Source organism: Prinia subflava, chromosome 2 (genome assembly GCF_021018805.1).
Source record: "Prinia subflava isolate CZ2003 ecotype Zambia chromosome 2, Cam_Psub_1.2, whole genome shotgun sequence".
Lineage (NCBI taxonomy): Eukaryota > Metazoa > Chordata > Aves > Passeriformes > Cisticolidae > Prinia > Prinia subflava.
This window is the reverse complement of record NC_086248.1, coordinates 92,150,394-92,221,555: the sequence shown is the minus strand read 5'-3', so window position 1 is coordinate 92,221,555 and position 71,162 is coordinate 92,150,394. Positions and strand designations below refer to the sequence as shown.

Here is a 71,162-nt window from a genome sequence, read left to right as displayed (position 1 = left end):
GTTTCTTTTTCTTGCTAAGTTTGTCTCAAAAAAAAAAAAAAAAAAGGTCTGAGAATTCCACAGTGACTATGTGTGTTTGTCACTTTCAGATTCCAATATTAAAATTCTGGAGGATCAATTTGATGAATTAATAGTAGAGACAGCAATTAAGCGTAAACAGTGGCCTAAGAAGATCCTGGTGCATGCCATCCAAACCATGAAAGCAGAGCAAGAGATGTTGGTGAGTAACCTAAGACACTCAGAAAACCTTTGCATTAAGAAATCAATCATACAGTGTTGACTTTTAAGCTCCTTCCCATGATTGCTTTTGATTGTTTTATCATAAAATGAAATTGCTTTTTTTCATTAACTGGTTCTGCAGTAACTAGGAGTTAGTAAGTTTACTAAGTAACTACTAAGAGTTGCTACAAAGTGAGTCTGTTTGAATTTGGTCTGTGGCACAAAGAAACAGGAGCAGATTGCTTCAGCCTGGTGCCTCGGGATTTACAAGCCAGTAGGCACCTATTTATCTTCTGAGCTCCTGAAGTCCTTGTTCAATGGTTGGCTGAGGTACTAAATGTTATGCTACATACAGATAGATAGTATCACATGCAGTGGATGGCTTAACAAAATGTCAGTGGCTTCCTAAGCACTTTTTTGGAGCTGGTATTCTGTGGGATTTTTGACACACGGAGTGAAGTAATTACTGGCATTAAACAACCCAGTCGTGCCCTCAGATGCTGGATTTCTTCCCTGCAGTTATGTTAGGCCTCCCTTTTGCTTACCTCTTGATTAATTAGGATTCCTTTGGCAAAAAATGAGAGGCTGAGACAGAGTCAAACACTGGCACAAGTTGCCCAGTGAAACTGTGGAGCCTTCATCCTTGGAGAGATTCATGGAGATACTCAAAAGCTGACTGGATGAGGCTCTGAGCAACCTGCCTTAGTTGACCCAACTTTCAGGAGAGTGTTTAGACATCCTTTCCAACTTCAGCCATTTTATACTGAAGAAACAGGGATTTTTTTAGAAAGTTGTGTAGGAGCCTGCATTGCATTTTGAGGACTAAAATTGACCAATGTTAACTCTCTAGGTTAGCCAGGCAGAGATGATTTACAGTAAGGCAAAGTGCATGGCTACACTTTTGTCTTACACATGAGATATTTTCTAACCTATATTGCCTTTTGTGATCTTTCTGTTCTGTCAGTATATCAAGTATGTAAAACAAACAAACAAAATCAACTAAAATAAAATATGCTATTGCATAACACCAAGATTTAACAAGACCTTTTGATCTTTCTGCTACCTGAGTCCTGCAGTGGATTAGTTATTTGGAATGCCTCTCATGCTACTTTTTTTCTCTTGCTGATCTCTTCAAAGTTTACACCACCACAACTAGATGATTATTTTAATTAAAATTGTCTGCAGAAGTTTAGTTTATCCCTCTAAGAATATGTAGAAATACATGTAAGAAATATGTAAAGCTTAGTTTATCTCTGTAAATGTTTGTCCCTTTTTTTTTCATCTCTCAGCTGTTTCTGCAAAGGTACCAGTGGTTTCTTTGGTTTTGGTTGAGGATTTAGCGTGTTCTTTCATGACCATAGCTAATCATGTGATGCTTTCTGAGGCATAAAGAGCAGCCATGAAGATGTGATTTATTTGGAGAGAACCACTCATTTATTGTGGTGATCTCCTTGTAATTGCCAAAGCAAGAGATCAGCCTGTGGATTTTCAGTCAGTATGTTCTGTAGAGTTTGAGGCTAATGCAAGCCATGTTTGTTCTTCTGCTTGGAGCTGTTACTGCAGCTTGAAGAAGGTTGAGGGACAGCTCCTGAAGTGGAGAACACTAACTTGCAAATGATCCAACTTCTGTTCCCTTGCCCTTGCTTTGTTTCCTTCCTTCCTGTTAGCTGTTTCTAATTCCACCTTTAATATAGGTGTGGGTTGTATTCAGTTATTAGTTCACTTCATGTCTCAGTTAACTGATGCAAGGTCACAAGACTCAGTTTGTGAAACAGAGTGTTCTTAGTTCTGTATAAGTAACTGCAGGGCTAGAGTGTAGTAGTTTAAGTACTTTTCCTTTTCTTAGTTTTTTGTCTTAATGTGCCCTTTGTTGGAGTTTGTGGCTCTGTGGAAGCATGCTGGTTCTGTGAATGACTCCCGAGAAGCTGCAGCAGCTCTTTTTCCTCAGTCGTCCAGCAGGTGGCAGTGCTTCTTCCAAAATGCCTGGATGTCAGTTCTCATGCTTTAATAATTAGAATTCTGCAAACTAAAGCAGATTCTGGAGATCTGTTCACAGTAACTGTGTTAACCAGAATACTGCTTTCAGTAACTAAGTATCTATAAACTGCACCTCTGATGCATTCTTGAGCTAAATAATTCCACTACTATGTCCATTGTTCTGACTGCTATATATGTATTATTTATTAATCCAAGGTGCTATTTCATAGTTTTTCTTCTTTTCTTTTCTTTTTTTCTTTTGTTTTGAATATGCAGAAGCTCTACCAGCCTGTGGTAAAACCAGCAGAGATAGGACCTCAGCCTTCTCAAGGTAAAAATTTTGTGGGGAGGGCAGCTGTACTGAGGAGACACCAGCTCACTTGCTGGCTAACTGTAAATGTTTAAGAAGTTTTCTTTCTTTAAGCTTGTTTAAAATTGGCTGTTTATAAATTAACTAAAAAGGTAGAAATTTGTCATAAGTGAATGTTCTGCTGCCTGAGTTTTAGTGTGTCCATTTCTCTTGTTCTGAGTGCTGCCTGCAGTTAGGCACTGTACTTAAAGGCAGAAAGCTGGCAAAGGCCTCTGTGTGTGTGTATTGGGGAGAAATTGTCACACAGCTACCCCCAGAAGGCTTCCTTACTTCTTTCCTTCATCCCTGCTGGAGGCCATGTGGGGAACTGGATGGATCACTGACATTGCACTTCGTCTGTTCTTGTGTTCCTTATACACAAGCACTAGGAATGCTTCAGCCTCTCTTCCTAACCAGTCAGCTCCTTCAGGGAATTGAAAACTGTTTTGTAGGACTCAGTGGTGGCAGTGTTGACTCTCCCAACTTGCTAAGTAGGACACAGATTTCATCTTGTGAGGGTTGATGAAGGAACAGAGATGCAAACAGTGTTGTAGGTTTGCTGCATGCTTTAGAAAGATGCCTTGTACACACTCCTTGGAGCAAGGTGGTGGATTTTGCAGTGGATGATTGGGATGTGCTATCTTGAGGCTGGCCTTAGTAAACGGGAAGTTTTGTGCTGCCTGTTGTTAAGTATTGAAAAATGACAGAATTCATCAGTGCAGTTCTAATTTGAGAAGTGAGAACCCTTACTATGAATTACTGCACATGATGTTAAGCTGGTGTAACAAGCAGTGGTGCTCAGAGTTTGAGGAGCTGAGCTGAATCTTTCAGTTCTTACCCTGCTGATCTGACTTCATGCTAAACACCATTTCCTTTTTGTAGACAAGGCTTCCAGCAGTGCCAGCCTGTGCAGCAAAGCAGCCAGTAGGAGCAGTACAGTGGGTCACTTTATAGCTGAGTTCCTTTTGGTTTCTAGTGTCCAAATCCAGGCTTTTCTGATGTCAGTCAACTACTTGCAAGTTATTAGCAGCTTGCACTGTGATATTATGGATTTGAGTTGGGTAACAGCAAAGTAGTAGCAAAGATACCATGGAGTTTGTGCAGTATTTTGGTATTATGTAGTCCTTGGGAAGTTTATGTATCCCAGTTTAGCAAGTACAGTGGCCAGAAACCAAAAATGTTTAGATTACTCAATATCTTTCATTTCCTTGTTTCATTTCCCTATGTTTTGGAAAGCCTTGAACACTGAGGAATATAATGCCATCTATGTCAAGCCAAACTCTTACAGGCAAATTTCATTTAACTGTATGTCAGTCCTTCTGAGTAATAATCCAAATAATTATTTCTACTTTTACTTAACTCCGTCCTTACCATTTTATAAGGTTACCTGCCTCCTCATCCCAATACTCCCTTGTAAGGATGCTTAATTACAGACATATCCTTCTTTTAGAGAATGCCCTTCCACAGGGTTCTGTGTTGGGTTCAAAGAGACTGCTTCTGGACTGCTGATTCTTCCAAATTGAGTGATGGTGCATTTTAGTGTCCGTGTTCACGTGGGGATCGTGTGTTCCTAAAGCAGCTCTGACCAGCACGTTGGACACATGGACAGTTCAACAAGCACCAGCTCTTTCAGCAGGGAATCACTGTAACCCTGAGCTAGAGTGCAGTGACTGACTTTAAAATACCTTCAGCAGCACTAATAAGATTGACTTCAAAACAGAATGCTGTTTAACCCTGACAGGGTTTAGGGGTGTGTGCACCACCTGACACTGTGTCCTACTGCAGGCACTGGTGAAACCCTACAGAAAACTGATGGTAGTGGAGGTGAGGCTCCTTAGTTCCCAGAAGCATGCTAGTCTGCTCATTTTAAGTTTTATTGGATGGAGGACATGCAAAACAGTTTCATAATAGCCTAGAGTTTAACTCTTGAATACAGAACTAAAGTATTGGTGATTTTATCATATTGCTACTACAGTTGAAGATATGCTGTGTTCCCCCTGGTGTGCTGCACCTGCTGCCTGCTTCAGTGTTGCTGAAAGCTGGGGTTTTTTCTTTCCTTATTAGCACAGCAGAATGAGCGCAGTTCATGTTATTTATACATATGTTCTTTTTGGTGTTAATGCCTGGAAAGTTAAGCCAGAAGGAAAAAAAAGAAGCTTTATTGTCAGAGACACAGGATGTTTTATTTGCCCTCCATAAAATGGGTTTTCTTCATGTAATGGTCTTCACGGTGATCTTTATTCTCTGTGTTCTGTGTGGTTTTTATCAACTGTAATATGAGCTTAAAAGTTTTGAAAACAAATCTTTTTGTGTGATTATTTCTTTACAAATGTTCTCTTATTTCAAAAACTGGCTTTGTGTTTTCTAGGTAAGAACTTTGGGGCTTTCTGTAGTTGAGGCTTCTACTGCAATCTGAGTGATAAAGAATAATACTAGTGAGATAAACCATGCCAGCTGTCATCCTCAGTGTTAGAGTGAAAGGGATGTGCTGCAGGTTTAGGTTTTATTCAGGGACTCTTCTGGTTTTCTGTCCATTTTCTGATAGTGAGCAATGTGGGACTGAGTTATGTTTCAGAAGCTGATTTGGGCTGTGTTTATCTGCAGATGCTTACATCGCAGATCTGAAGCAGGCGACAGAAGTGGCATCCAAACAGATCAGCGAAGCAATGCAGGTGAGACCACTGTGTGCTCCAAGAGAAATATGTTTTTATCTTCTTGATCCCATAATATGTCACAAAACGGGAGTTCTAACTCATCTTCCTTGTAGTTTGGTAGAAAAAAGCCTGTGTGTGTACTTGAGAAGCAGGTAAAGCATTGTGTTTGTAAAGCATTCCCCCTCACGTGGTAGTGAGGGAGATTACCCTGTGGCTGTAGGAAATAATTCTACTGAGATTTTGGAACCTGCAGCTTCTGAAAAACAGAACATGTTTTGAAGATGTGTACAACTTCATCTGGAGTATGACATTTGTTACTACAGTACCTGCTTAGGTGTCAGCTGTGGTGTTCCTGTGGTACTTCCTGAGCTTAGAGATGTCATGAGGGAACACTTCAACTTGGCATACCCTTTGCATGGTTTCTGAGTGCCGACACCTCACTATTGGGGTGGTAGCTCTGCGTTCCCAGCCCTCACCTGCCATCCTGAGCATCATCTCTGCAGACACTGAAGCTTTTGTGCCTGCCAGAATATTGCCTGTGCTTTTGTGCCTGTCATTAGCATATTGCATGCCTTATAACCATTGCTTTTCCCGTGTAACTTGAGATACTTGGGTTTGTTTTTGCAGTCTATTCCAGCACTCATAGAAAAAGCAGAAGGTTTTTCCCAAGCATTAACTTTGCAACCAACCTTGGAACTCTGCAAGCTGCGGCAAGAAGTCTTTTCTGGTTGCAAAGCGAAGGAGGAAAAGAATGCCCAAAGTTTAGTACCACCAGGAGAAGTTACACCAACAGGAACTGTTTCCAGTAAAAATCCTTATGTTTTGCTGAAAAGAAGAAAAGCTGCAGGTTCCCCCGAGAGAAGGCGCTACCCACTGCGGCGGAGGAAGATCACTCTCAGCACATGAATTTCTCCTTTTGTGTTTTCACGTTGGAATCTCAATTGTACTTTTTTTCCACGTGTTCCATCTTTTTTCTTAGAACTCATCTCCCCTCAGTGCTATACGTGGGAGCTTCTTTAATCAGTCTTCGACCTTTTAAATATTCTGCTTTTGCTGTCATGCTGATGGTATATGAAAGCCTACACTTACCAGTAGCATCCAATATCCAGCGCGTGTCTTTGCCATTTAACTTATTTTTTGCTCTTACATTGCAGTTTTTAGCTTGAGTCCTTATGCTTCTCAGAGTTCTTGTGCATGCTTTATGTATGTGGGCAGTCTTCTGGGAAACCACTAACTGCTCATTTACATGCAGCATGTCTCTAAAGAGGTTGGAGAATGTCTAGTTCTCCTCATGCACCTTCATTAATTACTGAGGCAGGTGGCTCTTATTTTAATGAATTAATTGACACTGCAGCATATTGAAATCCCCAGATTCGATGCAATTTGATTTGATGGGAGTCCATGCACACATGTGACATTAGTCCCTGCTAGTTTGCCTTTCCTGAATGTAGCTCATCTAGGCTTATTTATAGTCATGTTTATTGAAACTTGGGTTTTTAATAATTCTATGTATTTACTTGCAGTTTGCTCTTCTGAACAGGAATTCAACCATTAACATCTTAGGGTCCAATATTTCATTTCTTGTAATCCAATTATGCAGCCTGGGGTTTTCCTGGACAATATGTCTCCCCATGAGAGGATCTTGACTTGGGCTGTGTTTGCATTTGTGTTGTTTGACTAAAGATCAGTACAGGTTACCAGTAAATGCTATCCACTTGAGCTAGCTTACTTTTATTTACTCCGTAGTACCTAGAAGATTGCAAATTAGTGCTAAATTTAGCATTGTGCCTTAACCATTTATAACTTTTTCTAGTTTATGATTGCATATGCCTGCAGTAAGTACTCCTGTCTAGTATGTAACATATTTCTTACACAGTAAATGGAGGGGGGGATAGAATCTTTATTAATGACATGTTTGTTGCTAAGAAGACAGGTCTAACCTAATGTCTAAGAGACTGAGAATTTTCAAGAAAACAGATTTTAGCATCATTTATTTTGTAAAAGTGAGCATCTGTGCTGAGACCTTGTATATGACTTGTAATCATATGTAAATATTTTTCCTGTCCTTGTATATACAAACGTGTGTTTTTATATGAAGTAAATTAAGTCAATTAAGGAAGATCAAAGGGTCAGATAATACTGTCAGTTCTAATCCTGGAATAGATGGTGTCTGAGCAGTGAGCGTACTTCAGAGGACATCTGTGTTAAATTCTGGCTTGAGTAACTGAAGTAGTTCCATTTACCACCTTTGAACTCACAAGTGTTATTAATCTCGGGGCTACAAAGCTTCTCGTGTAAGAGAGCACAGGATGTGAGAGGCACTGGAGCTGCAGAGCTGTGGAACGCGTGGCTCACACGGCTTCTCACACAGACACTTGCTATTTTGAGTGCCCGTGCTCTGTGCAGCGTTGAAAATCCCCACCACGGCTTTCTTCATACAGATCCTGGCTGTTGCTAGGCTGAGGTGAGACCTGCGAGATTTTGCATGGCAGCTGTTACAGTGTTTGGCCATTTGCTTTGTTAATAGGGAGATTCTCTGCTCTCCTCTGCAAATGACAGGCAAGTACAGAAAATAGCTAGGAATAGGTATCTCTTTGAAGAAGTTGTGTCAAAAATGCCTGGGGTAGAACAAATGCCATAAGAAATAAAAAGGGAAAGCACTGTGGTTTAAGACTTAATAATTAAATTAATAGATTCACACTACAGTGCATGTTTCTACTTAGAGACTGAGAGGCCTGCATGAGATTTTGAGTCAGTGGGAATGGATGCCCTGAGTTAGAGCAGTTGGTCTTTGTTCCATAGCCTGTGTTGCAACGGCAACTGGGTGGAAGAAGAAAAATGCATCTGGAAATGCTGGCCAGATGGATTGTGTAAAGAAAAAGATAAAGCAATCAGGACTCCCAAGTACAGTGTATAAACTAGGAATTTAAAAATCTGGTGGCTACTTTCTGCCAAGCAGCACTGGAAACGAGAACCTCCTTTTAAATGCAAGTTCTGCAGTGAGCTAAACTCAACACTGGAATGTTCAGCAGTTTTTCAAATGGTTATTTAAAAATTCTACAGCCAGTGATACCTGCAACTAGCTGTTCTTCCCACTGGCAGAAATATATAAAACACTTAATTTTTCCCCATTCCAGTAGCCTTTTGTCCTTCAGTTAACTTTTCATAGGAATTGGCAGTGTTGTGCAAGACATGTCTAATCAGGCTTCTACTGAAGTGTCACAACAGCCAAACTTTTTATTTTTAACTTGGGGCGAATTGCATCAAGAAATGTCTGGTAGTTTTTCTTTATATAGCCTTTGAATTTTGTAAGACAGCTCAACGGTGATGGATGCTTGGGTTCATTTGCAAAGTGTGTTTGAACTTCTTGGCTTTCGAGGGCGAGACGGAACATCTCACTGTTTGTTAGTGTGTCCTGTCTGCAGTGTGCTTTTTGTTCATGAGGCTGGGCCATCCCCAGCCAAGAAAAACTTGCAAATTGGAGCAGCATCCACGCATGTTTTCGCTGTGTGTACTTTCTGAACAAAGGGGACAAACTGTAAAGGTGAAGCTCCTTTTCCAGAAATCTTCACATGGACCCTGACATCTGTTTGTAAGCCTGGGTGCTCTGAGAGCCATTTTTGACACGTGCCACTCTCCAGAAAGAGCTGTGCTGTGCTAAGCTGTGATGAGAGGCTGGTCTGCATGTGTGTAGGCTGCTTCACTGCAGACAGAAGTCACTGATAAACTGCCATTATAAAATGTAAGCTCAGCTGACAAGGCTGCTTTCTGGGCTGGTTTTCTCTCTTGCGCAGAAATGCTCTGCCTTCACTGCTGCACTACCTGGAATTACTGTGTAGGCATTTCTACAGATGTACCAGAGATAGCTTTAATAGTAAGTAGAAACTCGTTCCCACAAGCAAATTTTGACTTGTCATTTCCTTTGTCATTTGTTCTGAACAAATTCAGGCTCAAGGGGACTGTCCCCTGGCTTGTCCCAGGCTTGTGTTATCCTGGAAACCTTACTCTGCAGCTGCTGGGAATGACTCAGTGAAGTAGATATTTATTCAGGACTAATAAATTCTTGGTGAGCTGCTCATGATTTGATGCTGTCAGGTAGCTTGTGCAGGTGCCATTTGTGGCAGCATTGCTCCTGGAGCATGGAGTTCAAAGTCCCTCTGTGGAAGGGGACTTTCTTTCCCACAGATCACTCCAGAGGGCTGTTGAGGTGTTTTATCCACATGGTTCATAGCATTTATTGCAAGAGAACATACTTGTTCCCCAAGCTTGTGAAAATACTGGGTTCTAGTCCTCTATTTCAACTGAGCTTAAGCTACAAAGACAGCAAGAACCCAGTGCTCTCTTTTTAAGCAGCTTTCCCAACGAAGTCTCTGCTTGTGCCCTTGTGTACTGCTTTCCTTTAAGTGCATGAGGTGTAGTTAATGCAAGACTGGGCTGTTTCAAAGGAGCAGTTGAGAGCAGCTCACCCTTTAATAACTCTGCCTGGTGGCCAGAGCTGCTTGCCAGGAGGTGCTGGTTTGGATCCCCTCAGCTGGAGAATGGCACTGAACCCCTACCTTGTGCTGCCTCCAGAAGCAGCCCTTGGTGAACATCCTGCTCTTGGCATATGAGATGACAAAGGGAGAAAGAAGCAAGGCTGCTTTTGAAGAAACCAGGGAATGAATGCCCTGTGAGATGCTTGGGAGACCCAGCACAGTCTGGGGATGCAGGCTAGGTCAGAGTGTATTGGCAAGAGTGTGCTTCCCAGCTGTGGTCACCAGCCACCCTCCCATGGCTGTTAGGATGGGAAGACTCACAGGGACTCAGTCCTCCAGGGCTGGAGAAGCTCTTTGAAAAGTGCAAAATCAAATAAATGCATGGATAGCCTGGAGGGTGAAGACACAAGCTGCTTTGAGATGGAACAGCTGGGAAGAAGTGCTTCAAACTAAGGAAGTCATGCTCAGTCTAGTCACAGTCCCAGAGCCTACCAGGAAACATGTGGCAGAGCACAGACTTCAGTTAGACTCTTGGACTTCTGGGGAACATGATTCCCTCACCTTTAGCATGAACTATTAGCCAGATCTTCCTGGAAGGATAGTCTGTGTTTACTCAGTTTGCCAACTCTTTAATTTCATCTAAGCTGGATGACTCAAGCTGCTGAGGAAACCAGAAAAATAGGGAAGTATCTGATTTATTGAGATACCTGGGGCTTTATGATCAACTGCCCTACAGTCTGGGGGCATGAACTGTCCTTGCATGGTCATGTGTTCTCCTCTGTGAGCTGAGCACAACCAGAAAGGTACAAGAGTTACAAATTCTTCTGCAGTAGAGCAAGGATGTTGAAGTAGTTGTCAGTGCAAACACCCCATTTCAGAGCATAAGGCGAAGGTAACTGTGTAATTAAAATGCAAAGAAGGTGTTCCAAGAGGTAAAAGAAACAGTGTTCAATCTGTTAAAATATTCTCGACAGAATAGTGGAACAGAAAGATTTCTGTCTGCAGCAACTGTATTTCCAGCAGGCTTTGAGTTTGCCTTTACAAGAAGTCTGTCGCATTTCCTTATTATTTAAAGGAACAGGGTGAGTAGCGAAAGTGAAAATCGCTTTATCCCAGGACGGATGCCGTGTCCTCACACCCATGACCCCGGGCTGAGCCGGCTGTCCCCCGTGTGGAGCTGCGGCCGCTTCAGAGAGCCGATGTCGCAGGAGCGCGGCGGGCGGGAGCGGCCGGAGGTGAGCGGCGGGAGACGCACGGGGGCACGGCGGGCTCCCGGGGCAGCCCGGAGAGGAGAGAAACTGCGGGGAGTTTATTTCTGCAGGCGAGAGGGCGAGTCGGGCCTCCTGGCGGGGCGTCCAACCCCGCCGGCCCCGGGGCTGGGGCTCTCCGGGGGGATTTTCAGGCAGCTCCTGCCCGGCAGCGCCGTGACCCGGACTTTCCCGCGGCTCCCGGCGGCTGACGAGAGGCGGCGGTCCCGGGGGGCGGGCGCGGCGGGGGAGAGGTGCGGGACGCGGCCGGGTGGTCCCGGGCTCCCGGTGCGGCCATGTGACGGCCATGTGGGTGGCGGCTCCGCCCCGGGCCGCCCGGCACCTGGCGGCGGCACCCCCGGCCCGGGGAGGCGCGTCCCCGCCGGGGCCCGCCCTGCCCTCGCACTCCCTCCGCTCCGCTCGGCTCCCGAGCAGTCGCAGCCCCCGCGGGCCGGGGGAGCCCTGCGGGCGGCTCGGCGGCCCGGGATGTCGTGCGCCGGGCCGGCGGCGGGGGCCAGCGCGCTGCCCCGGGGCGCGGCGGCCGAGGGCGCCCAGCAGGTAGGGACGGGCGGGGGTCGGCGCGGCGGGCGGGCACATGGGGCTGAGTCACGCCGGCAGCGCCGCCTCGGGGGTGCCCGGTGCCCCTGCCATCGGCCCTTCTTTTCCCGGGAGCGCCGCCGTGCTGGCTCTTCCCAGGTGGGAGAGCGGGCGAACCCTCGGCAGTGTGCGGAAAGCTGCCGGGACACGGGCAGCGGCTTTTCCCCAGCCGCCGGCGGACGGGAAGGGAGCAGGGCTTTCCTCCCCGCTGCTCGCACGTCCGCCCCGTCGGCCGCGCCGGAGCGAGGCAGGTGTAAAGTGCCGCCCGCCGGGCAGGGCGGGAGCGCCGGGCCCCGCTCGGGTGCCCTGCTTCCCCCATCAGCAGCAGTGCCCCTGCCCGCGGGGCTCTGCGGCATCCCCGGGCAGCCTCCACCTTCTACCCCTCCGCTTTTGGTCCGCCTGTGCCGTGGGGCTGAGGGATGCGCTGCTCTTTGCAGGGACCATGCGGTCTCTGGGAGACCGAGGATCAGCCCTGTGAAATTGGAAGTGTTCGTTCTCTGAAAGTTGCAGACCCGACTTCGGGCATCTTCTGTGTGCACCTTGCAAACTAGCAAAGTGTTTCTGGCTGATGTCTTCCAGAGTCATGAAGAAGACGACAGAAAAGTAAGGAGGAGAGAAAAAAATCGAGTTGCTGCACAGAGGAGCCGGAAGAAGCAAACTCAGAAAGCAGATAAACTTCACGAGGTGAGTGGGTACTTGGTGCTTTGCAGGCATGGCTTGGGTACCAAGCAGGGGACTTCATGATACACAGGAATTCCTAAGCAGGCCCTTAGGGGGCCTGTCTTCACACTAATCCTGCTCAGAGCGCTGTGGGTGTGAGGCACAGAAAGGTGTGCTGTGGGAGCCTGGTTGGGAACTCACAGACACTGTGCTGCTCTTGGACAGTGCAGCCCTGCCTTTGGTGACACTGCTAGGAAGAGAGAGACATCGTCCAGCCCTTGCCTCATCCTGCGTCTTTTGCTCTTCCTGTGACCACCCAAAGAATGGGATCACAGAGCTCCCTTGGGCTACACCAGAACCGTTTTCTTCTCTATTAGTGTTAAGCTTGTCACATTTGCTGCGAGAGTGGATGAGTTCTTGCTGTCTTACAAGGTAGGAGGTGATGGAAGAGGAGGGGACCATGCAGTGGCAATGCTGGCTTAAATCAGTTCTAGAAATGTGGTGTCAGCAACGGGGTCCCCAGACATAGCCAGCTGAAAAGGCTTCTTAGGAACATGGGAACCTGCAAGCGTGAGAGCTCGGCTTGGCTAGCTGTTATTCTTATGCTTTGAAGAGTACAGTGGGTGTTTAAACAAATAAAATGAAAGTAACTGATTCTTCCAGAAGCTCTTAATATCACAGTGTGGTGTGGTTTTCTTTTGTCCCCAGTGCAAACACTGGAGGACAGGGATCCCTTTTCTCTGGCTTTGGATGTTACCTAACACAACAGTGCTCTTGTAGCCAGGAGTCAGCTTTTGGGGTAATTGCCAGTTTTGCAGCACATCGCCATTGTGACTGAGCCAGGTGTTCAGCTCTGAAGGTTCATCACAGGCTTTTTTCTGTCTCACTGCAGAAAGATCTGCCAGCAATTAGCAGAGACTAAGAGGGACAATGTGGGGAGTTTTGGGCTTGGTTTTTCCCAGGTCTCCTCTGAGTCAGCGCCTGAGAAAGCCAGGTGCAGGGTACTTCTGAGAAGGGGTAAACCCTGGCTTTGGAATCATTTCTAGGCCCTGTGCCATGCTGCCGCCTGTCTGATGTTCCTCCTGAACCTGAGGATCTTCCTCGTGCTGGGAATCTTCATTTTGAGGCACGCAGGTTCTGCCAGGTGTAGGTGGATCTGGTTGAATAGACTCATTCATAGCAAGAACAATGTGACAGTCTCACCCCTGAAAATGGAACAGAGCAATGGGACAGCAACACTAATTCCAAAACCCAGGACCATGGGGTTTGGGGCAACAGGAGGTGAGCAGAATGACAATCAGGGTCGGACAACTTGGCTGGAGTTTGGCTCCAATGCTGTGTTAGGAGGACTGTGCCTATTTACTCTGTGAGAGGTGGCAGAAGGGTGTGAGGGTGGGCAGGGAGCCCAAAGTTCAGCAGCAAGGGCAGCAGAGGCAGTGCCAGGCTGCCCAAAAGAACATTGCATGAGGGGCTCTCCCTGCTGCCTTTTAATGCACGTGTAGGCTTTGAAGTTTGCTGTGAAGCTTTCCCAGGGAGATGAGATTGAGTGGGTGGATGTTGAGCCTTGGGCCAGCAGCAAGACATCCACCTGCAGGTTTTCAGTGGGCTGGCTCTGAACCTCTGCCTCTCTTCTCTTTGGCATGAGAAGGCTTAGAAGCAGGGACACTTGGCACACACATTTATCAAAAAATGAGTCTGGCATCAAGCTGGCATGATGCTTCCCTCCTCCTCTTGGGCTTCTGAGCAGGAGGCTACAAGCTCTGGCAGGCCTGGAGGAGAGCACTGGACACGTTGTGCTAGCCTGGATAAATGGCTTTTCCCAGCACTGCCCTGGAGCAGGGGCTGCCCTTCTCTCACCAGCAGTGCCAGGCACTGTGTTTTCCCAGCACCTCTCAGCAGTCAGTGCTTTCTCTGATTTTCTCTGATCTCGCAGTGCAGAGTCCATTTTGGCCCTTCCCAGCAGAGGCAGCCCAGGGTGGAAGAGGCCACCATGGGGACACAGGCATCCATGCCTGCAGCCCTGGGCTCCTGGGGGACTCGTGAGGGCCAGCAGCACCTCCTGGTCTTCAGGACCATGAAAAGAATCGCAGCATGGTCGGGGCACAGGTTGTAAAGCACTTGCCCTGTTCCAGCACTCAGGCTTTGTCTGTCTTTCCTCAACACTTTGTAAGTTGTAGTAGGAAACCACACTATTTTTCTACAGCTATGTGAATGTACTTAAGGTGGAAGCACTGAAAGGAATGTTTTGACTGTGAGTTGTTGATTTTGGTTTTTTTACTTTCCCCTCCTTCCAGGAATATGAGTCTCTTGAGCAAGAAAATACCTCCCTGAAAAGAGAAATTGGAAAGCTAACAGATGAAATGAAACACTTGAGTGAAGTGTTGAAGGATCATGAAAAGATCTGTCCACTATTGCACTGCACCATGAACTTTGTGACCATACCAAGGCCTGATGCACTTGCCAGCTGCCTACCAAGATGAGTGCTCTCCTCAATCACCTCTAAATGTGATGTGTGAAAGTGCCATTAACAGGAGGTTTGAAGAACTGCTTAGTGTGCAGTTCTTCCATTGAAGAGGGCTGGATTCGACCACGCAGCTCTTCTCCATGCTGAAATGTTACAGTCTTCTGAATCTCAGGAAAACACCAGGACAGAAAAAAAGACAATCTGAAAAGCAGCTTCTAACTTGGTAGACTCTTCAAGCCATGGTTTTACCTTTAGAAATGTCAAAGTGCTGTGCAGCCCACTAGGGAGCGATGGAATGTAGACAGGGAAAAGTACTGACCTCAGACTGGGATGCCTTTCTCCCACACATCCACTGCCAGTAACCCTTTGTCACTTGTCACCTATGTATGTCATGATCTGTCATGATCTGGCTGCTGGGTTTTCTCTCTCTAAACAGGTTTGGTTAATAAAAGCGATGTCTCATCTTTATAATGTTCTCTACCTTCTTCAATAATTGATGTCTTTACAGCATCTCTGCTTTTCATTTGCTGGTCAATGCCGAAGTCTAATGCTAATCTTGCTGTTAATTGTTCTATTATTTACTTATAGCCTCTTCATTGGTTCCTCTTCTGAAGTGTGTGTAACAAAAGAGTTTTCTTAGTCTTTAATATTCCAAGTCATCAGCCCTGCTGGCATTAGTCCTCAGAGTGTTTTATGTCCTAAAATACGGCTTGGCCAGCTTCTGATGATGATTGTCTGCTCTGTGTGGAAGAAAAGCAAACAGAGTTAGATGGTTTTAAACATTGCTTGAAAAAGCAGATTTTAAAGTTTACCTTTTTAATGCACCCACTGGAAATGAACAAATATATTCATCCTTCCTTTATCTTGCTTATTGCCTCTGGAAGATTATGTCTGTGGATTGAGTTTTGCTAAACATTTTGTCCTATGTCCACACTGAAGGCATTTGATCATTGTATGAAAGAAAAACATTCTGTTTTCTTTTAACTTTTTCTTTTTAGTTACAAAAAGGAAGTATGATTGAAATGTTACTGAGAAACACACAGAAAATTGTGTTTACTCTCTCTGAAAATTCCTAGTAGTGTCAACCTCTAGAAATGTGGTTGCTGTAGCTTGGGATCCAGCAAAGAGTCTTTTTCTCACAGTATTTCCCAGTCAAAGAGCACCTTTGGATAATAAAAATCTCCTCCCCATTGCCAACTCTCTCACTTCAGCATTTGGATTTTTTTCAGTTAAACTCATGGGATTGATTTCTCCACTCACCAGGATCACAGTATTTATCAGCAGAATATGATCTGAAATGTCCGAGTTTTAATTATTTTTAACCTTTTTTTCTTTCTAGTTTCTTTAGTAGAATGGTGCATTTCTGGTCACTGCCAAGACAGAATTTGGGAAGCCATGTAGTCAGCTCTGCCTTCTAAAGGGCCCTCTTGTACTGTTGTCTTCGGCTAGAAACTCCAGATGAGCTGTTGGTTTCTTCAAATTATTTGTCAGGTTGTTCCCAAGAGAATTTCCAGGAAGTGCATCTGCAGCCTAAATGCTGTCTTCAGAGTTCCTAATGGCCCCATAAGAACTGAGTCATCCCACAGACAATCTGCTGCAGTCCTTGCCTAGGAAAACAGAAGTCTCAGCACAGTTCAAGATACACATTTTGGATAATGTCCTTGAAAGCCTTCTGTGTGCCACCCTTAAGAAAGGTAGCTATCTTATGAATATTCATCCACACACCCACATTCCCTCAGGCACTGGAGGCCACTGTGTAATTTGGACAGAGTAGGGATGTAATGAAGAAGGAGTAGCATGGTGGAAATGAACAACGTTCACTCTGGGAAAATCCATCATAATTTAGGAAGAAGGGAAAGAGGAAATGTTTCCTGTCTCTTAACTAGGTATGTGCAGCTGACTGGAAAGTATCTAATTGAGGTCAGGACTGTACAAAGCTGGTCTCACATATGGAGCCTTGTGGACCCTCAAAAATGGGAGGAAAGATGAAGTGGTCCAAGACAGGCCATGCCAGCAGAATCCTAAAGATTTTTGTTCCACAGATGCTGTCTTCTAGAAATCTAGTTCCCTGTGTAAAATCCTCCTCCTTACATATTTATTCTTCTAAACATCTGTCTAGAAACTGACTCCAGCTTATCACTTGGTGTCATATGCAAGTTCTGTGATACACTCCCCATCCGTAAGCGCTGCTCTTGTTCTGCAGTAAAAGTTTTAATCCCTGCTTTCTGAAGTGGAGTTCATTGCTTTATTATATAATGCCTATGCAGAGTGTACAGGGGAAGACAGCAGAATTCTCAGCAATGTTGTGTGGTGGAAACAACAACCTAAATCCAAGAATATGTTGCTGTTCCTTGGAAGGGCTGGGAGCCCTGTGGGAGCCCTCGCTGTCCCCAGCAATTCCTGTGCATTAGTCCATTAGTGACAGTAGGGCATGGGTTGCTTCTTCCTCCATCTCTTGCATCACTTTTTTTCCCCGGAATATTTCCAAAGGGCCTTTTGCATCACTCTTCTATTTGACAGATTACTAAGGCACCTCGCCAATCAGTATATTGTGTGTGACTAATGTTCAAAGGCAGCTGGGAGCCTCAAGTAAAAGAAGAGGGCAAAATTAGTGTCCCAAGCCACTTAAGTCCAACATTCTGATGTATTTATAGAATTAATATCATAGCTGAATCATGAGTCAACAAGGACCATGAGCTGTTAAAGCACAGGCTTATGTGTCCCTACACATGCAACGATTATGCTTTTTGCAGGAGCTGTTTGTAAGGATATTGATTTACAGGAACCTTCAAAACAGAAAGTATGTTCTGGAGCCTGGGATAATTTTTATGTGAATAGGGAACCAGAAAGGAGAACAGAAAGGAAAAAGCCCATTTGTTAAGGAAGCAACAGAAAAATCTTTTTCGGATCCAAACCTCTCCTTCTGCATCAGTGTTACACCATCAAAAAAATGTTTCACATCTATATATGGCTAAAATCCCACTTGATGTACTGTAGCTTCAAAAAGCTTCCAGTTGGTTTGACTCGTTCCCCACAAAAATGTGGTCTGCATGACATCCACATGATTTTCAGATGCAGGTAAATAGGGAAGATCTTTTCTATATTCAGATCATGGTTCATGTGAGGTGCACTGTGAATTGCAGTCTTTTTTGTGGATGTGTCATGTAGATGAGGGATTTTACCTCTTTGGTTCACAGTGAGGGTTAGTTTGTCTAGATTCAGTTAGTGTGGATTTCTTTTTTTGCATTTTCTATGAGTCTAATGAAGAAGCAAAGTGCTTACTGCAAACTTACAGACAAAAGTATTTATTCTAGGAACAGACTGGGTCCAATTCAGCTATTTATCTATTAATTTCTTTTGGGTTTAGCTGGGCCAGATAGAACATGATTATATTTTAGAAAGTTAATTTTAGCCTCCAAACCTTAAAAAAATCAACTGAAAGGCAAAGTCAAAATTCCCAGAACTGCTCATGTAACAGAGATCAATTGTTATACCTCAAGAGAGCTTATCATAAGGCCTTGCTACTTCCCACTGGTATTTTACATTCATGCCATGGACATTTCTAAGTGCCTTCATGTCTCACTAATCCAGTCTCCCTAGAAGTATATCTTTAAAAAAAACCAAATTTGAACCAGCCTGTTCTACAGAATTTTTGTTCTTTGCCCTGGTACCAGTTATTTAGTGCTCCTTCTGCAGTGCCTCTTTATCTCATCTGCATTTGGTGTTTACATTTGCTAGCTTTTATATCTCATTATTTCAAATGCCACTTTTTTTTTATTTCGTCTTGTTTCCTTCTGTTTCTACCTAGCTTGGTGACATCATCACTTAATAGAATCAATATTAGAGGATCATGGCTAATCTGTAGGGCCATATAGAAATTGCACTTCTCTGGTATACCCTGTATATGATTAAAGGCTTTAGTGTATGCCTTGTTTTGTCACTCAAGTACAAAGGAAGGTGCCTCTGCAATATTTTAAAAAGTGCTTAAAGGTGGCATAATCTTTATTGTAGCCTATAAAAGCCATACTTTTTCCTGTCCATAGATGAATGCTTTGCTGCATGGCATTTGGGGTTTCCATCTGTGAATCAGTCTAGAATTTCTGTCTCAGTGAAAGTGATAGATAAAACAACCATTTAAAAAATCCCTCTTCTCTTCTTCCCATCAGTGCAGTGTCATAATTCCTGTTACAGGAAGGAAGCATGTCTGATTAGCAGGAGAAGTGGGGAGTTTATTTACTGTCACAAAGACTAATTGTTATTCTCTTTATAGGAGGGTAGGAATTTTCTGTTTGTAAACCCTGGGTTACTGTCAAGTGGTCACTGGAGAAACATCTTACATGTACATACAACATGTGGTGTGGGCACACATCCATAAGGGAGTGAAAGAATTTGGATTCATTCTTTGCAGAAATGTGGGATTTACATTGATTTCACTGGAAGTAGAAACGGTCCTACAGCTGCCTCAAAGGACATGCAATACTTTGCTTACTCACTTGGGTAATATTTAACTCAAGAATAGCTGCAAGCTCTCTGGAAGTGGGTAATTCTTAATAAAGAAACAGGAGTAACAATCACCCTGGGATTGCTGCTCCATTTCTGGCATTCATTTGGGTGTTTTTTCCTACATATCTCCTACAGAAAAAAACCTGTAATGGTAGAATAGGAATCTTTTCTCACTGCAGAATTTTGAAATCATGACATCAAATGTATTGTGAAAATAGCTGTCATAGCTTTTGCAAATAACCTGTTTCCTGCTAATTATGAGTTTGGTCTGCTTTAAAGGAATCATTACTGTTCTCTTTAGAAGTGGAAAGCTAAAACCACAAAGGTCTTGGTGCAGAATGAAAACATTCATTCATGGAGTCAGTACTGAATGGCTACCATGCTTCAGTGTCACAGCCTATCTCATCCTGAAGCAGCTTCTTCACGGAGCCAAAGAGGAAACGACATCTGTAAAAGGTGTGTTTGCTTTAAACTTGGTAGGGGAGCTTTTACTGTATGTGTTTAGAAAGCTCTACAGACTGCTGGTAGCGCTTGCTGTGCCCATCTGGCTGCAGTCCAGTTAAGTTTTCCCAGCCCATTCCCCTCAGAACACAGTATGGGGACCTGTCTCCAGTCAGGTGGAAGAAGTTTCTCCTTTAACTGTCACATAAGGAGCTTGTTGTCGTGTTTTCATTATTCTAAATTATTAAAATATCAAAGCTCTTGAAATTCTAAGCAAGGGTTGTAAGTAGTCTCTCTTGGGATAAGCAGGTTATTAAAATTTGCCTTGACATTACAAACTAAATTATGAGAGTATTAATTTATTGTCTGTCTTAGGTAAATAATTGACAATAAGGAATAAGCAACAAGGCTCTGTTTAAATATTTGATGCAATGCCATATAAGATACAATTGCTTAACCTGAAAAGTTGTGCATGAATTGAAAAATAGGACTAGATATTGAAAAAGTAGGATTAGCTGAAGGAAAATGGCAGAAGTTATTTTTGAAAAGTGAGCTATTGGGCTAAGAAATTGTTTATAAGTGGAGGTTCTCAAGGACTGATCACAGACCTCTCTTGTTAGTATCTTTGGTAAAGACTGGATATGAAGGGACCATTACTACAGAGGAAGACTGAAATATCCTGCAAAAGACAGTGCCTGATCTTACAAAAGGGAATAAAAATGCCATTATTCATAGACTCACAGAGTCACGGGACAGCCCATGTTGGAAGGAACCCTGAAAAATCATCTGCTCCAGCCTTTTGGGGACAAGGGAACCTAGATGAGACTGTCTAGCCTCCTGCCACGATGCAAAGTGTACAGTCACAAACTTGAAGAACAACTCACAAGAATTTCTCTCACAAGGTGGAGACTCCTGAGTTGGAAATGCCAATGGAACAAACAAGGAAAAGCATTTTAGCAACTGAGGCACCAATGCAGTGGAGCAAAAAGAAAGAGAAAGAGGCCCTCAGATGCAGAGTGATGGGGTTATTTCCTTATTTGTTCTTAAAGAGGGAAATGTCAACATAATTATGTGAGAGTCTGGCCAAATCTCTTCTGAAATACTGCTTACATTTCTGCTCAACCATGATAAAGAGAGATGAACCAAAATTAGACCAGCTACATAGAAGGGCTACTGGGAAGGTTAGGAGAATAAAGAATCTTTTTAGGGGTTTTTCATTTGTTTTTTGTTTGGTGTGTTGGTCTTGTTTATTTGTTTGTTTTGGTTGCTGTTTGGGTTTTTTTGAGACTTCAGAGACAAAGTTTGGAAAGTGGTGGGGATCATTGTCTATGTAATGACATCAGGGTAAAGATCATGTGAGGGAAAGAGCTGTCATGGAGGAGTAGTGCTAGTAAAAGAATAAATAGGTATAACTTGTGCTTGCTTTTGAGCTATATAGGTGAAGAAGTTTCTATCTGTCAGAAGAAAGATGTCAGAAAGCCTTCCAGCAGAAATGGTGCATATGAGCAGTTTTGTGGGTTGGCACGTGTGTGTGCAACCCACTTAAGGTCAGGTATTTCCTGTGGGATGAATTGAGTACGCTGGTGATCCAAAATATTCCCCCCTGTCCTAATGTCCTCATTCTCTTTGGAGAAGGCTTGCAATCGAACTTTAAAAGAAAGCAGATCTTCAAACAAACAAAGCAATCCCCTGAGATTTCATTATCCAGAAACTCATTCTGACAGGAGGTCAGATGTAAGGTTTTGTCAGAGGCAGAGTCTCTTACCAAATTGAATTCTTTGATTAGATCCATGTAAGGAAAGAACAGAAAAGAAAGGGAGTTTTTTTTCCAAATGCCTCCCATTGAACCATGATATGTTCCCAGAAAAAAAAATTACAACAATGTTCACAGAGAAAAAGAAACAAAATCTAGCAGGAATTTGGGGAATTTCCCAAGCTGTTTAGCTGTTTACTTTAAAAGCTGAATTACTCCAACTTTGCAAACATGCCTTTCACAGAAAGAAAGTTCACAGAAGATTGCAAGCCATTTTTGTTTGTCTTACATCCAGTTCATTGATTAAATATATAAATAGGATGTCTTTAAGAGTAGAAAGTTTTAAAACAGGATTTGATACTAAGCAAGAGCTCTTTTAGTTCCCTTTTAGCTATTTGAGTTTCATCTTTGCTTATCAGAGCTGTTTTAGGGTACAGTAATTTCCAAATGCACTATTGGGTTGCAAGGTAAATAATCTCTAGAGATGAATTTTTTTTTTTTCATTTCTTACAGTAAATGACAATAAGACACAAGCTACAAATTTCCCTTGTAAATTCTGGGCATCCCATTTGTTAGCTAAGTTCCAGTATGGACTCAGGACTTCTGTCAGTGCACTGAGAGCTTAGGCACCCCTGCTCATGCTGTTCTAGCAGTAGGTGATTCATCAGCTCTGTTTAAAGACTTGATTAATAGCCAAGAGCAATCAAATTGGAAAGAATTGTTTTAATAACACAGGTGAGGGAATTACTGACAACAGCCTAGGTATTGTCCTGTTTTCCAGGTGAATAAAATGCTGGGGGAGCCTTCCTGTGTGTGAACCTTTGTCCTGCTGGTATTTCCATCCTCCTTCCGTCTGGGGTTTCAGATCAAAGAGTCACTGGAGTTGGCCCATGCAGAGCAGCTTGCAGCAAGAACAGGATCCTCCTGCGGACACCATTCAAGTAGAGGAGCATAAATGGGAATATGGGTGATTGAGGGCTGGAATATAAACCTACATAACCAGTCAGGCTTTTTGTGAGAAATGCTGAATGACGCTCATGTGTGAACACACCTGTATTTTTACCATCATGTTAAGAGAATGTGTAATCAAAACATTTTCACCCTTAACTATTAGATTGTCAGCTTTTTATATCATTTTGATTGATATTTTTCAAAGCTCCAAATATTCCACTTAATTCACATGAAAAACTCTTCCCACAGTTTCCACTAACTGTTTTTCCACTATTTTTTGTTTGGGGCTTTTTTCTGTACACCTCCAACTACAAATTCACAAAACAACATGCATTTGTAGATAATTACTTTGACACCAAGTTATACATTTTATAATGTTCAGGAAAATTAAATTATTTTACTTTTTAAGTTCCAGGTGTATACATTCAAAAGAAAAATCAGACAATGTGTTTTCAATTTCTCTTTTATTTCAATATCTGACATCAGATGCATATGCAGAGACTCTTAGCTGTCATTTTCCTGATTTGGTCTCAAAAATTTGGGAATACACTATCACAAATTATACCATAAGGATATTAAACTACTGCATTTTTAAATTAATATTTGTTAATTATTAATAAAAATATTTCTTAATAAAAATCTCATTGCACATCTGCTGCTTGTTTTATATGGAAACAGTGTTTTATAGGAAACAGTAACATTTCAAGAGCAGTGATTCAGTTACTGAATGTAAATTTAAAATAGCAGTGATTGAGAAAGCAAAATTCTATTCCAAGCTGATACACAGAGCCTTTACTTTTTGTGCTCAGGAACATTCCAATTTTCCTAACAATATTGACTTTTCTTTTATGCTATGCATTTTCAACTCCTGTGTAATAAACAAATGCTCTTCATTTAGGTCCAGTGTGCTTTGCAAGGTGCATTTCTGTTTGTCATTTTTCAGGTTAGATATATCTATTCCCAGCACCATCTGCCCATTTAACCTAGTAATATAAGTTCCTCAAGGCAGGGCAGTTGTTGCACTGAGCAGCAATTCAGGGAAATGCTCCAGTACTTTCCTGGTCTTTCCATGCCCTGATACACCTGAACAAAACTCCTCTGCTTTTACTCATGCTTTCTCATGCAATAATGAGGGCTGTGGGAACATCAGGCTGTATCGTGTAACCTGGACAGGTGGGTTCTGTGTTTTATGGACTGAGGGCTTCCCAATAATTCAGTGATCCTTTCCAAATCCTCTTATCTTTCTATCAGCCATATACCCTGTGGATACATCAGCCTGTGACAGCTGATCCCCTGTATTAGTGTGCTGTGATTTAGTTTTCTTTACCATCCCTTAAGAATACATAGTGTCTGTTCATGCTTGGCTCAGGCTGATATTTCAATTGTAATAAGGCATTGGGATTTTGTTTTCTCTGTGCTGAACTATTTTCTTAGTTACAACAGGATCACGCTCATGTTATGCACAAATAGTGCAAATTTCCTCTACTTTTGCTTGGATCCCCTTCACCACTGGGTTCAGCAAGACTCTCATCAGCCACATGGCTCCCAAAAGGCAGGCCATGGAATATGGCATCTCATTTATAGAAATTAGTGCGTGTTAAGAAATGTGTCCAGTCCTGCAGCACATTCAAGAAACTCGGCACATCCATGAGCTATTGGCAGAACCTGCTGCTCTGTTAAAGGAGCAGAGCCTGGAGGGTTATGCCTTAATGTGAGAAACAAAATAAAATGTAATTTTCTGCTTTGGGGTTCCTTTTTGTTGTTTAGAGACTGGATTCCTGCATTATATCTCCTCTCTCTCAAATGGTTTCATTGCATGCAATGTTTGCCAGCACAATATTAAACGGTCCCCAGACACTGTTTAAACTCGCTCGTCATGTTTTCTACACCATACCTCACTTTGTAATTACTGCCTCCCATTGCCAATAATTCATGCCCTCCAGAAGGCCCTGTTTAGGTCTGAGTAATAAAATACTGAGAGATTAATATTCACTTGATGACAGATCATTTAATGCAACTCTTAACAAAGCTCTCCAGCGTGTAGGAAATTGGCAGAACGTGGCTGATGGCTGCTTTCTGATGTCATTCAATTAGCAGCCCAGGGTTAGCTCTCTGAGGTTACTCTCTGGAGTTTAATGGAGCAGACTTCTTTTCAACCTTCAGTCCACTCAGGGAATTGTATGAGGCAAGTTTAATTCATATATATTTGGCATGAAAGTGGTCTTTCTTAGATTACAAAAAAAAGATTTGCATTACTGTTACAGCACTGCAGTTCGCAAATTTAAATATTTTAATTTTGTGCTGATACTCCCAGTGAGGGCAGAAGAGTTGTGCATGCACAGATCCATATTCAGGCTGTGAAGCTGCACATTGCAATCTAGATTTTCTCAAAATCTTAAGGGAAATTGCAAACAGATGCATTTGTTGTTAAGTGCCTGGGTGATTTGCCTTGCATTCTCAAAACCATGATTCTACCAACTTAAGTAATAAAATGAAATATCACTCCTGCTTTTTTCCCTATACCCCACCTTTATGCCATCTTGGCAGTTTTAAAATAGGTGTGGATGGCAGCTAGTTTACAAACTGATTTCAGTAGGGATGTTTATGTAGGTACATTCCAGCTGAGTAAGAGCACTGAGAAACAGCTTCTGGTAAATGCAGCAGCCACAGTTTTGAGTGCATGGATGTCACTCTGCTCCTCTGCCCAGTGATTACCAGAACTGACAGAAAGGGACAAACCTCTGCTTAACCCACTTCAGTTCTCACTCAAATGTCTTGGTTCCCTTGAAAGGCCACTGAGGCTTTAAGGTAAGACATCACAGTGTGCTTACTTGTGGTTTATTACTGGTGCAGTCAAAGACTCAGAAGTTTTGGTTTTAATCTTGTGAGAAATGCCAGGGTGAAACCTGCTCCTCTCCACCCCTCGGGTCAGTGGTATTTGTCATCAGGGAATGCCCTTCTGCCAGGGTTTTCAACCAAGATGCTCTGCTTCTACTCAGTGGGGAGAGAGAAAGGGAAAGGGCAGAGACTTCAGCCATCCAGAGGGAAAAATGAACTTTGGTTGTCTCTGAAAACTACCTAGGCTAGAATTTCAATCCTTTGCGTGACAGAGTAGGTACAGCACATGCAATTTTCCAGGTGGCAACACCAGCTAAAGCAGGTTTTAACCTCTCTCCTACCCTTCTCTCATATTGCTGCTCTCCCTCTGTTGGCAACACAATGTTTGTTGGCTGTGTAACAAACTTGGCCATTGAACTGTAGATGGCTGAAAAGAAATCTTGTGCGAAAAAAGAGCCTTTTTTGAGCAACAGTTGCCTGATCCTGTTTGGAATGACTTGGCAAACAACAGACATGGCACAGCTGAAAGAGGGGAGATTGCTGTGGCAGAGAGACAGAAGTAAAGGCTGGGGAATGCCTTGAATGAGGAGGTCGTGCTTGCTACTGAACACATTGTGTTATGAACCCCTTCACCCTCATTTGGCATCCAACATTTGTATACACAAACTGGACAGATCCTGTCATTTGATAGCTGCATAAATACCTCAGCTGGCTTGTTAACATGCTTTAGTAGGAGCTGAACCCTGGGACGCTGCTGGGCGGTGCTGGTGCTGCCACTGGTCTCCTGAACTGACCGCTTTGACACAGATCACAGAACACCCTGGGCTGGAAGGGACCCACAGGGATCATTGAGTCCAGTCCCTGGCCCTGCACAGGACACCCCAAGAATCACACCCATGTGCCTGAGAGCACTGTCCAAACATTTCTTGAGCTCTGTCAGGCTTGGGGCTGTGACCACTGCCCTGAGGAGCCTGTTCAAGTGCCCAGCCACCCTCTGGATGAAGAGACTTGTCCTGTTACCCTACCTGAACATCTCCTGACATGTTTTCTTGAGTCCTGTCACTGGTCAGGAGAGTGAAGAGATTGATGCCTGCCCCTTCACTTCCCCTCATGAGGATGTTGAAGACCACAATGAGCTCTCTCCTCAGTCTCCTCCAGGCTGAACTAGCTGGTTTCTTAGAGCTATGTTCTTCATGGTCCATGTTCCTTTGGAGCTTTTTTGATTCAGATGTAATAACATGAAAAAAATTCCTTTCCTTCTCCGCTTTCCTTTGGGAATGAGCAAGGTGGAGGTTTAGAAGTTTTCCTGTGATTAGAATGATGACTTCTTTATTTCATATATGGAGATATTTTTTATGTTCATGTCTTCTTGGGTATGTTGTGAACCTCAGGCTGTCACACAGAGCTTTGTTTCCAAAGAAATTTGTGCCTTCAGGAGAAGGCATTAAGTGATAAACCTTTTTCACGTCTATATTAATACTTGCTATAGCACTACAGCTGCAATACTCACTAGGAGATTACCCTTCATAATTGTTCACAGCATTTCAAAACCCTAAAGCAGCCTTTGCAGCGGTGTTATCACAACCTGCACACTGCATTTGAATCCCATGAATCAGGCAGGATAGGCCGTCCATCCATATGCCACTCTGCAGAAAGGTTTGCCAGCACCAATAAAATGGAATAAGCTCACTTGGAACTGAGAGCTTCTTGTAGTTTCCTCACGCAGTTTTTATTACAGAAGAAGTTGCATAATGCACAGTGGAAAAATCATGTCTTACACAGCAGCTGATGTACAGAACACTGTACCCAAGCAATGAGTCAGGGCTCCCAGGTGAGACATGAGCCTATGTCATGCAGGAATATGTTCCACACTATTCCCTTGGGAGCTGCAAAACATTAATGGTTCTCTCAGGTGATGTTTAGCTACCCAAAAAGGCACTCAGAATACTAAGTGTTTTTACAGAATCACGTGTACTTTCCCCTACATATCCCATATTTGAGTTCTCTCTGGTTTTTTTTCAGGGATACTCATGTACAAAATAAAACTATTTGGCTAGTATAAATTCCTTTAGGACTTGCCCTCTATAGTATTGTGTAAGGGTCTGAAACAATCACATGGAAAGCAATGCCTAGGGAATCCTTCCAGAGTTTACACCAAGCTTGTTGCCTTGAGGGACAGTGCTTTAGCCCCTGAGTGTGTGTTATTCTTGTTGAGTAGGCGTGATCAGTGCAGTCCAGGATTTATGTGTCTCTTTAAGGGAGTTCCAAGCATTGGCTGAAAAGCAGTGAATGAAATGCTGGGTACAGATTGTACAAGTAAAATACTAAAAGCATTAAGATAAAGCTGTTAAAAAGAGAAATTACACTTGATATTAAATACATTCTGATTCCAAAAGAATGAGAATGATTTGGGGTAATGTTTTTCTGTTTAACCATTGTGTTATGTGCTTGCTTTTGGAAAGCAGTTACATATTCCTTTGGTCATCATTTCAAAGACAATGTGGCTTAGGTTGTGGGACGGCACTCCTGTCAAGATGAACTTGGAGTTGTTTGTTGCTCCCTTCTTGCCAGAAGTTTCCAGCTCTATAGCAGAATCAGCAGACCAGATTATTATTTAATAATGATCAAACTATTCCTTGAGCTGCCTCCCAATCTTTGTACTAAAGTGAACACAAAGAGATGATGTGATTTGTTACACATACTCTCTTCTGAGTTGCTTGTAGCATCCCTGTTCATGCTCGCTCTCCGAGTGCACCTATAAGCCAAGCTCAGGTGTGTGTGTGGCACAACGCAGTGTGCAATGAATGAAAAACCTCTGTGTGGGAAGCAATGCTGATGAATTGACAGGATGGGATACTTAGCCTTGCTGAGCACCAGAGCTAAGGATAAAGTCTTTTTATTATTCAGGGCTACACTGGAACAGTGCTGGAGCAGAAAGTGCACGGCTGTGCAGTGTTTTCAGTTTTGCGGCTTTGGCGAGATGGGTGTGCAGCAATCCTGGTGGTGTTAGAGTCTGTGTTTGCTCTGCTGGCCATCCCACCCGGGGAGCTTGAGCTGGTGCTTCTGTGTGTGCTCTGAGGACATGCGTTGGAGGTGTTTGCTCAGGGCTAGCAGTTGCTCTATAATTCTGTCCCACAGCTCCTGTTCAGTGCGTGCCCACAGCACTGGCTGTGCAGCTACCATTGGAGATGCTCGGTATCTCACAAATGGTTTTGGTATCTTACCCATGCAGGAATAGGCTCCATGGACATAGAAATTTTTGCTGCCTGCCACCGCTGTCATCTTCACGTTCCACTCTCGTTAGGCAGCTTGCCGGGCAATACCTGGAAGCCTTCAGAAAACCCCGGTGACCTTGTGATCGTTAGTCACAACATGCACCCTATAAATTGCCCTCAGGGACTCCCCATCCAGATAACTAGCAGGCTCAGAATTTTCATTTACTGGATCCGGGCTCGCTGAGACCAGGGGAAGTCCCCGTGCGTGCCAAAGCGCGGCGCAGGGATGACATGCCTGGAAGTCCCACGCTGGGACGTGCAGCCCGTGTCCGTGCGCTCCCGCAGCGCTCCTCGGGTGTTCCCCGGGCACGACCGGCGCAGCAGCCTCAGAACACCCGGCCGGAGCCCCTGGCAGGCACAGCGGGGTGAGCGGGGCCGTGTCCCGGGGCAGGAGCCGAGCGGGGCCGGCAGCAGCGCCTCCCACGCCCGCTCTGCCCTCGGGCTGATGGAGGGGCTGCGGCCGCTTCCCCCGGGCTGCCGGGGCTGTGCGGGGCCGGGCAGCACCGCTCGGAGCCCCGCGTTCCTCCGCAGGGTACCCGGCCGTCCCCGCTGTGTCCCCTGTTGTCCCCGCAATGTCCCCAGCCGTGCCCGCAGTGTCCCCGGGCTGTCCCCGCAGTGTCTCCAGCTGTCCCCGCAGTGTCCCCCAGCTGTGCCCGCAGTGTCCCCGGGCCGTGCCCGCAGTGTCCCCTGCTGTCCCCGCAGTGTCCCCTGCTGTGCCCGCAGTGTCCCCAGCCGTGCCCGCAGTGTCCCCAGCCGTGCCCGCAGTGTCCCCAGGCTGTGCCCGCAGTGTCCCAGGGCCGTGCCCGCAGTGTCCCCTGCTGTTCCCGCAGTGTCCCCTGGCGGTGGCGCGCCCGCCCGGCCCCGCGGCAGCAGAAAGCGAAAGGCTTTCGGTGCACGGAGGGAGTTTCGGTGCCTCGGTGAAGAGCTCCGATCCCGGCACGGTGAAGGCACCGACCCCGGCTGCATCCGAAGCAGCGAGGGCAGCCGGGCCAGGGGAGGGTTCTGCCCTCAGTGCCCTCCAGCCGGACCCTCCTGCAGCGCCGGCCGGCTCTGCGCGCCCCGGGACGGGGGGACACGGACCTGCTGGAGCGCGTCCAGAGGAGGCCACCAAGTGGATTGGAGCGATGGAGCACCTCTCTTAAAAAGGAAGGGCTGAGAGAATCGGGATTGTTCAGCCCGGAAAATGAACGGCTTAGCGGTAACCTAATTGCAGTCTTCTGTACCTGAAGGGAAACTGCAAGAACGACGGAGAGGGACAAAATCAGGCCGTGACAGGACAAGGGGGGAATGGATTCAAACTAAAACAAGGGGCGATGGCTTCAAATGAAAAGAAAGAGGTTTAAATTAGCTGTTACAAGGAAGTTCTTTGCTGTGAGGGTGCTGAGGCACTGGAACGGGTTGTCCAGTGAAGCTGTGGATGTCCCATCCCTGGAAGTGCTCACGGCCAGGTTGGATGGGGCTTGGAGCAACCTGGTCTAGTGGAAGGTGTCCCTGTCTCTGGCACAAATTTGGAATGACATGGTCTTTAAGGTCCCCTCCAGACCAAGCTACTCCATGATTCTATGATCCAAATGCCTCTCCCTGGTGAGGTAAAGCTGGGGCCAAGTCCTGGCCCACCCCAACTTATGGGCAGAGGGTCTCCCTGCCAATGAGGGAGGTGTGCACATCCCTGAGCTGCTGTAAGGAAACCTGCTGTGGGATTTGGGCCAAAGTAACCAAGTTTTTACTGTTGGATAAAAATAGAAAATGTAAAAACCACCTTCCAGCCCAGCCAATTCAGTCTGACTTTTGGGAATGTGTTCAACTTTAATGATCTGCTTCTGATGATTCTGCCCAGCCTGCTGCAAGCAGCCAAAACCAGCACTGTTACAAGAGAATAATCTTCATTCCAATAGAAATTCCAGCAGCCTTGGTGTGGGTAGACTGAGTATCTGCTTAATGTTGGCTTACCATTAAAGAGCCAAACTCCTCACAGCATACTGCATGCAACACTGTTTCAAATTAGCGAAAACACTAGAATCACATCCAGATGACGCAAAACAGACTTATATTTTAGTGCCAGAAATATGTAAAGGTCCTGCCCAAGCCATGCATAATTGCTGCATCTTTTTGGCGCCAGGGCTTGTACTTGTCATTTGCTGACACAGTGCTGAGTTCATCCGAGAAGCAAAACACGTAACGTTTCAAAGAATTGTGCTTGTTGTTGGGAGGACGGGAGAGGAAACGGAAAGGCTACTTACACTTGGATATTGAGTGTTAATGGGCCGCCCTGCCTTTAGTCAGTGGGGGAGAAGGAATGGGGCCGCTGTGAGTAAAGTGCACTTGAGAGCTTGTTTCACTTCTGCTTGGTGTTGCCTACTATGCAACCAACAAGTATCTGGTTACCATCCTTGAGCTGTTCACACGGGCTGATCTGCCAGTGGTTTTATTGAGAAACACACGCTGGAAATACCACATTTCATAGAAGGAGACTGTGGCAGGAACCCTACATTTGGGTTCTATGTTGTTTCTCATTGTCCTTACTAGAAGTGAAACAGCCCACAGCTTTGTGACTCAGTGTTGTGCTGCTCGTTGCATGCTTCCAGCTTGTGCTGAAGCAGTGGAAGTGCTGTGCATACATGTGAGAGCCTGAAAGGTCTTTGTATGAACTAGGCATTTCTGGGTTTGGGTGACCAAATCATGTACAAGAACCAAGCCACCTGTTGGAGGATCAGTAGAAGACTAGATTGCAACAACTGAATTTTGCCTTTTATTCTATCTCTTGAAATCAGGCATCAGTGTCAGGGGCAGAAACTTTCATCACCCATGTTGCCTGTGAAAAGAAGTGATTCCACATTATTTCTCTCCCTCTGATTGTCCACAGCCCCTAATACTTCCTTTCCCTGTCTTCATTCCTGTGGATGGTGACTGTTTTCCTTTAAAAAGTCGAGGGAGATGCAAGAAACTGTCTTCTTCCACAGACTGCATATTTTGATCCATGATTTATAAGAAGTGAGAATGTTTCAGGGAAGTGTCTCAGAATCATCTTCTGGGAATGTTAATTTCTGAGGGGGGCCTGAATAATTTTTCTCTTTTAATACTTTTCTCTTATTTTTCTGTCTGTAGATTATGTTACTGTTTATGTCTGTTCCTATTTAAAAAACAGATGAATATATTTTCCCTCTGCTTTAAATAGTCTCATAGCTTTTTGGCACAATTTCCCATCTTTACCAGCTCAGGATTGTAGGATATAAACCCCAGAGCCAAACTTCAGTTTCTTGAATCATTCCATCTAATAAGTATTTCTGGCGTGTCTCTGCAGGGGATGTTTGCCATCATTCGTCTTGTTTTTTTATTCTGGTAAAATAATGTTCTCTGTTCTGCTGTATTAGGTAAATTGAAATTCACAGCAGTGAAGTCAAAGAGAATCCTCTTGCCTCTCTTTATGAAGAAATGTCTACCTCTGAGCTTTTTATGGAAAATAAATCCAGATTTTCAGGGACTGGGAGAATGAGGAACTGCCTGCTCTAGGAGAAGTTCCCGTTCAAGACCATCTAAGGAACTGAAGGTGCACAAGTCCATGGGAGCTGATGAGGTGCATCTGCACATCTTGAAGGAAGTGGTTAAGCATTATCCATAATACTGGAGAAATTGTGGCAGTCCAAGCAAGTTCCCACCAGCTAGGAAAGGGGATACATAACCCCAATTTAAAAAAGGGAAGATCCAGGGAGCTCCAGGCCAGTCTGCCTGACCTCTGTGCCTGACTAACTCATGCAGCAGATCCTTCTGGGAGCTGTGCTAAATCATGGAAAATAAGGTGGTTTGCAACAGCCAGCATGGCTTCACTAAGGGCAAATTGTGCCTGAAAAGTCTGGATCCTCTGCTATGCAGACAGGCTGAGAGGGTTGGGCTTGTTCAGCTTGGAGAACAGAAGGCTCTGGCTCTCACATTCCAGGACCTAAAGGGGAGCTACAAGACAGCTGGAAAGGGATGTTGTACTGGAGCAGGTAGGAATAGGACAAGCTGCAATAGCTTTAAACCCGAGCACTCTGTTCAGTAAAGGAGGGTGCAGTGAGGTGGGGATCGGTCTCTGCTGCTGTACCTACACTGAGAGAACAAGAGGGAATGGTCTTAAAGATGGGGAGATTTGGGTTAAATGTTAGAAGAAAGCCTTTGCAGTCAGGGTGGAAAGGCTTTGGAATATGTTGTCCAGGGAGGTGGTGGAGTCACCATCCCTGGAGGTGTTCATGAGCTGTCTGTATCTGGCAGTGGCTGATGTGGTTTTGTGGTTACAGTGGTGGTGCTGGAATGATCTGGATGCTCTCTTCCAGCCTTGATGATTCTATGATTCCATGAAAGAAGATAGCATCTGATAGGTCAGATATTAGGAAGAAATTCTTTACTATGAGGGTGGTGAGATGCTGGAACAGGTTTCCCAGAGAGGCTGTGGATGGAACACTTCCCATCCCTGGAAGTGTTCAAGACCAGGCTGGATGGGGCTCTGAGCAATCTGGTCTAGTTGGAAATGCTCCTGCCCAGGGCACAGGGGTTGGAACTAGATGATCTTTAAGGTCCCTTCCAATCCAAACCATTCCTTGATTCTATGAACCAACTGTTTACTGATCAAAATCTGTGATCTGGGCTCTCTAGCTGTGTGTAACCATCTAAAAACTTACAGTCAAAAGAAAGGTTCAGATACATACTAGAAAGAGAATGACACCTTCTTCTGGGAGATGAACTAAACCACAGATGCTTCAATTAAAGCCCAGATTGACCAGATTTTTTTTTTTTTTTTTTTTTTTTTTTGAAAGGCTGAAGGGCATAACTTTGCTTTGGTTTGTCTCTTAACAGGTTGATGAAAGAAGAGGTAATAGGAAGCTTTCTGTCTTCTCCAAGGCTTAAGAAGCTGAGCTGGGGCTCAATGGGTTGCTTGCCCCTGGTAAAGCCTTGCATTGCAGGGATTTGATCACCCATGTCCAGTGGGAACAGTTATATGGCAGTTAGAGTTTACTGAAAACTAAAGCTGGTATTGTAAAACAATAGCAATAGCTTTTAGTGACAGAAATTTGAAACAGACTTCTTCACTAATTACTTTTTTTTTTAAAGACTTATTTTTTTTCTGTTTAAAAACAAAACAGTTTTCACTCTTAGTTATGAGATGTTCTACTGAATGAGAATGTGTGGAGTACTAGATCTCCCAACAAGCTTCATGGGCTGGGCTTCCTGTCCATTTAAAATGGGAAAACTACCTTGTGATCGAACTCCTTGGTCCTCACTCATAAATCGGGAATTGAAGCAACTCTTTGTACCATGTCTGTTTTTTTCTAGACAGGATTTTAGCACTTCAAAGAATGACACATTACTTTGTATTTGTCTGCTCTTTGGTGGCATAAGAAAGCAACAAAATTTTGTGTGGTTTCAAAGCAGTATTATTACAATGAAGACTGAGACAAGCTAAACAATGACTTATAGCATTGTGTGAGTTTCTCATTGTGTGTCAATTATTCCTAAAAGAGGAACATGTGATAAAATGCAATAACTGCAGCTAACTCAGCCCTCTGCAAGCATGCAAACAAGTGTACTGGAGATGCTTAAGAGGAAGAAGTGAGGGAAAATAACATATAATTTTGGGGAGAACTGTTAAAATCTTGTCTTGAAAAATGTAACCAAAAATGTGTATTTTATTTTCATCTGCTGAAGCTGGTTGGGAGATATTGTTCTTTATCTCTTGTAACTCTAGGGGGGGAAGAGGGCAGATGCCCTCTGTTAATGGGACACCTGATAACACCAGATATGGCAGTGCCTTCTTATCTCTTCCTCCACCCACCCTGCTCCGAGGGACATCACCTGTGAATGGGCCATTTAAGGCCTCTCACATGACTGATAACATCACCTCATTCCAGTGTGAGATGCTCCACCCAGTGGGAGGAGTCAAAGCCTTTCCACCGACATAAAACCAGCCATCCCAAACACTAATGCAGCTGGTTTTCCACTGAATCCTTGGAGGAAGACCGGACCCATCTTGCCAGCACTGAACTCTTTTTTTTTCTACAGGATCATCTCTACTTCACAGAACAACATCTGTTACTCCAGGAGGACTTATTTGGACTGCTTCCAACACCCTGACAACAAGGTGTCAGGTCGTATCTCTGTCTCTGTCAGGGTTTTTGAGGACTTTTGTTTGTTTGCTTGTTTGTTTGGTTGGTTTTTTTACTATTGCATTTGTATTTTTTTAACTATTCCTAGTAAACAACTGTTATTCCTATTCCCATATTTTTGCCTGAAAGCTCCTAATTGCAAAATTGTAATAATTTGGAGGGAAGGGGTTTTTACATTCTCCATTCCAAGGGAGACTCCAGTTTTCCCTGATAGCTGCCTTTCCAAACCAAGACAAACCTTAAACTCTTCTGTTAGTTATCTGTGTCACCACAGGCTGAACATTAGGTGCTTTTGATGTAATTGCTGTAACCATGAATTCCGCCCTGCTGCAGAACCTGTGGAGCACATGCTGAGGGCAGCACCACCGGGAAATGTGACTGAGTTTGTAGGAACTGGTTACACACTAGGCTGAGCTGGGAGTCTTGGGAGCTGCAGGGAAGGGAATTGGTTGATAGACATGCAGGTGGTTTGTGTTTTGAGTAGGGAGGTAGGGGCCCAGAGTAGGAGGGGAGGCTACCATAAAGGTTGTGCTGAAAAAGGGCCAGAGAGGGAAAACCGCAGTTTTCTAATTCCTTTTACCCTTTACTGTAATACTTCCAATTTTTGCTTATCCAGAAAGATAGAATGCAAAAGAAATGTTTCATTTCCCTCTTGGCCTTCATCTTTCTCTGCCAGAACAGTTTTTGTGACACTGTTGGAATGATACAGAATCTGCTTTTCAGCTTCAAACTGTATTTTACCTGCTGAGGAGGGTATATATATATATATATACACACACATACACACATGTATATAAAATAGAGAGTTCTAAAGGAAAAACTTCTAGCCCACTGTAACAATGCTGATTATTGAGGCTGCCATGGATATCACTGCTCTTTGTCATAAGGCAGATAATAGAGTATTCATTTTATAAGCCTGTACATGTTAAATCTGTGCAGGTCACTCTGCTCAGCACCTATCTGTGAAGGGTTTGTTGTCTTAGGTTGATTCTCATCTTACATACTCTGAAGAATAACCACTGAAGTTGATGATTTACATCTCTTGGACACCAGCATTGTGGTTTGTACCACTATTTAGTCACTGTTGAATGTGGCCCATGCAATTTTCGGAGATGCATATTCCTACCCTGCTTCTGAATTTAGCTCTCTGCCCTCTTACTAAGTAGAAGTCTGGAAGGGACAAAAAGAGACCTCCCTCTGAAATTTAATCCAGATCACACATGTGGTGTGGTACGGAACAAGAGCCGCAGTCCTCTGCCAGCCCTAGATCTTATAAAATCTAAACACACCAATAATCACTGAGGTTATTTTTAAATGTTTAACATGACTCTCCAAGGCACATACACATTTAACATCTGTATCTCTTTAAAGAGTTATTTATTCTAATATATCACAGCTCTGGCAGTAATTTTGTGTTAATTGCTCAGAACAGGCTGAACTTTGGAAGGTTATAAATTTCAGTATGACATGTACTGTAGGTTTGTTTTTGGTTTGGTTTTTTTTTTTCCAAATTTACATATACTGAATAGCCAACTAACCTGACATCATTGGGAGCTCAGGATGGTTCGTGTCTGTTCATTTCACTCCACAAGTGTGGATTTATGGCCATGAGTCATAGAAGTAGAATTACCTTTTCATGAGGTTAGCGTGATCTGTCTTTCCATATAAGATGCTTCTATGGTAATGTTGATCATGTTACCAGGGTGATGTAAAAACATTAACCAAGTGTTTTACACAGGATTCATTTTAAAGGAAACTGGGCATTAACTTCTGTTCCCTTACTAATGCATAGGCTCAGCCATACTTAGAAATACTCTTTGGTGCTTGAATTTTAGTCCAAGCACTAAAGCACCTTAGTGGCAGTTAAATCCGCAAAAGGATTTAAGCCATAATTCCAGGTCTCTGCTGCCTAACCCCAAATTTCTGTTCTGTTTCTGCCCATGCACAAACACCAGGATTCATCACTTGCCTTTTCATTCTGTGTGGTTGCACACACTCGTAGCTCTAGGAATGTGCTCTGAGTGGGAATCTGCCAGCCTGTCTGACCATCAGGATCTCACTTGGCTTTTATTTTGACCACACACACATTTCATGAAGCCATGGAATGGTTTGGACTGGAGGAGACATTTGAGACCCCCTAGTTCCAGTCCCCCTGCCATGGACAGGGATACCTTCCACCAGACCAGGTTGCTGACGGACTCGGCCAGCCTGGCCACAAACGCTTCCTGGAGGGGCACAGAGCTGTGCCAGGGGGCTCTGTGTTTATTTAGAAGGCTTGCTTAAAAAATTCACACTCCACTGGTTTTTCCACCATGGCTACGTGGATGGCACACGCTAGTCTGGGGGCTGTGGGTGTCGAAATCTCTCTTTAAAACTCAAGGTTCTTTATCAACTCTGGCAGGTTTTTTTTGGTAGGGTATCTTGTCCAGCCCCTGCATTCATACCCTTCTTCATTTGCGTGCACAGGAGTAGTACATTAATGCTTTACTACTTAAGGAGCAGTCTGGAATGCCAGACATAGCTGGATAGCCTCTCAGCAGCTACAACACTGATTAAATGTCTGTGAGCAGCAGCACTAGAGGCTTGGCAAAGAAAATAGGATCCTACAGTGCACTCAGTGTCTGTGAATATTTAGAATGAAGGGGTCAGTTGTGAAAGAATTTAATTTTTAAAAATTTTTCTGCTTTTGCTTGTGACATGTTGGCTTTCAGAGGGAATCCATTTGCATATTTGCATTACTATTTCTGAGCAAGTGTTGTCTGGAATGGTCTTTCCTGTGCTTTAGGAAACTGTTAAACTACAATTGTGAATGCTGGTGGGGAACAATGCAAGCAATTTGGATAATGAGTCAATGAAATATATCTTAAAGTACCTGGGAAAAAACCCACCAATCTCTAAATGGCTTTAAATGATGGCACTATGTTTTTGGGAAGAGACAGAAAATGGTCCTCTGTCTATGTTCTGTGTCCTTCTTCTCTGATGCACTTATTGCTGCCCGTGGACATTGTACTAGGTTTGTGTGGCCAGGTTTTGGTAACATTTCCTCCTTTTGAATAAGCGTTTGTGCAATTTAATATTTGCTTTAGCTTCCTGTAGAATAGTTTCCCTTCTCTTTAAGGGAACTATTTTGCTGTGTGCTGTAAACCAGTTTTGTAACATTCTGTTCATTTGAGTATCAACTCCTAGAAGGACGGGAAGTGTCGGTGCACAGAAGTCAGGAGGGAAAAAAATGCTTTGAAGAAACTCAGATAAAAGTAACAAGAGATAAACAGAGTGCTTCTTGGTGCTTTTTGCTAGATGCAGAGAAGCATGGTATTACTTGAAAGGTGGGTAATTTTAAAAAAATTAATATCTCCTTCCTTTTGTTACTAATTTTAAAGGCTCCTTTCTTTGAGCCCAATATTGGTAAACCCTCCAGAATTAGCACAGCTAACTGGTTTCTCTGACCACCTTTTCCTCTGTCCATAGATAGTTTTACTGCTAACAGGGAAATGTGGTGTGGCCAAGCTCCAGACATTCAAACAAAGACACCCAACACACACCCATGCACAAACAAACAAAGCAGAACATTTGATTCTAAACACGAAATGTGAGCCGTCTGATACACCAAATTTATTTTATTTTCTATTGGCTTCTGAAATTAGTATACACAAATGATTTTTCTGTCTTTTTCTGTGGTCATGAGGAATGAGGAGCTCACACCATCAGATGTGGGGCTTGGAGAATGTGATAAACCCACAAGGGTTAGCTACAAATGTGGGCATTACAAGGACGTGTGATCCAGTTTTGATAGTTGTAATAGAATAAAATAAGAGGGGAAGTTCTTGCTTGGGGGGCTGTGCTTCTCCAAGCCAGGTGAGAAAGGATCCCAGGTTTTAGCCAATGAAAGGTGGCTGCACTCCAGCTAAGGGATTATTGTACATTTACTTGTTCCCAACTAATTCCTGTTCTCATCTCACCTCTCAACCAAGCCATTGTCAATGGATTGAGAGTTTGGACTGTGGTAGTGGTTTGGATAAGAGCATCCAAAGCACACGTGCTCTTCCCTCACAGGAAAGTGTCTTCTGGGTGTCTAGGAGAACTCTGAACTCTTTTAGTTCTACACATGGGCAATGCTGCATGTAAAACAAATCCTTTGGAGGCAGGAAAATTGGCCAAATGTACATTTTTCCACTTAGGTTACAAAACAGCCTGTAACTATACTGTAACCTGGGTAACTGTTCTATTTGTTTTATACAGAGGATTCTTTTATCTTTTAATGTGTATTTGATTCATAGATTGTTTACAATTGTGGTGTCGATATTGCTGTTAAATATATATAGAAAGTGTAAAATACATAAACAACAAAAAACCCCCCACCCAATTCCCAAACTCAAACAAACAAATGAACAAAAAGGAATAATAAAAGAAAACTCTCTCACCCCCAACACTAACCAAAACCACTGTAAGTTTTCCTGAGGTTAAGTAGAGTACCATTAATTGCTGGTGTTTTGGATGGTTTCACATGGCAGCAAAATTTACTCTTCTATTCAGGAGCTTTCTAGTGCCTTAACACAAATTGTGAATCTTCATGAGGCTTGTTCAAAAGGCCCAGCTTTCAAAAGTAAGGGATTTTATTTTCCTTGGGATGAAGAAAGGGTAGAAAGAATGATATCGGTTATTATCCTTGTCCTTCAGATGGAGGAATTGAGGTATTGGGTAGTTTGTGTACTTAAGTCACACAGCATGGCAGGAATTAAAATCTGATGATTAGATGTGGAATGACTCTTTAATGCCACAGAAAATCTTGGAGTAGCTGACAGACTCTAAAAGCTCCAGATGTGATTGAGGATGATGAAGACTCCTTTGCAGGGAGACATTTAGGAGATGGCAGTAGGGCAGAAGCCTGTCAGAGGGAAGCTGGAGGAATAGAGTGGCTAAAGGAACGGAAGAGAACACTAAATTACCCTTCAAATGTATTAGTAATAATTAACCTGCTAGAAAGTCTAGTGAGAACTGATGATCAGGGTACAAAGGGAGCATTCAGAGGGCTGAGGAGCTGAAGAAATAGAGATCATTCCCCAGACAGAACCCTCTCCAGGACAGGGCAAAGGGAAGAAAACAAGTAGAGGATCTGTCTGAAACTGAAGTACAGGTTGAGTTTTTGAGAAGAATCAGCACTAACCAAGTGAGTAAAAGGCTCAAACAAAATGGAAAATTGCTGAAATACTAAAAATAATCCATAACATTCACTGTCACTGTGGCTTAACCTTTGTTGGTATTTGAGGACTGGAGAATGGCAAATATGCCACCAAACTTTATGAAAGGTTCCAGGAGAATCCAAGGAGCTATAGGCCTGTAATCTAAACAGGCAAGTTAATGGGAATTAAGATAAAGGAACTATCAATTACTAGATATCTAGATAAATCTAAATAAATCTTGAAGAGGGTCAGAATGGATTTTAGTAAACTTAGTTCAGGCTTACAGGCACATCTGGAGTTCTTGGAAAGGGTTGGCAGATGTGTGGATCAGGGAGATTCAGTAGGTGCATTTTATGACGGCTCTAAAGAGGTTTCAGTAAATTCACTCAACAACTAATTATTTTAAGAAACAGAATAGATATGAATAGAGAAAATGCATATATGTAATTAACAGGTAGGAAAAGCAAAACTAGGCTATGAACTCTCCCATGAGGGGCAGGTCATCGGGTGATGTTCCACAGGAAACTTTACTGGAATCTGCACAGCTCAGCACTTTCATAAATGATCTGGTAAGAGCATGAGTAATGCAGCAAGAAGGTTGGTGATGGTACAACTTTACTCAGAACAGAATTGAGAGTGGCAGTTTCAGAAGACTGGAAGGAAAACTTCATATTTACATTTTGGAAATTAAAATGGCAGATAAAGTTCAATGTAAGTAAACATGAGGTAGTGTATATGGGAAAAATCAGTCCTAACATTCACATATGAAGAGCTGGGCTTGAGTTTGTCATTGCTACTCAGGAAGGAGATCTTGGCATTATGATGGATTGTTGCATTCTGTGAGACCTAATGCTGGGCAGCCATCAAAACTGCAAACCTAATTTCTGGAGTTCTTAGGAAAGGGACAGTGAACATCAATATTCTTCTGTATCAACCCATGGCTTGACCACAACCTGAACACTACATGTAGTTACAGCTCTTTTATGTCAAAGGGTAAGGAGATGGTTAGGGAAAGGGTTTCTTTTATCTTAGGAAAAGCCACTATTTTCCTAGAAAAATACTGGGCAAGAGGAATAATCAGGGATGTAAAACAGCTGCCAAAAATAAAAAAAACCCCAAAACCTAAGGAAAAAAAAAAGGAAAAAAAGACTGCTTAGGCTAGGACAAGTAGAGTTACAGGGAACAGTGTCAAACAAAAAGGAACTGTTTTCTTCTTCTAAGTGGTGATAGCCCTATGGAACTTGCTGCCAGAAGTTACTGCAGATGCTGGTACTGTGGATGGGAAACTGGTCAAAACATTTGACAGAAAGATTTGTGGAAGGGTACTACCTAAAGAATTCATGGAAACCTTGTGTGACTCACCAGCTGAAAATAGTCGGTGTGGGAAAGGACCCAGGGGAAGCCTACTTACCCTGCTCCCATTCTTCCCTGGACAGCTGCTTTTGATGGGAGCTGTAGGAAGGGAACGGGGCTGGTGGGCCCTGGGAGCGAGCTGCTGGGGCTGCCCAGCTGGAATGCAGGCAGCTACGTGCCGTGCTAACCTGGGGAACAGAGCGAGCCCCGAGCTGGCTCCGGACGAGCCCCCTCAGACGCCAGCAGCAGCCCCAGCCCGGCGGCACGGAGAGCTCATCCTCCCGGGGCATCAATCAGCCTGGGCTGGGATTCCTGCTGTCATCGCTGGGATGTTCCCAGCACCCAGCTGGCTCATGTGAAATATTGCTGTTCTGCACTGCTGTTTGTTGCGTGGGCATTCCCACTACGTGGGCATGGTCGGACACCAATTATTTTGGTGGAGTCTACAAATATAAAGATGCTAAATCCTCAAAGGAGCAAAAGTATTCCAGCTTTAACTCTCTCAGTTTGTTCTCACCTTCCATTTATTCATTTCATAGATCTAATATTCTTTTTTCTGTGTGTCGGCTCTAGTACACTTACATTTGAGTCTGAAAATCATTAGGTAGGGGGGTTTTGTGGTTAATGGATCACTGTCAGCAATAGTAAATATTTGCAGCCAGAACTGATGCTGTATTAAAAATAAATTCCAGCGTATTCTCTTTTTAACCATGATGGCTTTGAAGATCTAATAGCACTGAAAATTAGCAAATAACTATTTTTATCCCTAGAGTCGGCAGTTCTGACTCACAGTGTCCATTAAGGAAATGAATTTTAAACAAGAGGATTCTTAAAAAATATTGTCACTCATTATTTTAACTACACTTAAAAAGGAATGGCATCTATTACAGAAATGAAAATATTCTATTGGCATAATTACAAACCAACGAAGACTGTTAGAAAGTAATTACGTTAATTAGTATGGCTGCACATTTACTCTTGGGGTGATTCCCAGGGTCTCCAGCTGGGGGCACTGGGCAAACATGGAAACCTGGCAGAGGCCAGCGTGAGTGAGACTGGTACCCAGACCGGGAGGGGAGGAGGCAGGGAAACCAAAACCAGCAAGGAAAATGGATGTGAGGTACACTCATCATCCTGGATTTGATAATTTCTCAAGATGAAGTAGATTTTATTTTCAAAACTCTTTCGCTAGTGACAAACAATAGTGTGCTTTTATTTTCATTGCTCACAAATCATCCAATTTCTTTAGCAAAACTATCCCTTTAATCAGTAACTTCAAATGCTAATGGGCCCAGGGAGAAAAGTTATTGTAAATTTAAATTTGTTACCATTCAGTTTCATTAAACATTTCCAGCCTTGTATAAATCATTGTCTCTACCTACCTTTAATATTCCTATTTATTCATTTATATCAGGGAAAGAGCTAGAAAATAAATAGGAGATGCTCCTTGTCAAAGCACAGTGTAAAGCCCAGCATGCTTTGGGGTCTACCTGGGCCTGGAAACAGAGATTTAGCATCTAGAACAAGACCTAAGGAGAAGGTATGGCATAAAATTGCTCAAGGAATACCAACCATGCTGTTAGGAATATGTCAGAGAGCAATGGTGGTGCTTTCAATGCCTACCATTAAAAAAAATATATAAAGTACCAGTTCAGGAAATTCTAGTTTTTATAGCCTTATAGCCCTAATTTTGTTGATAAAGTTTTCTAAACCAGGCCAGGCAGCTAATTTTATGTTTGCCAATTTAGTGTTGAACAGGGTATTCAAAAGCAAAGTTTGATAGCAGCTATAGGAGAATGCACGAAAGGGTGAACTTATGGGGACTGCACAACTGTAAATGGATGGACCAATAAGGAGAGTGACCATTCAACATGGCCAAGCTCAGAGTAGCCTAGATCTTCCTTGCAGATGATATTTTTAACTGGATTTTGCAATAGAGCAATGGATTTCCTGATCCCTGGAGCTCCTGGCCGTCTCTCTGGCCTCTGTGTTACAAGTTATGACTGCTTGCATTGGACTGAAGCCAAAAGTTTTTATCCACATCACCGGCTGTCAAAACACAGGGACTTCTGTCTGGGTGTGTAGATACTCAGTTTTGGAAAAGCAGGAGGGAACATTTTGTTCATCTTTCCTCATGTTTTTCCTCAGACATGCCAATACACAGACACAGAGAAAAAAACCAAAGCCTTAATCGTGCCATACTTTCTTAGTATCTTCCATGTAATTATAGAAAGCAATCTAGAAATATTAAGGCTTCACGGTGGTAAAAGCAATAAACTCATTAGGGAAATCAGCAAGTTGAAATAACTATCAGCTGGTTGGTTGTGAGGTTAGGAAAGGTTTAGGAGCTCTATTTTCCAGTCCTTTAATCTGAGCTCTAGGCCACAAATAAGAAGTTCGCCTGGAATTCACAATCAACCTTGCAATGACAAAGTTCTGTTTGTACATTGACAAGCAGTGAACAGTACCAGTTTCACTTTATAAGATGCTTGCTGTTGCAAACCTGTAACGAGTGTTTGCTTTTTAATACCTCAGTAGTGTTTCAAGAGAATGAAGTTGCTCTGGGACCATGGCACGTGGAATGAATTAAATGACACGTCAATAAATATATATTAATTCTTTTTTATTAAAGTATCAAAACAAACTTGAGAATAGAAAACAAACTGCTTTTTAAATGCATTTTAAGGGTTCTCCTGAATAAAGTATACTTTGAGAAAACTCATGCAACACACCATTCCTGTGCAGGTGTTTAAACCCTCTTTTCCTGGGCACAGCCAGTACCACCATTTCCAGGGCAGCGTGCAGGAGCACGCACACACACACACATACAGAAGCAATACAGAGCAGCTGTGACTGCACATGTAAAGAAATAAAAATAGATTATCCTCTGACAATAGTAGTGGTACCGCATTAACATTTGGCATGCCGAGTAAATAAGATCAAGCAACAAAAGCATGACGCCCGCGTCACCGGCGATATGGTTAAAAGCAACCATACAAACTCCCTAAGGGAGACACGTGAATTCTGTCATTATAGTCTCTGTGGTAACACTTGAGAACCAATTTTGAGACAAACAGCCCTGTCTGCTGGTATCTGAGGGGCAAAAAGCAAAGCCAAGGGGTATAATACTGGGGTGATGCCTTGGTTTGGTATTTCCAATTACAGAAGTCAAATAATGAACATTGTTTGACAAGTTTGTTGTGCATGCTCCATGTATATCTGTTGTCTGGTAAACAGCTGGCCCAATTACATGTAGAACTTGCCCTGTAAGCCAGAGGAGTTGCCACAGAGACTCCAAACTCTGCTTACAGGACATGAAAAAACCTCTCGCTGAAGTCAATGGAACCTCCTTCCAACACACAGAAAGATCATGGATCCTTAAGACAGAATTGGACCTAGAATGTCATCTTTGTAATACATTCACTTTTCAGATACATGAAGTACATACCTTTTACATGTGGTATAGGACATTACAATATATCCAGAACTCAGGAAATGGTACTAAGCAGTTCTGTTGCAGAATATAACAATCATACGAGGACCAGGTACAATATGTGATGGACTCATTGCAGGGTAAGAAGCTCATGGCTGAGGTATCTTCAAGTTTAGCCTTTAGAACAAACACACAGTTTCAACACTGCAGAACTGGTGTAAAATATTATGCACCGTAAGCTCCACTTGTATTCTGCTTTGTTTAAATTGTGACATTGAACAGCCAGACACCACTGATGGAGATACAGAATTTTGGAAGGTACAGAATCTGCACCCAATCATTTAAGACACTCAGTGCCTCATCTTCAAAAAACATGAAGGATAAGTGATTTTAATAGTGGTGTCTCAAATACAACTGGTGAAGTTTAGGAATATATAATATTAAACACCAAGAGATAAAAGTAAAAAGACAGCCCAACACTTGTGTTTTCAGTTTTATCTTGTTCGCAGTATTTATTAGCTCTACTCATTATGATATTAGTGATAAATAAGGATATATTTTCTTTTACAAAAAATTGTAAGGTTATATTTTATAGAAATAAACAATCTGAGAATTTCACAGAAACATCAGAATTTCAACACTCATAGCTCCAACTGTTTCGTCCAGCAGCTCTTCTACCAGTTCAAAACCATCCAAGGTTAGTATTTAATAAAAAAATTAAACAATCATTCACTACATCAAAACTCTTGCCTCCATTAGATTCTAAGTAACACTTTTGATCGACTGTAGTTGCCACTCAAATGTAAAACAAAAGTAGCTACAATCATAATTTTTCTCTCTGAGTCACCTGGCAAAAGGAAGTAATCCTGACCAGGATGGAAAAAGCTTTGCCAAGCTCTTATGCCTGTAAGAGCTATCTGCATGAGCAGACCCACTGAAATCCATGGAACGTTTTCTGTAACTGAGGGGTAATAGCATGAATTAAGGCTTGTAGGATTAGATCCTAGATGAATTTAAAAAATATTTATTTTTTTCAAGGTTCAGGAATCTGGGATTTACTCCTGTGATTCATTACTTGAGCAAAACCTCTATCAATACCCCTGCACAGTTAGTTCCCTCTTTCCAATTCAGTGGATTCAATTCACCAAGTGATGGTACAAGCTCCTCTTCAGCAATTCAAGGAAAAACTGTAGTCCCCAAGGGGTAGTATCTGGGGTGATAGCTCATAAAATACAAGCTAGGCTACAAGAAACATTTCTTTGTCACACTTACTAGACCCTTCAAATTCAGTCACTGAGATGAGTCACAGAAAAAACCCACATGAGCATTGTGAAAAAAATTACAAAGCTTAATTGGAACTACAGGGTTTTTTGTGTGTGTGTGTTAGGTTAGAATGCAACATTACACATCAATACATTCTGCCAGAAACCATCCTCCTGGAAATTCAAGAATACTCAGTCTTCTTTCCCTACCAGCAACAAGGAAGAGCAGTGTCCATCCAGCACAGCTGTCTGTACCCCGTGCATTGCTGGGAGTCCTAGTGCTCTAGCACAAACCTCGTGAGTGCAGATACTGTACACTAGCAGAGAGCTAAAACTTGGGAAGCTGTTGTCTGTCGCTCCTAGGAACAGCAAGTATGGCAGGTGCAAACCCTACAGTTGAGGCAGGAGGCTCTTCAGTTTGATTGAGACCAGATCTTCCAAGGGCAAGGATCGCTGTCAAGCCAAAATGATTCTTTCCACTTATGGAAGCAATCTGCCCTTCCTAAAGGCTCTTGACTAATAGAATCCTACACATTATGTCAGACTCCCCCATGGATTCTGGTAGCTGTTAAAAACATTTTAAATATTTCCATGTTTGCCGTATCACTTAACCTTGTAATGTGCCTTCTTTGATCTGTTGAATAAAAAGATTTCTTTCATCTTCAGGTGTCCTTCCGTTCTGTGCACGGACTATACACGTGGGCCTGTGCAGATTTAGCATGTATATCAAATGCTGCTTCTCGTTCTTCAGCTCCTCGATCTGGGCTTTCAGTTCCGCGTTAATCGTTTCCAGCTTCTCCGATTCCTAGCACAAAGGACAGACACAACTTTACACTGAGAATTTCACATAGTAAGTCACTAAGTCACTGGTTTTTTCTTAGTTGTGGTCTTTTTTTGGTGGGACAGTGTGTGGCTGGCAGAGAAAGGAATTGTGTACTTAGTGTGCTGTAATGATGGAACTGCACATTCCCCAGTCAGTAATGGCCTGAAGACCAGATTGAGAGTTACCTCCTTTGGCCTCTAGAGAATGTAATGGAAGTTGAAAAGCAAAATTCAAACTTGTATTCACCTACAGTGACAGACACTCAAAGCATTATTGCTATCTTCTGCAAAATTATTCTGAGCTTTTTGGGTCAAAAATTGACCCCAAATTATCTACGCTGTCTCTTAACTCCCTGGAACATCAGGTCACGTATCTATAAACCCATGTTAAGCTAGCAAAGTACAAATGTAGCTTTTTTCCCCCTTCACCTAGATATAGGAATATACAGGCCTGTATACCTAGATACAGGTCTGATGCTACTGAAATAGAGTTTTTTATCACAGCACAGGAGGTGAAGATCTGACGGGGCTTCTAGGACAGAGAATTCAAGCTTCCACACCACTCTGTTCATGAAGAAGTCAGAAATTACTTGTAGGTTCTTGCTGGCTCTCCACAGTGAATATATTATGAAACATGATTTTACTTCTTTTTGTGTTCAGTGTACACATTCAAATTAACATTATCCCCATAGACAAGATTGGTCACTGAAACTAATCTCTTATCACTCCTACCAGGTTTTCACTTTATGCCAGTTTCAGCCAGATTTGGATTTAATATATGGCATGATTATTTTTCATAACTAATATTTTTAAGGGTTCTACAGAGTTTTGGGTGACATCTTTCTGATTTCCTACTATGACAGTACCATATGCTATCTGTTTGGATCCTGGCAGGATGACAGATTAAGAACAGTTCTAGCCAGTCACTTACTTTTTGCAAACACTCTGTTTTTTCCTTCTTTTTGTTTCGGCACTTTGCTGCAGCAATTTTATTCCTTTCCCTTCTTCTCTTTTTTCTTTCATCCTCTTCAGGAGAAAACTGTCCCACAAAAACAGATACACACAATCTATAAGATGTTATAAACACAAGACTTGCATTTTGATAACGTCTGGATTTTAAAATCAACATGAACAATGCTGCCAGTGCTCACATCATGAGTTACATAAAAATGTGGTTCTGACCTTGTTTGCCATACAGTAGAAGGGTGGGAACCTTGTTAGAATTGTCAATAAAAACCTGACTGGAGCGGGGTTGTCTGTAATCTATATGATGGCTCATTTAAAATCAGTGTTACTCAAAAAACTTACTGAATGTCTCCCCAGGCTCCCACACCTCCATATCTGCTCCATTGCCCAGGGAGGAAGAAGAGGAGGGACACAGGGAGCAGAGTGGAGGATGTGTCATGAGTGAGGCAGTGAGAAGTGAGTGAATTAAAAGCAGCACCAAAAAGGGAATACTAACACACTTCCTTCTGTTTCTTGTGGAGGCTCAGACCAAGGTAACTCTTTCCTTAACCAAAGATATTCCTCCACTGTCAAAGAGTAATGTTTTTCGTGGATAGTACCATTCTTGAGCAAAAACACAGTGTGGACACAGCAGGTCCACATCTTAGTCCCCAGGGGTTCTGCTGGACTCAGGGGAAACAGAACTTCAGCAGTGACTTATGCCAAGTTCAGCCACCACTGGGCAGGGAAACCAGATTACCACTTGCTTTAATCACTGCAAAATACTTTCTGTAGTCCATAATTGAAAATAAAATATCCAACAATGAGAAATACCAGGAGGTTTGCCCAAAGCACTCAACAGAGAGCCAAGTTGCTGGCTTAAAAGGAAACAAGTATGGTACAGAGGGTTTTCTATAGTTAATACAATTACTGGTCTTGTGGCAAAACTTTGTTAGAGAACAAATCATTCACACCAAAATTCTGTTTAAAGAGCCCTACCTCTGTTTTCATCATTGATGTTTCAACTGGCCTTTCAGAAACAGTCACAGTGTCCAAAGTGGAAGACATCTTGTGGAACTGGCGCTTGTTCTGAATGGCAAACCTGAGTTCCTCCTTCACCAGGGGGGTTAAATTTGTGAAATCATCAAACCCCAGTGACCCTGCAGGGGACAAAGTGGGAACAATTGCCGAGGCGCTGACTTCTAATGCGGATAGCTGGCCTGAGTGTTGAACCATCATTTTGCTGAAAGATAAAAAGAGATAACATTGATAATCTTTCAACAACTTTAGACAGTTATATCTTTCAAATAATATCTCTCAGAGGTATATTTCATACTGTGATTAATACTGTAGTCCTTACACTGCTTCAGTTCCCATTCCTAGTCTACTCCAATCCCTCAGCAGAGACAAGCAGTTAAGAATTTGGACACTCAAAATACCTTCAACTTTACATTAAGTCAAAGTTAGTATTTAGAAGTATGAATAAGTATCAACACATGACACAATTTCTAGGTCTTTCTGAAAGTTAATATTTAAAAATATTGTGTGCAAGTATGTATAATGTTAAGTTGTACACTGGTGGTGTGTGGCAAATGAGAATCAAGATAATAGGAAGACAAAGAAAATAAGAACAAAAATCAGAAAGCAAATAAATAGTATTATTGTTTGAAGCATAGAAGGAGAGTAAGAGCATCTTCATCTTCAGAGCTGTATCACCAAAAATTCCAGCTTCAAATGGACAGAGCACACCTTGATTTCAGCTACACTTAATGAGTTCTACTAGAAACTGAAACTTGCTAACCACAACAGGATCTGTCACAAAATTATCACACTCAATTTTACACACAGTAGATTTGACTATAAACTCCCAAAAAATAGTTAATGATAAGAGCTGGAACAAAGGCAAAAGTCTCTACATGCTCTGTGGCCCCGCAGCATGGGCTGAGTTGGAGGGATTGACTCATGAAAAATGTGAAGCCGTTTGTTTCATTCCTTTGCTCTTGTAAAATTCGAAACTGTCCTTATGTGCCCTCTATGAGAGGCTTGAAATTCTTAAATATTTATGGCTGGATCTTCTGCTGACATAAAACAGTGTGATTGAAGAGTCTTTAGGGGAATTATGCAAATGTAAACCCATGGAGAAACCTCATTTCTAGTAGATTTCTGAAGAAAACAAACCTATCCAACAATGCTCTCTACTTTTCTATTTTTAGTCATTCTTATTGATTTTTTTTTAACCAATTTTGAAAGGAGAGAGGCCCTATATGTTTTGTGAAAACTGGTGGCCCCACTGAGGGCAAAAGAGGTAAAACTCAGTAGTTGGTCATCCAAACACAGTGGGCTAGCTGATGCACACATCCCTGCAAGTCACAGCCCATCTCTCACCCAGCAGAGGTGAGATAAGAGGTCTGGAAGAAAACTGAGCACCTTTTCTGTGTGCTCCAAGGGACAAAAGGTGCAAATCCACAGGAAAACAGATTGCAATGCTTTCCTTGTTCATGAACTGACTTGTGTTAAATTGGATTTTACTGTGTTGGTTTTCCAGCTATCTTTGGTGTGTAGACTTTTGTTGTTGTTGCTTTGGTTTTTTTAACAGCTGTATGGATAATTACAGTATGTGTTATCTTCTCCGGATTAGAACCACAATAATTACAGAGAAGTCAATTGTAATTAACTTAGTGCAGGTAAGCAAACAGTTGCCTCAGGGTAGCAGTGTGGGTAAGCTGAATTTCCACGTGGTCCACCCAGACCTGCACAGTTCCCCGTACGTTACTTCTGGAACCCAGCAAGAAAAGTTTGAGGTCACGTGCCTTGACAAGAAGCTAGAATTTGCTCAGAGATATCTAAAAATACACTGTAAATCCACACTGGTGCAAATGAGAATAGAACCTGGTGATGGCTAAGTGAGGTAAACATAAAAATCAGAGGGGAGTGAATTGCCTGTTGCTGGAACACGTCAGGTGCAGCTGCAGTCTTCCTCACTTCTTCCTCACCCAGTCACCACAGAAGAGCTGAATATTTCCCAGAGTCTCAGGGTGAAATCCTGACCCCAGTGAAATCAAAAGGACTTTTTCTGTTGACCTCAATGGGGCCAGGATTTCACCCATAGTTATTCAAGATGGGGAAATGATTTGGAACAATTTGTTATTCAGAAAGACCTTGGGAAATTTATGTAATTCTCTTCAGAAAGCCCCTGCTCATGAGTCACATTTAAAGTACTGATACAGTTTAATCCTATAATCTCAGAAAGCTAGCAGTTACTCTTTTCCAGCAAGTCAGAAATGACCCTATTAATTTCCAGCTGAAGTCCTCCCAGTATTATTTACCATTTACCAACATTCAACCATTCAACTAATTTAAACAGGCTAAATCTAGATGACACTGAACCCCTCACTGCCAGCAGAAATTTCAGTTATTTTCACTGACTCAGTCTCCTTGAATGCTGGTGATGGCTTCATTCAACAAAGTTAATTCTGTATAATTCAATCCAACCAGGAGTCTTAAAGCAACAGTAAAACTGTTTTTCCAGCCTCCAAAATAATTACTTGGGCTAATAAATTTCAAGCTTTGCTGGTTTGTTCAGTTATTTTTCAGTTTAGGTGAACTTTTAATTAAGGTCAGCAGCAGCACCAGAGGAAATTGAGAATGTGCCTGAGAAATTGTGTTAATTGTGGATTTCTAGCAGTTAGTGTACCACAAACACCAGCAAAACCCTACTATAATGGCTTCAGGTCCTCTCACCCACCTGTCACTAGTGTGAAAAAGAGGAGAGGTTGGGAGCCCAGAGCAGGAGAAAGTGTCCTTGACTGTAGGAACTTGCTGTTCCTCCCCGAACAGCTCACTGCCCTCCCAGTCATCCTGAAATGCACCTCTAACTACTCCAACAATTTTGGGGAGGGAAAGCTACCAGGGGGCTGAGGCTTCTGTAAGGATTTCTGCTGTGAGCTGAGTCCCATTTTGCAGAGCTGTTTGCCACTGGTTTGCTTTCCTGGGGTTTCTGAACAGTGCCTGCTAGGGCAGCCTGCAGTCTGCCTCTGGGAGTGAGAGGAGCCACCACCACACAAATGACAGAAATAATCAGCCTCATGCTAAAGCTCCTCAGTAAGCTCAGTACGCTCCCTTTTCCTAAAAACAAGGCAGGTGCTTTGCAGTTTCTGAGGAACAAACCTGTTTTTAGATGTTTCGCAAATAGGAAAATTAGATTTTACTGTTTAAAAAACAATGCAACAAGTTGCCCTTCCTTTTCCCAGTTTCTCTACAAATTGTCTCTCTGTCCATTAGCCATGCAGAGCACTATCTCGTTTCCTCTGGGTTTGTGAGGGCTGGAGAAACAGTAGGAATAGGAGTATCAAGCCTTAGAGCCGATTCCACCGGGCCTTTCGGATACAATCTCTGTTTACTCTGTGACACCGGCACATGCTCTGCAGTTACTGCCACCGAGGTGCTGAACACCCCCGAGCCCTGCGCTGCCAGCGGCACAGCTCGCTCCCGGGCTGAGTTAAGGCTTCATTACTTCAGCCTTACTTTTGGGATTCTCAGCAGTTTTACTGCTCAGGGTACCCTCCCAATTCAGGTACATTCAAACAACTCTATTTGCCCATTCACCCCTGATTTTGATTTGCTGTTTTGCAGATGATTCTTTTCATCTACAATGAACTTTTTACATTTCATCTGCCGAGATTTTAAAACTGGAACATGCTTCCTAGCTGTGCACTTCCATTATTCAAGGATATTCTTGTTTAATTTTAATATTGAAAGTGACTACTTTCAATTTTTTCTTGCTTAACAGCAGATGGCTGACTGGGCTCCTTGGTTTTATTTCTTCATACAAATTCCTTTTCCTCTGGTGCTGATGCAATAAACCCTGATAACCACTGAGGTTAATCTTAAACAGCATTAAGAGCAATTGCAGTTCACAACCTCTGTGCACGCTAGCTGACCTTAAGCTTTCTGACATCCCACATCGCTCCCGAACCATTTTCTGCTGCCTCCCAGCCTCTCGAGTGCTGTTAAGTAGGAGGAAAGTTGGTTTCCAACAGGAAACTCGTTCTCTGAAAGAAGCTGGCTGTTGTGTCACGCCTGATTTGCTTAGGCAACAGTTCAGCAACTGATCTACTTCACGTCAGGACACCGAGACCGAAGGGAAAGTGAATATCCCTGGCTGTCAGGAGCAGCTCCCCCTCGGCTTATGGCAATGTCAGAGAGAGCTCCCGGCGCGGCAGCGCGGCTTTGCCATCGCCTGGGCTGTCCGGCCACAGCTCCCCCGTCCCTGTCGCCGCGGTGCCGCCGCCGGCTGCTCCCGGCGCCGGGCGCGGCCGCTCCTCCCGGGCATCCCGCGGCTCCCGGTGCGGGCCGTGCCCCTCGGCGGCCGCCACCGCGCGGTGCCGAGCGGCGCTGCCGGCCGGGGACGCGGGGCCGGGCGGGCTCCCCCCGGCGCTCACAGCTGGCGGCAGCCCGGGCAGGGGTTCCCCCAGATGTGAGCGCGGCGCGGAGCCGGCGCCGCCGGGCGGGCAGGGGCTCCGCCGGAGCTCGGCGGGCCCGGGGGCTCTCCCGGCGCTCCCGGCCGGCGGCGGCACCGCCGCGCCCGACTTCGCCCGGGGCGCCGAAACTTTTGCCGGCGGCGCGCCGCGGGTCCCCCGGCGGGCATCCTTCCCTCCGCGGCGGGATAGCCCGCCCGGAGCTCAGCTCCTCATCCCGCCGGCACGGGCAGTCCCGGCAGCTCCTCTCCCGCTCCCACCTACCTTCCAGCCGCCGCCGCCGCTGTCCCGGCAGGAGGGAAGGGGCTCGGCAGCCCCGCCGCGCTGCCGCCCGCGCCGCTCCGCCGCCGCTTGCGGGAGAGCAGCTCGCCGGACTCCCCGCGCCTCTGCCGCTCGCCCGGGTTGCATCACCCCCCTTTTATAGGCGAGCGGGCAGCGCTGGTATTTACTCTGGCGGCGAGTCCCTGGCTGATGTCATGCTATTAATAGCCTCCCCGAAAGAGAGGGAGGAGGGAAGCGGGCCCGCGGCGGTGATGCAAGGCTTCCCGCCGGCACGGCACGGCTCGGCTCGGCTCGGCTCGGCTCGGCTCGGCTCGGCACGGCGCGGAGCGGCACCACCGCGCCCAGCCGGGCCGGGCCGGGCCGAGCAGCATCCCGCGGTACCCCCACAGACCCCTTCCCCTCCCTCTTCACCCCTCTCCCTTTTATTTCTATTTATTTATTTATTTATTTATTTTTACTGAGACGCCGAGAGTTTCTTTCTCCGGGCCATTTTGCTTCTGACAATAAGTCAGAAAGTCCCTCTCGCGGCCAAAAAAAAAAAAAAAAAAAAAAAAAAAAAAAAAAAAAAAAAAAAAAAAGGAAAGAAAAGAAAAAAAAAGTATCAATTGTGTAGTTTTCGAAAGGAATGAAAAGTGTGATCTTTCTTTAGAGGGAAAAAAAAGCTTCATTCGTCCCCCCCTCCCAACCCCGGTCCTACCATCCTCCCTCTTCCTCCCCCCGCTACTTTAGATGACAGTTAAAGTTCATTTCAAATGAAGGAGAAGGCTTCGTTTTTTACTCTGAGGAGGAAAGACCCGTTTAATGAAATTATAGAAAGCTAAAAATAACACTGTTTGGGGTTTTTGTTTGTTTTGTTAGGGTATTTTTTAAACTTTTCTTAAAACACAGTAGCATGCTATTTCCTTATGATCTCATGAAAAAACAGGGAGTTCCTAGAGCAGAAAGGGAAATACGGTTGTGGCTGTGGTAAAGGGGTTTTTGTCTAGTTCTTTTTTTTTTCTTTGGTTTGTGTAACAGAGAGAAATTACCTTCTAACAGCCTTCAAAGTGCTAGAAAATAAGATGTTAAAAAAAAAAAACCCAACAAAACACCAAAAAAAAGTTTCCCCCGGGGAGGCACAGCAAGATCACAAAGACAGATGCATGGAACTATCCAGTACAATAATATTTCACATATAATATATGCAAACATGTTATTAAGCCAGTCTTCAAGTCTCTGTACTTGGCATGCAAAGACCAGGATATTTCATTCTTGAGGATATTGTAACTAAACCAATATAAAATGTATACTTTCATATATAAAATGTATATCCCAATCAAGTACTCCAAATGGTTGATTAATATTATAATGTTCAATGTGTCAGTTTTTATAATAGGTAATGTGTCTGGAGTGGTATATTCTGGGCTGTTTTAATTACTTGGAGCATTTTGTCAAGGTTACAGGTTTCTAAGAGTAGTTTGAAAGTCCCTCTGTATCTCCCTTCTGTGTGCGTGTTGTTGTCTGGATGTGTAAATATAGATATATAGAGATATATAAAAGATAGATAGATATAGATATAGATATAGATATAGATATAGATATAGATATAGATATAGATATAGATATAGATATAGATATAGATATAGATATAGATATAGATATAGATAGATATTATATTGGGCACACAGACAGGAGTAGTAAACTTAGCTTTTTTAATGTCCAAGTGCCGGTAACTTTGCAAAATTAACACTCCTATTTTGCATTTAGTTGCCTGCTCTTGAAAGAAAAATACTGATCTGGTGAGAAAGGAAGGAGTCTGGAGTAGTGACGTTGGCTTCCCTCCTGTGGAAGGTGCAGTCACACCCTGTTCTCTGCAAACAAAGAAATGCACTTTCTGAGGGCAGGAGCAAACTCCTCTGACCTACCTGGCAGCTCTCCATTTACAGCTCCTGTGAGCCACAAGCTTTTCTGTTTCACTCACCTATAGATAAATTGTTCTTAGCTCTATCAAAACATAGTTATTGCTGCATTTTTATTAATCTAGGAAAATCAATGTCAAGTATAATGCCAGGCAAAAAACCTTGCTCTTCAGAAGGGTCTAGAGGGAGCTTTTTATTTCACCTTGGTACAGCCTAAGAAGTTTTTCTTACTTCAGAGGCACAATTTTATAATTCATGCTGTGCTCAAGGACAGCTGGCACCATTTCTTTCAAGCCCAGAAGAAAAAAAACTCCTCTCAAGCAGAAGCCAAATGTGGAAAATTTCTTCCCAAAAGATAGTTGGTTGGAAAATTTTAAGCACTGTGGAAATGTGTTAGCAACATTGATTTTAGTGGCCAAGAACAGGTGCCTGCTGCAATTATGACAGAAATTTAGCAACTGTCCTTATTTAGGTAGCCGTATCAGAAGTGGGAATGTATTTAGAGTATTCTCAGCTAAGCAGAGCAGTGTTGCAGAATAATGGGGGGAAAAAAAGCAGCTCCCTCCTTCCATGTGGGTGGAAGTACCTTGGAAATCCAAGTATTGTTATCCAGTTGTGGGTGGTCACTGACATCTACTTTTTTGCTACACAATGCTGGTCCCATTATTGCCCACAAGCTGCAGACAGCAATAAAATTTGACAGCAAACCAGTTGTGTTCATTCTTGAACTTCTCCTGAAGCGAGCCAGCTCCTCCCTGCAAAGCAAACAGAGAAACTGTTCCTGTGCGCATTTGAGATTAGGCCACTGAAACATGTCCTGGCTTGAAACTCTCCAGTGAAAAAAGAAAATGAAACCACAATGAAAAATAAACCCAGCTCCACTGTGTCATACAGGTTTTATCCAGATCCCTTTTGAAACCAAAGCTAAGTTAGTCTCAGTAAAGACATTGGATCACATTCCAGTTAAAAAAAAAAAATTAAGACTAACAGGAAGTTAAAGTAACACCCAGTACAGCCACCAGATGCTCTGATGTTCTTGCCAGTTTAACTTTCCAGCTCACAAAATATCTTTCATTTGCCTCCCCCTGGACATTTTCCAATCCATTTCTCTCTTTCATCACAAACTGCAGGGGACAGTTCCCCTGAAACAGCATTTTGTTGACAGAGGTAACATCCCTGTTCTTAATTTCTGTTTCCCTTGAGCCAGGTACAGCAGCTCATCACTCACACTGATTTGTACTGGGTTTTTTTCCCTCTGCAGAGAAATCAGGCTGAATACCACCCCACTGCGTGGTCCTTGCAGCCCTCCAGGAGTCCCCAGTGTGGAGAAAAGGATTCTCTTTTTTACCTCTTTCTGACCAAGTCCTGCCTCCACATCCCTCGACACTACTTCACACGCTGTAGATATTTGATTAAAATTAAAATATTTCTGTCTCATTGCTAAAAAGAGCTACAGACACCATCATACAGAGGAACAGACTCCCAGTCTCACAGCAGAAACTCTCTCCTGTCTTAACATTCATGCCACTGCACGACATCAGTCAGAGCAACACAATTAATATCTCCATGTCCCATCCAGATCCTACGTTGGTTTCTGGTCACACAGTTCCATTAAATCTGCTCAGTCTGATGAAAATATGAGATGTAAACAAATCAAATGTGTAGTGATAGCATGAGTAAAACCTGCCTCTCTGTGTGTTTTGTGGTTTGAATTGTTTTAGGTTTTGAAATTACTGTAACCCTGACAAGACAAATATTTCCCTGCACAGCACATGTAGGAGAAATAGGTTTCCATAATTCAGAGTTATCATGTGGTAAAATCTGCACAGAATCAGGTTTTCTGACTCTGCCTGAAATATTATTCTCTACTTCCGTGATGGGAACTAACCTTCATCATAATTTTTGTTATGTGGTACATTCAGGTCTGAATCTACGTGGCAAGACTCCCCCATTCACCAAATCATGATCTAATTTTGAGATAATTTTCACATCTGACTGGACTAACACCAGACTTGAAACTTGGGACTAGTTTTTCCAGCATGTAGGTTTGCTTGAACTATGGGAGCAATCAGCAACAGAAGTAGCATCAGCCATCTCCACCCAGCCCAGAGTTTTTCAGTCTGGGGACTCTTTGGGCATCTGTGGGCTACTTCCAAGGGTTTCTCCAAAAAGTGAATAAAAAACCTCCAAACCTACAGTAGCAAGGACAAAATTCACTCTGGAAGGATTTGATCTCTATGGACCTAAAAGGTCCAAAAATGTGAGTTAAAAACCACAGGGTTAGAGAAGTGACTCTCACTGACACTGTATGGCAAACCCTGCTACTCTCTTACATTTAATACCTCTCAAGCAGATGAGCAGATAAATATAAGTTTTGTGGAGGGAAACAGATGCTCTGTTTTAACTGCTTTTATTCTTTAACACTGAAGATAAAATTATTTTGCTCTTTTTTTTCTCTCCTCAGCTTACCTTTCTTTCCTTACTGCCTTCTCCCATCAAAATCCCTCCAAATCCATTCTCTTAATTTATTCTGTCCTTTAAAATCCCATTCACTACTCTCTTTTGCTTTATATCTGTAAGTTACCTTTCCCATTTCTTTAAAACAGCAGCTTCTCCTTTTCTTTTGCCACTTCCCTGTTTCTACTCTTCCCACTTCTCTTTTGCTTCCCTGTATCCCTGGACTTCATCATCCCCTTTTTTTCTGTTCCTTTTTTCCCCAGCAATTTTTCTCCCATTGGTCCTTCTTGTTCTGCCTGGAAGCTTCCTAAATTTAAATTAGTAATTTTCTATTTCTCTTTTGCTTTCTGTCATTCTTCTTTTTGTTTCTCCCTTAACGAGATGGAGTCACGGATAACAAAATTACCACTGGGTGCAACACGTACGTTTCAGGACCAGATTCCGGTGCACAACAATTTAGCATGAATGTTGCTAAATAAAAGTTCCAGAAGGTTGTCAGTCATTGTTATAAGGCAGTGTTTCAGAAGTGTGGAGTGGAGGTGCAAGTTATACAAACATCCCTCTCTCTAGCTGAGAGGCAGCCCTGACACTGGCCCAGTCAAGTATATCTTTAGTTCCCTTTTGCTGAAGATTTTCAGGGCTTTTTTTTTTAAATCAGATGGACTCTGTGCATCAGCCTAGAACAACCTGCAATTAAAATTTGCTATCTCTTTGGATACATGCAGGTAATAAACAACAAGAAAACTAGATTCCCACACATGGAAGAATCACATCTTAAACCAGACTGAATATAGCAACCTCACTGGTTTCACTGAACAAGCAAAATGATAAGTCAGGTATATTAATTGTCTTCAGGCAAGTGTAAATTATATCTCCTTAAAGTGCCTTTACAGTCCCATCCATTTCATGGCAAGAAAACTACTTGTTAACAGATCCTGCCATTCACCTCCCTCTTCCCCATCCTTTCCACCTTGTAAAATCATCCCAGATTTTGTTTGAGATCAGTTACAGGCTCATTGTGAACTTCATCAATGTCTTTACACGTAAAAAATGATCACTAACAAAAGTACTAAGACCTGATCCAGCTGTTGTTTACGTCAACGGAAAGACTCACATTGCCTTCAATGAGAGATAAATTTAGCCCCCAGGGACTATGAAAAATCAGCATTTAGTCACACTGGTTTTCAGCATACAAAACTCTCCTCCTGGAAGAAAGACTAGGAATTACTTGCTGAAGGTGTATGGTTCCCTTGGGTGGAATAATGCAATGGTTTGTGTCTTTGTTGTCTTCCAGGTGAACACCAAGGATGAGAGGAAGCAAGAGAGATAACATTGTGGCAGTGTGTGACATAACATATCTATTTTTGCTGTGCTAAGTTACAAGCATTTTAGAATATATCTATTTTTGCTGTGCTAAGTTACAAGCATTTTGGACACATTATGGAATTAATCATGCTGTTACACACAAATACAAACACACACACACATACTCCCTACAAAAACCAGCTTTTCTTATTAATTGTCCTTGGAACTGTGCACATACATAAGGAATATTCTGGAGATTAATATAATTTATCATAATTTAAACTGCTCTTCTCATATGTCTGGTAAATATGCAAATTACCATTTGTCATAATAATTACAAATGCACATTTCCAATTATTAATCATTGATTCCTACATAAATACCATTTCAAATAAAAACCCTGTATAGCACAGATTGCAACCTACAGAAGATTAAAACAAGGCTGCCACTGCAGCTTTCACTGTGCTTATCATTTGTCCTCTCACCTACTTCACATGTGCCTTGCCATGAAAGGAGCACATGAATGATAATAACTTTCATTCAGCCTCTTATCTTCCTTGGTTTATTTTTTTGGCTTTGACTGTACAGTAACTTGCCCAGATAATGAGAACAAAGTGTAAATAAAATGAAACCAACAGAGCTGCACACAGCTTTAAAATGACACTGCCTTGATTACAATCACAAAAGCACCCCCTGAACACAAACCCTGATTGCTCTGTGGGCACGGGAGGCTGCTGCTAAGGCAGTTTTGGCAGCAGGGGAAGATGCAGGGTGTCACTACACCCACCTGGGCTTCCCAAGTGACATCAGTCCAGCAGGGAATGCTATCCACGGGGAGGTAGGGTCCACCTTCTCTGCAGTGACTCTTAGAAGCAGAATGCTTCCAGAGAGAGAAAAGCAGACTGCAGGATGCCCCTTGTCCAGGGCATGTCCTCACCACAGGGCTGAAAAGTCAGGCACCATCTGGTTTACTGTCTAATCGGCTCGAAACTTCAGGTTAGCACAGCTTTGAGTGAGAGACGTGCAGAGTAAGACTCCCCAAAGAGCCCAGATGATCAGTCTGTGGTTAGATCACTGCTCCTCAGAAAGAGGAGGCAAAGGTTTCACCCCACTCAGCCAGATGTGAGAACTTAACTCCGGGCTTTCTCTCCAGACCCAGTGTTCTTGCTGATGGGGTTTTATTAAAAGGCCAAGCTCAAGTTTAGAAGGGAAGTTTGGGGCCATGAGTGTCCTGATTCACAGGTTAGATGGTTAAGTGGAAGAGATGGGAATTTATTTTCATCATGCACAGCCTCCTTCTGTGGAGCTGGGCTTTAGTCCTACACTGGAAATAACATGAGGACAGCTGGGAAATGAGAGGGCTCCTTATTCACCATCTCTATGAAGATAACCTGACGATCTTCCTTTTGTTCTGTTTCCCAGTCTGCTGAAATGGATAGTATTTTATGCTTTAGGGTAAAGTCCCTGAGATTCCCAAATGGAAATAACGGATAAGGTTGCTGTATTTTAATTTCATGTCTAATTTTAATAAGGACTCTTATGAGCCTTTTTTTTTTTTTTGCTTTCTTGATGCATTATTATCTATTCTTACTACTGAATGTGTGCGTGGCAGAAGTACTTAGCAGCCCCAGTAAAGATTCCTGGTGTGTTTTTATTATATATACAAGAGTTTTATTATGTACACAAGAGTTTTATACTGAGCTCTAAAAACGATGACAATATTTCCACTGCCAAATAGAAGCCCAGATTCAACTTAGCAATTAAATACAAGACTAAATATTCTCTGTCCAAAAGCCTTGCCTAACTTAAGACTTGCTATTAACAAAGATCTCATGTAGCCTCTATAAATATTATTTCTTATTTCTATGGAATTATATTTATTCTAACACACTTGGGATGAGAGCACCTGGTAAGATCTAATATTGTGGTCTCTCATCACAGAGAGATTTTCTTAAATGTATGGGCTGATCAATTAATTAATTGCAGATCTTTGAAGAAGAACAATCACTGCTACCTTTCTAAAAATCCCAAATGTTTAGAATTTTGAACTACAGGTAGATCCTGATTTTTTCCCACAAAGGCAAAGTGTAGTTCAATACTATTTAAATTTATTGGGGTTTTTTTCTCATAAATTCAAAGCTGATCAAAGGAAAACACGTTCTACCGTCCCACTTTGAAGAGATGTTCTGGAGGGGAAGGTAGTTTCCTTGTTAGTGAAGAAATATTTCTTGCCCTTGCATAAGCCAAGATGTTTTATATCATATCAGAAAAAAATGTCAGACAAATCATCAGCTCCGTGGCTGGAGCAGAAAGTACAGACCTGACAGAGTACACAAAACAAGCCATGAATTCCCCACAGATATAAATTGGCATAACTTATTTAATTTCATCACACAAAGATTTGACTTGAGATGGTCTAGCTTGGTATTTTTTGTTGATTATTTGTTTTGTGATTAAAATATAAATTAAATGGAGAGAACATGTTACCTAGCAGGCAAGACTAAAATTCATCAGGTCTTTTTTTTGCAGGTGATTTGTGCTTTGTGCAAAAGTGGATGTTTAAGCTTCAAAATCTTCTCCAAAGTTTCCCTAGTGGTCTGTGAAATCTCTTGAACTCAGGCTGTAAATCACCCACATGTTATGCAGTGAGTGCTTGCAGGGAAAAAAGGTTCTCACTGCAAGTGTGAGGTGCACTGTTTTCTTTGCAGAGCAGGGGTATTAAACTTGGACTCAAGTTGCTGGAGGTTGGTTTACAATTATTAAAGGTTACTCTAATAATAAAATATAATAAAAGTTATGTCATATTATGTTATAAATAATGTAATATAATATATAAATTATTTTTCCATAAATGTTCTGTATACTTAAAATATTCACGCAGATGTCTCAGCATTTGTAGGTTTTGTAGGTTTCACCACCAACTTGAATATATGTTCAAACAGCAGCCCTTCTCTTATTTTAAAATGCCTGTTGTACATATTTTTACAAATAAATACAGTGCTGTAAAAGCAGCATTCCTGGCCACAGTCCTGCTCCTCTGGGTGTCCCAGAACACTGATGCAGCTTCTCCCCCTTCATGGGTGCTCCTACCACAGGGTATTGGTAGGACAGACCTCTAATGGACCTTCTCTCTAAACTCATTCCTGTGTCACAGAGGGACTTCAGCATCCTTTGGTTTCCTGACAAAATCTATTCATTGAGTCTCACTTATCAGTGCACGTGCCTGTCCTAGAGGGACTCTTACAAAACCCAGGAGGTTGTGACCATCCTTCTTCTATGATCCACCCGAGCCAAGACCTAGCTGTCTCCCCCAGCATCTGCTGCACACCTGCCACAGCTCCACAGGAGGCTTGCTGGGTGAAATTCAGCACACACGGGAGATGAGATGAAATAAGCTAATCGTCACCAACTTTTATCATCGTGGTGACTGTTGGCACCATGACTGCCTACCAGCAGAGTCATCCTCTATTTTTCAAATCCCCTCTTTGGTCAATATTAGTCTTTGCCCTCAACTCCCAATTTCAATTCATTTTGTCCCCAGTTCCCTTTTCACTTCCTTATGGAAATTCTTGGACTCCAGCTGCAGTTCACCTGCAATTATGAAAGAAGTTGAGCTTTGAGTCCAAGTTCTCAAAGACCTTTGGCCTGACATCCAGATACAATAATGTGATAAGACATCTAAATATCCTGCAAGGTAGGAGAGATAAGCATTTTCTGGTGGCTATCCTTCCTTCTACTATGGCATGGATTATTTTAGAGTTTACATGTACACCTTATTCTCTTTATGATCTGTGAGGCCAAATTTCCATCGATGTAAGCATGAAATCAGTGGCAGGGTTAGAGCAAGTCCTAATTATATTACAGTTTAATAGGGAAACAGATCATGTCAAGTGGGAGGTCAGCAGCATATTTTTGGAGCACATCTCAAAGTTCACCCAGTACACATCCTTTCCTTATACTGGAATATTTATAGTTTGTTTGTTTTACACTGGAAATATTCCTTCTCTGAGCTCCTCCTAAGAGGCTCCTCCTCCTCCTTTTCAAACTCTCCTGTGATGGATTAGAATGGGAGCTTTAGAATGGAGTAGCTGTAGTAACTCAAGGCAAGTGAATCCCAAGCTCCTTTATATAAAACCCTTTCCCAGGGCTATCAAACACCCTGGCACAGACCCCATATGTGCCACAATGAGCAACCTTCACTTTCCTGTGCACTCAAAGTTTCGTTTCTGCATGGATGCCCAAATACATCTGCTACCTGGTTAGGAGGCTTCCTCAGGACGATGTCGAGTGGGTTCCTGATATTAAATCTTTCCCTAGGTCCTCCAAAGTATGTGTTTTCTGATGGTGCCTAACCTATGCAGTGGGAGTGAGCAACTGCATGGTGCAGTCATGCCTTTCACAGACCAGGTGCTTTTTCAGGCACTTGCTTTATAGGATTGAGAACAGGGCTCCTGAAAAATGCTTGTGTAAAATCTTGGAGCAGCCCTGGGGGGGAGAATCAGAAAAAAGAGTCTCCTTCTCCTGAGCCAACTGTCCTCTCTCTACTGTCTGTATGGCCTCAGCGAGGAGCATGGAGGGTGCTCCTGTCTCCATTTAGAGCCTGATAGCTCAGGTCACCTCCCAGATCAATGGAAGTAAGAAATTAAACCTTGTCAGTCAGCCCCTAGAATAATACCTGGCTTTTACATATCTGGATGCTTAAAGGAAGCAGCACCACCTCATCCTTCCACCAGCATTTGCAAGAGAGATGCCTTGATAAACTACAAAGAAGAGAGGTCAAGGCACAGGTAGGGATCTCGGGTTTGTGTCTCTCAAGAGGTCAGAGATGCCCCCCTACAACATGAGGGGCAAGTGGTGCCCCATCTCCTGCTGGGGAGGCTGAGCTGCTCCCTGCACACCTTGCAGGCTGATTTGGGAGCACTTCAAGGGGCTGAAGTCTTCAAGCTGAGAATCAACTCATGTAAAACAGGGGATGTACAGTCAGATATTGCTGAGACTGGATTTTGGGTAGCTGAGGTTTTATGGGAACCCTACTGTTAGTGTCCACTCCAATTAGTGTCCACTATACAGTTAAGAACAGCAATTACTAACAAAGTGTGAGAAACCAATTTGTTTTCTACTGTGATGATCCAAGTGCACCATGACCAGGGACAACTCTCTTTTATAAAGAGGTGGGGAAATGTTCAGAGAGCAGAAAGTCTCAATACTTTCACAACCATCTATTTTGAACTTGTAATGTTATCATGTGAAGATTTTAATGAATGATTTAACAAAGCTCAGTACCACAGGGAAACAAAATGCATATTTTCATACCAAAGTAAAATACTGTTCAGAGTTTTTCTGAAAACATTAAATGTGTGTTGACAGAAGAATGAAATGTACACATAGAAAATAAAAGAAGTTCATCTCTTCTTAGAAACATGCCACCTTATGCTAAAATAACCATATTCATCTCAGCTGATACTCAAAGTGTTAAAGAATCAATTTGTCTTTCCTGCTAGAAAAGACAGCCACTCAGGCAGGTAATCACAGTGTTGGAGGGTTTAATTTTGTTGAGTAAAAATTTGTTTTATAAGCTACTTTGCCTATCAAACAACAGTAAGTCCCTTGACATAAACACCACTGCAGTTTTATGACATGAATGAGTGGTTACTACTTTGGGTTTTTTCTGTACTCTAACCAAGTGAAAAAATTTGGAAATGCTGACCTGAAAGGGTTTCACACGTGCTTAATTATAATTGTGCATGTAATCCAGTGAGTTCGGTACTACGCTTAAATTTAGGCATGTGCATAGATGCAGCAGGACAGGGCTTTAATATAGCACAAAATCAAATGTCTGGTTTTTCAGTGTTAGAATTTATGGCTTGATAAATTCATTTTTCTACAAGAAGATGTTCTGTGAAACAAATTATAAAAATAAATCTGTATATAACACATATTTAAACTGAGACATATATTAATATATTTAACATTTCTAAGTATAATTATTGCATAATATAATATTTCTGAAAATACAATATAATATTTCTGAAAAGTACTGAGTCGCATGAGGGACCTGATACGTGACATCATAGAATAAGCCCTTGGGGAGAGGGTTACTGAGAGCCAGGTAAGAATGGGATGAAATTATTTTCATTGCTGATGGCATGGGTACGTACTTGTTTTCTGCTGCTGCATCAGAGTAGCATATTATCAATTACCACCAAAATAGCTATTTGCATTACAGAAACATTGAGCCTTGTTACTATATATATATATATATGTACTCTGAAAACTCACCAAAAAATTACTATCAGCTAACTTTCCTATATTTTAGAAAATAAGCCAAGTCTTGATAGACCTGTTTACTTTTATATGCTTTCTACAACCATAATGACTTTCTGTACTGAATAATTGTGAACTTTTGTTTTGGGAGCTCAGCTTGAACAACAACAACAAAACCCAACCAAACCAGTAAGGGCAAGCAGTACTTGCAAGATGTTATCAGTTACTTCCAGAAATGCCCCTTGGTGCCTATTTCACTCTGCTATTTTAAGTTAATTTGCAAAGCTCTGACAAGGAACAAAGGTTAAATACTTGGAATTCGCACAGGTTGTATGTTCACCACAGAATGCAAAATAAATGTTACAAATAAATGGTAGTTCCCCCAAGAAGAAAAAGGTGGGGCATGGGTACAGTTACTCTGAATATCATTAAAAGAAGACAATTCCTCTAGAGCCAGCTGGGAAAGGAAGAGGTAGAAATGCAGAGTATTGCAGAGGTGTTGCTTTCAAAGCTGTTTTATTAGGGGACTCCAGGTAGGTATGGAGCTGAGCAGAACTGTATTACAAACATCTCCCAACGTGTTACTCTAGGAAATAACACCTGAAGTACAGGAACCTGCTGTGGTAATACTGGAATACATTTTAGCAACCTGAGCTGAGGGCTGAACTTTGGTAGTCAGGGCTGTTGGTAATTAAAAGCAGTGAAAACAGATGTAAATCCAGTGGCACCACATGCTGTGGAGGTGGATGTTTGTAGTTATAAAACTGCAGTCCTGGATGAGCTTACAGCAAATCAGATTAAATTTAAGACTGCTAAATTTTGCTCTGGGAATTTATTTCTGTTGATAGGGCTTGGATTGTTCTGTTTATGTTCTGTTTGGGTTCTACTGGCTGATTTTATTGACATTGTTAAATACATTCATGCTGGTCATTGTAGCAGCAGCTGGAATGCAAAGCCATCTCCACCAAGCCATCCCGTAGTAAGTAAGAGCTGGCCAAACTGCAGGAAACAGATTTAGAGTTCGCCCACTGTCATGCAGCATGAAAACCATAGCAGAGAAAACAGAAAACCTCCAAGTCCTGACCTTCCTGGCAAATGGGGAATGTTCTAAGTACAAGATACTGTGGCAAACCTTTCCTCCTCCAGCCTTTCTCAGCCATTAAAATCTTTTTTTTCCCATTTCTGGTCCTCATCCAGCTCTAAGAGTCAGTGACGATAATCAGAGCATGCCAAGCATCTGACCTCAGCAGATTTTCTTGTGAAATAAAGAACGCAGTGTGACACACAATTTTCTTCTGAATTCTTCAGATATATCTCCTGGACTACATTCCTTCTGCTAACAGTTCTGCTATCAGCACTGTTTTCTGCATTTGACTCTCTCCCCTACTTGTATTACTGTGGTATTTTATAAGGAAGTTGTTAACAGGTTGTTTTCCACTCTAGTACTCCAGCAAATTGTAGTGGGTTTGAGTTGGTATTTCAAAATTAGCCTTCTACTTTCACAGCTAATCCTTGTGGGACGTATGAAACCAGTGGTGTTCTGGGTGCTCAGGACATTACTGAATTAGGCCTCATCAGGAGGATATCCAGCCAAAGTTGAGAAACTTATAAATACAAAGTGACCCAGTTTCAATCAAGCATCTACTTGTAGGCAAACAAACAAACCAGGTCCGAAAAAATAACCTCTTTCTCAAATTACTTTTAAAACTCCAGAGAAGTCAGTAATCTCTAAAAATTTCAGGAAACACTTGAAACAAGTCCTGACCACTAAGATTTTGTTTTACTTTTAGTTTTTCTCATATAGGTAATTCATTCTGTAGTTACTGTTTCTGATATTTATGCGGAACATATTCATTGTAATTCTTCTCTGTACTTTTTACCACTAGCCTGCACAGACACTTTCATTACAGAGAAAAGTTCTCTCATTGTGGTAACAGCACCCAATTTTGCTTTATCCTTATTGGTTTTCTTCTTTTGTGCTATTCCCAGACACATGGTTCAAAGCACTTGTGAGATGATCTCATTCCTTTTTGTTGTTGTTTCATTTTGATCTTGTTTTCCTGGCTGAGAGGATGTGTGTCACTTGTGTTTTGAAATGAACTCTGGTAAATACAGCCGCTTCTTGAAAAGATCACTGCTCCCCTTTGAGCACGACTCTGCCATAAATATGCAAGTGGGAAGAAAACTATGAAGAACTTGTTGTGTGAACTACCCACGGGCTCGGTCTTCTCCTCGTTACAGCCCTGCTTCTGGATCCTTCCCCGCAGGGCACACGACACCTCCCAGCCGTGCGTGACACCCAGTGCCAAAGAGGGGTAATTGTGTTACAAGACTTTTTAATTCCCCATCTTACTTCAGCTGTTATCAGCAGCTGGTTACTTCAGCTGGCTGATATGCCTCGGTGTCCTGTAAACATTCGGTCTAGCGCTGTGCATTACTCATAGTTGGAAAATCACTTTGACTCCTGTAGTATAATTATGTTAATGTCAAATGAGTCACAGGGAAACAGAAAACTTTTATCAGAGCTGCACCTCGGTGCCACTTTCTGAATGCTCCTGTTGGCATGACAGAAGTAGGCTAGGGGATTTAAGGGAAAAAACAACCTTCATTTAATGAGTGATATGAAATTATGATAATAATTACTCACGAGGAAGCTTAAGTGATAATCAAACTTAGATTCACTGAAACATATAACTTGTAAGAGAATAGCCTGCCTGATTATTTGTAAGAGCAAGAGTGAAAAATACTGAATTTTTAAACAATTACTTTTCCAAAAAAACTTCAAATCTCTTTCGCATACAAACAGCTTTTCACATTCATTATTTAGTTTCAACGGCAGTAAGTGATTTATTTACACTGACATCTTAATTAGATTTCATTTCATAGACAATCCCTCTGATATTTTATTAATTTTACCTCTTTCTTGGATTAGTTAATGCTAGTGAACAACTAGGAAAAACAAACCAACAGCCTTTCAGCTCATGTTTGGATCATAATGCAAAAAGCCAGAAGTCCTTCAACAATCTAAAAGTTCTTGTAACATATCTTGTCCCAGCTTAAAGCAGACAAATGGCCAATGAGAACAGAAATTGTTCCAGAGTTTAAAGACAAGGGGACAAACATCTGTGACACACTGGCTATCTCAGGGCTAAGCTGCAGCACTTCTTTTCTTTTCTGGAACATACAAATTCCTCTGGTATTTGCCTACCAGGCTTTCACATGCTCAAACATATATCAATATTTCCACATGCCATCCTGATGAATAAGATATACCATCTGAATGTAAAGGGAGGGTTTTTTTCCCCAGATGGCTGAAAGATCATTCTCGGAACACAAGAGTTTTAGCATTCTGACGGATTCCACTGTGCTATTCAATTAAAAGACTCAAAAGAAATCAAAAGGCAAAAGCTGAATTAAAAATTATAACCACATAAGTTTAGTCCGGGAAAAAAAATCAGGGCAATGTAATAAAAATCTCTTATTGACAAGTAACTGCATTTCCATTAATGTTCTATTTGAGAGGGAGACAAGACTTACATTTCTCTGGGAGCTCCATCCCTCTGAGCATTCCCCTTCATCTGCTAACTTCTCATCTCATGCCTTTCTGAGTTCCCTCCACTTATCCTAGAAACTTAATAAATTAAATCTCACATGTCCTATAAGAAACCAACTGTTGTTACTAAATTGAGTGGGAATATAAGGTCATGCCATAGGTGACTAAGTACCCCCCAGATTTCTCTACGAGCCATGATCTAAATATGATGGTACAGCATCATCTCGACCTTACAATGAGTGAGGGGCTTTATTTCAGAGCACATCCCCGACCCAGAGATAGCCTACTATGGACAACACCTGTAGTTTGAAGCCCTCAGCTCCTGGCTGAGTTAAAATTGTGTTTTATTACATCAAACAGTTCACGCCTAACACATCAGCAGAAAGCCTTTCCTTGTAGTATTTGGTTCTCTCGTGTTTCGCGTGGGAACGTGCAGGAAATGCAGGAAGGCGCTCTTTTTTATACATTCGCACCGTTTCATCAGCGATGCGCGCTCGTGGTTTGCCCCACGGAGGCGGCCAGACGCTGTCCGTGCGCTGCTGCTGCCGCTGCCCCGGGGCAGGACCCGGCGCTTCCCCGCGCTCCGGGAGCCGGGCGCGGTGATGGGGAACCGCTCCGGGCCACGCGGGGAGCATCCCCCGGGAGAGCCGAGGGGCGCACGGCGGACCGCGCTCAGCCCGCACACCGGCGGCCGGGCACCCGCGGGGGTCTCTCTCCCCGGCGGCCCCGGGCGGTGCGGGGCGGTGCGGGGCCGAGGGCGGCCGCCCCGCGCCCCCCCGGCCCCGCAGCTGCGCCCGTCCGTCAGCGCCGCCCCCCCGGGCGGGGCGGCCCGGCGCTGCCCCTTTAAGGCAGCGCAGCCCCGCGCGCATTCCGGCGGCCGCGTCAGCGTTCCGGGAAGCGGGTGGCGTCACGCCGCCATCCCTCCCGCTGTCCGCGCGCGGCGGCGGGGCGGGCCCGCCGAACAAAGGCGCGATAAAAATAGAAGGTGAGCGAGCGCGGGGAGCGCCGTGCCCGCCGGGCGGGGCCGCGCCCGCGTCGGCGGTGACGTCACGGCGCGGGCGCGCGCCTGCGCGGCCCCGCGCGGCTATTTATGGGCGCCGCCGGTTGGAGCCGCGCGCCGTGACGTCACGCGGGGCCGCCCCTGCGGCGTCGCGTCACGTGCGGGGCTCGCCCTCCGCGTCCCCTCAGGGTGCCGGGGGAAGGAGGCGCCCCCCGACAGCGGGACCGGAGCCCTGCGGGCGGGCAGCCCCCGGAGCCGCCGGCAGCTCCCGGGACTGACGGCTCCTGAGACGGCCAGGGCCTTCTGTGTCGAGCCGTGGATTCGCCTTCTTTTGGCACCAGCAAGGGGGGCGCTGCCAAACCTCCCTCCGCGGGGTGCCGAGTGAAAGGATAACCCTGTATCGCACTGCGGGCGGGGGCAAAGGGCAAAGCGAGCTGCCCTTGCTCCGTGCTGTGCTCCCCCAGTAAAGAAAAGCAAGGCATCACCCCGGGGGATGGTTTCTACGCCCACTGGAACGTGACATTCCCCGCAATTAATTATTACATAAGTACCGTGTCAAGGATGCCATTGATATTACGGTCGTTCTCTCAACTACAGCAATGACAGCAGTAGCTTGTATCCAGAATATTAAAAGGATGCTGGTTCATTTCTGTTCCAGTTGCCAAGTCCGCCTCTCAAGAGCAGCCCGGGGATGTTCCGTAGCCTTTGTGGTCATGGGCTCTCTGTGAAAGGCTGAAGCCTGGGACTCTTTACAGTGCCCTGCTGGAGCTGGCCTTGTCTTTTTTCTAAGAATCGGATAATGTGAAAGGATGCTGGGCCACATGTAACAGTAGTATTTGGTAGACAAGGCTTACACACTCTTTACTGTAACTCTTTGTCTTTCACTACTGCGTATTAACTTTGATACCTTCTGAAGGGGGGTTGAGGGGGGGTTGTGGGTTTGTGGTCGGCTGGTTTGGTTTGGTTGGGGTTTTTCGTGGAATTGTTCATTAAAGTCAGTGACTGTCTGGCCCTCAAAGCTGTTGCTTTCTCTAGACAGACCAGACAGCAAATAGGTCTCTAATTTGGGATGGCATCTTCCCAGACTGTTCACGTTCAAAGGAAATGTGGTAGACCATGTGAAACAAAGAACTATATCATCAACAAGTAACCTCTGGTACACTAGTCACTGTGAACAGGTGAAAGATCTATTAAAAAAACCACTAAGAGGTATACAATAAGCACCAAATAAAACATCAAATAAAGGTCCTTGTAGAGAAACTGTAAAGTAGGTTGAAATTTCCAGAAGGCAAAACTGAGTGTGCCAAGTTCTGTCCCCACAGGGCTCATGTGTCTGCATCAGCATGCTCTCACCCTTAAGTTTAGGGGGTTTTTATGTGAAAGATGAAAGT

General features: G+C 43.2%; 3 protein-coding genes across 3 annotated transcripts in view; 2 read left to right on the top strand and 1 right to left on the bottom strand.

The window, feature by feature from the left end:
• Window positions 1–7,310, top strand: part of NSL1 (NSL1 component of MIS12 kinetochore complex) — a 9,415-nt gene extending 2,105 nt beyond the window's left edge. Inside the window, exons 3-6 of the mRNA XM_063391023.1 lie at window positions 90–220; window positions 2,473–2,527; window positions 5,150–5,217; window positions 5,827–7,310. Coding sequence (XP_063247093.1) covers window positions 90–220; window positions 2,473–2,527; window positions 5,150–5,217; window positions 5,827–6,105 — 533 coding nt within the window. The 3' untranslated portion in view covers window positions 6,106–7,310. The remainder of the gene's footprint in view (window positions 1–89; window positions 221–2,472; window positions 2,528–5,149; window positions 5,218–5,826) is intronic.
• Window positions 7,311–10,795: 3,485 nt separating this feature from the next.
• BATF3 (basic leucine zipper ATF-like transcription factor 3) lies at window positions 10,796–16,856 on the top strand. Its single transcript, XM_063391776.1, has 3 exons — window positions 10,796–11,479; window positions 12,098–12,202; window positions 14,473–16,856. The coding sequence occupies exons 1-3, from the start codon at window positions 10,796–10,798 to the stop codon at window positions 14,656–14,658; spliced, it is 975 nt and encodes a 324-aa protein (XP_063247846.1). The 3' UTR covers window positions 14,659–16,856.
• Window positions 16,857–43,675: 26,819 nt separating this feature from the next.
• Window positions 43,676–53,448, bottom strand: ATF3 (activating transcription factor 3). Its single transcript, XM_063391022.1, has 4 exons — window positions 53,277–53,448; window positions 48,535–48,778; window positions 47,522–47,629; window positions 43,676–46,573 (listed from the first exon to the last, which is right to left on the bottom strand). Exons 2-4 carry the CDS (start codon window positions 48,772–48,774, stop codon window positions 46,376–46,378), a joined length of 546 nt encoding a protein of 181 aa, XP_063247092.1. The 5' UTR covers window positions 48,775–48,778; window positions 53,277–53,448; the 3' UTR covers window positions 43,676–46,375.
• Between the last annotated feature and the right edge of the window lie 17,714 nt (window positions 53,449–71,162).

Bases quoted from the DNA above. Each gene is read 5' to 3' on its own strand.
- BATF3 (XM_063391776.1), top strand. From the start codon at position 10,796: ATGCCGTGTCCTCACACCCATGACCCCGGGCTGAGCCGGCTGTCCCCC. The intron at 11,480-12,097 runs GTAGGGACGGGC...GATGTCTTCCAG, and splicing joins CGGCCGAGGGCGCCCAGCAG to AGTCATGAAGAAGACGACAG. The intron at 12,203-14,472 runs GTGAGTGGGTAC...CCCTCCTTCCAG, and splicing joins AAGCAGATAAACTTCACGAG to GAATATGAGTCTCTTGAGCA.
- ATF3 (XM_063391022.1), bottom strand. From the start codon at position 48,774: ATGATGGTTCAACACTCAGGCCAGCTATCCGCATTAGAAGTCAGCGCC. The intron at 47,630-48,534 runs GTAGGGCTCTTT...TTTGTGGGACAG, and splicing joins CATCAATGATGAAAACAGAG to TTTTCTCCTGAAGAGGATGA. The intron at 46,574-47,521 runs GTAAGTGACTGG...CCTTTGTGCTAG, and splicing joins AAACAGAGTGTTTGCAAAAA to GAATCGGAGAAGCTGGAAAC.